Source organism: Aquarana catesbeiana, linkage group LG06, assembly GCF_042186555.1.
Source record: "Aquarana catesbeiana isolate 2022-GZ linkage group LG06, ASM4218655v1, whole genome shotgun sequence".
NCBI classification, from domain to species: domain Eukaryota; kingdom Metazoa; phylum Chordata; class Amphibia; order Anura; family Ranidae; genus Aquarana; species Aquarana catesbeiana.
The window spans coordinates 82,620,828-82,692,916 of record NC_133329.1 but is presented as its reverse complement, the minus strand read 5'-3'; the positions used below and the strand labels follow the sequence as shown (position 1 = coordinate 82,692,916).

At 42.7% G+C, this 72,089-nt stretch overlaps 2 protein-coding genes across 3 annotated transcripts in view; both read left to right on the top strand.

Moving 5' to 3' along the window:
• Positions 1–15,627, top strand: part of LOC141148682 (rho GDP-dissociation inhibitor 2-like) — a 129,360-nt gene extending 113,733 nt beyond the window's left edge. For both annotated transcript variants that reach the window (XM_073636324.1, XM_073636323.1), the window contains exons 4-6: positions 5,720–5,796; positions 12,413–12,476; positions 15,228–15,627. In XM_073636324.1, the coding sequence (XP_073492425.1) occupies positions 5,720–5,796; positions 12,413–12,476; positions 15,228–15,427 (341 nt within the window). In that variant the 3' untranslated portion in view covers positions 15,428–15,627. The remainder of the gene's footprint in view (positions 1–5,719; positions 5,797–12,412; positions 12,477–15,227) is intronic.
• Positions 15,628–25,675: 10,048 nt separating this feature from the next.
• PDIA2 (protein disulfide isomerase family A member 2) lies at positions 25,676–71,750 on the top strand. Its single transcript, XM_073636322.1, has 11 exons — positions 25,676–26,041; positions 38,792–38,998; positions 39,164–39,297; positions 40,653–40,790; positions 45,363–45,476; positions 47,893–48,018; positions 52,696–52,890; positions 56,281–56,401; positions 65,454–65,635; positions 68,717–68,806; positions 71,516–71,750. Exons 1-11 carry the CDS (start codon positions 25,678–25,680, stop codon positions 71,600–71,602), a joined length of 1,758 nt encoding a protein of 585 aa, XP_073492423.1. The 5' UTR covers positions 25,676–25,677; the 3' UTR covers positions 71,603–71,750.
• Positions 71,751–72,089: the final 339 nt, after the last annotated feature.

The window sequence follows — 72,089 nt, the reverse complement described above, 5'->3', positions numbered from 1 at the left end:
TTAATAAAAAAAAAAAGAAAAAAGTGTGGCGTATAATTTAGTTAATATGTAAAGTTTTTAAAAAAAAAGGCAATTTATTCTCAAATATCTCTATGCAGTGGTAAATATAAATAACCAACTATATGTTTAGGGAGCAAAATATCTAATCCACTCTGAGAATAACAGACAGAAGAGATATACTGTATATACTATTAGAGGAGAGATATACTGTATATACTATTAGAGGAGATATACTGTATATACTATTAGAGGAGAGATATACTGTATATACTATTAGAGGAGATATACTGAATATACTATTAGAGGAGATATACTGTATATACTATTAGAGGAGAGATATACTGTATATACTATTAGAGGAGAGATATACTGTATATACTATTAGAGGAGATATACTGTATATACTATTAGAGGAGATATACTGAATATACTATTAGAGGAGATATACTGAATATACTATTAGAGGAGATATACTGAATATACTATTAGAGGAGATATACTGTATATACTATTAGAGGAGAGATATACTGTATATACTATTAGAGGAGAGATATACTGTATATACTATTAGAGGAGAGATATACTGTATATACTATTAGAGGAGAGATATACTGTATATACTATTAGAGGAGATATACTGTATATACTATTAGAGGAGATATACTGTATATACTATTAGAGGAGAGATATACTGTATATACTATTAGAGAGATATACTGTATATACTATTAGAGGAGAGATATACTGTATATACTATTAGAGGAGATATACTGTATATACTATTAGAGGAGAGATATACTGTATATACTATTAGAGAGATATACTGTATATACTATTAGAGGAGAGATATACTGTATATACTATTAAAGGGTGAATCTGATCAATATTATCAGACTCAGAGATCAAATGTCTTCCTTCAAAAAAAAATGTAATTTTAAGAACGATCGTTCGATTTTCTAATCGTTAGTGGGGTCAAATCGATGTTCATTTTCAACCACAGTGACAGGAAAATTTGAAAATTGAAAATTCCTTTCACCAAGAAGTTTTCAGACAGTGTATGAGGTTTTTGTTCAGAAATTACATTCATTTTAAAAATAGAATGTTAAAAACAAGTGAAAATTTCAAACAACATTCTTTCATTCAGCGAATGTACAAAGATTTTTTGTCTGAATATTCTCGTCTGAAAATTGATCGGTGTGTCCAGCATAAGGCTCAGTACACACCTAGGCAGTTTGCTTTTGATCTGTTTCTGCAGTGCTTTTTGCTGTGCGTTTTGATTATTGCACACGTGATTTTGCGGCGATTTGCGTTTTTGCATTTTTTTTGGACAATTTATTGGGCAGATTAAAAAAACACAAATTGCTGCAAAATTGCATTAAATGCTTTTCTGCAGCTCCATTGAAGTATATTGAACCAAAAAAGCACCGTTTTTGTTTTAAAAAAAAAGTCCCTGACCCTTTCTCAACACACAGTGGCTGAAAAAAGCATAGATGTGAACGTGTCCCATAGGAAACCATGTTAATGAACTGTAGTGAGCTTCTGCAAAAAAGCACCAAAAAACACAGAGATGTGAACCAGGTCTAAGACGTTTAGTAACATAATGGGGTTCAAAAAAAATAAAATTAGCAGATAATCACTACTGTAAGGGGTTCATTTTTTTACTGTAGAACTGTGAAAGTAACCTCTACAGTAGCGATTATTTGCTCTTTTTGTACTATAAAGGGCTCGTTTTCATTTTTTTTGAACCCCATTATGTTACTGGCCGATCGATTATGAAAATAGCAATCGATTAATTTCATAATCGATTAGTTGTCGATTAATCGATTAGTTGTTTCAGCCCTAATACAGAGTAAAAATATTATCAATAAACTGTTTAAAATTGTCCTACAAATATCCACTCACCGGCCACTTTATTGGGTACACCTTGCTAGTACCGGGTTGGACCCCCTTTTGCCTTCATTCTTCGTGGCATAAATTCAACAGGGTGTTGGAAACATTTCTCAGATATTTTGGTCCATAGTGACATGATAGCATCACGCAGTTGCTGCAGATTTGTCGGCTGCACATACATGATGTGTATCTCCCGTTCCACCACATCCCAAAGGTGCTCTATTGGATGAGATCTGGTGATTGTGGAGGCCATTGGAGTACAGGGACCTCATTGTCCAGTGGTGAGATGATTGGAGCTTTGTGACATGGTGCATTATCCTACTGGAAGGAGCCATCAGAAGATGGGTACACTGTAGTCATAAAGGGATGGACATGGTCAGCAACAGTACTTTAATCGATGCTCAATTGATAATAAGAGGCCCGAAGTGTGCCAAGAAAATATCCCCCCCACCATTACACCACCACCAGTCTGAACCGGTGATACAAGGCAGGATGGATCCATGATTTCATGTTTACGCCAAATTCTGACCCCACCATCTGAATGTCACAGATGAAATTGAGACTCATCAGACCAGGTAACCTTTTTCCAATCTTCTATTAACACATTTTGGTGATCCTGTGTGAATTGTAGCCTCAGTTTCCTGTTCTTAGCTGACAGGAGTGGCACCCGGTGTGGTCTTCTGCTGCTGTAGCCCATCTTCTTCAAGGTTCCATGTGTTGGGCCTTCAGAGATGGTATTCTGCATACCTTGGGTGTAACGAGTGGTTATTTGAGTTACTGTTGCCTTTCTATCATCTCAAACCAGTCTGCTCCATTCTCCTCTGACATCAACAAGGCATTTTCATCCACACAACTGCCACTCACTGGATATTTTCTCTTTTTTTGGACCGTTCTCTGTAAACCCGAGAGATGGTTGTTCGGAAAATCCTGGGAGACAAGCAGATTTTTTTTAAATCCTCAGACCAACCCGTCTGGCACCAACAACCATGCAACGTTCAAAGTCACTTAAATCCCCTTACTTCCCCATTCTGATGTTCAGTTTGAACTTCAGCAAGTCGTCTTCACCACGTCTAGATGTTTAAATGCATTGAGTTGCTGCCATGTGATTTGGCTGATATAGCAATTTGTGTTACCAAGCAATTGAACAGGTGTACCTAATAAAGTGGCCAGCGAGTGTATATTTGAAATCAACTGTTTATTATTTTTTGGCAATAACATGGTGTGTGTGTGTTTCCTGTCAGTCACAGGCTGTGTCACATCCCTTCAGTCTGTGGCTTCGAATAAGAGGGAGGTGAAGCCTCCATTGATCTACATGTAAAATCTCACCCCTGTTGTGTTTAGCTGGTTAGTGGGCATGGAGGAGGAGGAGGGAGTGGGCTGTCATTTATCACTGTGTATACGCCCACATGTGTGACTTTATAGTCACATGGGCTGCTCAGATGTGATGGGGAGGAAATGTTTATCATAGAAACTCACTGAAAACTGAGCATGTGCAGGGCTGCCAACACTGCACTACAAAATCCCTAGCTGCATTGGGGACATGAACAGAAGGGGGCGATAGAGAGCAGCAGGATCAACCAGAAAACAAGTCTCGTAACAGCATGTAATACACCATTTTATTCTTCCTTTTTTTTTTTTTTTTTTTTAATGGTGTGGGTTTAGTGACACTTTGAATCACCAGACTTGCCAAAAAACTAGTTTAAAAACCAACAAGTACTAACAGGCTAAATACCATATGCTGTCAAAATCTACTAAATTATAGGAACATGTACCTTATTAAACACAGATGTTGGCTATATACTGTATATAAAAAACAGTGCTCTATTGTTCTCTGTTGGTGTGATTTTAATTATTATTACATGCAAGTCATAAAACCTACACACATATTTTATGGAAAATATTTAGGACCTAAAATGTATCTAAACCCAACAACAATTTTTTTTTTTTTTTTTGCAGCTTACCAGTCCTTGATTTACTTTATCTCTGTAGGCAGCCATCATTGTCTACCTTTGTTCTTCTCTATAAAATAGTGGATAAATGGTATTGGTAGTTTACACAGTCGAGATAAGATTCAGCAGACTGGTAGTTCATTCACACTGCTTACAGCTCAGGAACCGTCTGCCTGTTCAGAGGTGAGAGCAGAGAGCACTAGGCTGTGTGTACAAGAGCCTGACCATGCACCCATTATCCATTGATCACACGTGCAATGCTCTGCAGGCTGCAGGGGGGAAAAAAAATGCATTTTTTTTTTCCTGAAAATAGATGTGCATTTATCCCTCCTTTATTATTTTTTTTTTTTTTTTATTTATTTTTATTTTTTTTTCATAAAGGTGAATTTTGGCTTTTTACAGTGAGCAACATGGACACTTCTGGTATTTTCTGTACTTACTGAACATTTTCTTAGCCTAAAAGTGGAAATTAATGCAACCAGCACAACCATGCTGCAATTTTTACTAGAGATGCACCGAAATTTCGTCCGAAAATAGTGTTTTTGGCATCCGGCCGATCAGAGAAAAAGGTGCCAGTAAAGGCACCAAAAATGCATGTGATTTTGCCGCGAATTCGCCGTTTTTACCACAATTTTACTATGCTTTATGGTGTGTTTTTCATTGGCCATGTGACTCAAAAAGCGCATCAAAAACGTAATACGGGTGCGTTTAATGATGCGTTCTTGCTGTGTTTTTAATGCATTTAGACTGGGAGGTCCGTGGTTTGGTGGTTTTGTTTCTTTTTTTTTTTTTTCTGACCAAAAATGCAGCAAGTAGGATTTTTAAAGGGGTTGTAAATCCTTGTGTTTTTTCACCCTAATGCACCCTATGCAGTCAATCCCCCGTTTTACTTACCTGAGCCCCTTCATTGCTGCTGTCAATCAAATCCAATGACTTGGACGGTAGGGCCGAGTCCGGCATTCATGTCCGTGGAAGCAAATGATGGAGCGCCCGCAAGGTAACCCCCTGGGGAGAGCGCTTCTCCGAGGGGGTTATCTGATGTTGGGAGGAGCTGTGAGAGCCGCTGGGGGACCCCAGAAGAGCAGATTCGGGGCCACTCTGTGCAAAACAAGCTGCACAGTGCAGGTAAGTATGACATGTTTGTTATTTAAAAAAAAAAAAAAACAATCCTTTACAATCACTTTAACACCACAATGGAAGCCCAACGCACCAATGTGCAGACATACATAGAAGTTTCAAAGGGATACATTTTTCTTGAGCTTTTCTTGCGCTAAAGGTGACAATAATGGCCGACGATGAATTCATATTAATTTTAATTGATATTAAAAAGTCGAATATAATACAATTATATATAAAAAAATAAATATTTTTTAAAAACTGTCCTTTTCAGTTTTCGGCCAATTGCATCCTGCTTTTTTTTTTTTTTTTTTTCCGTTTCAGCACCAAAACTTTCATTCGTTGTACCTCCTAATTTTTACAATTTTTTTTTTTTTTTTTTCGGGTTTAGATACATTCAAGATTTGGCTAATCACCTTCAGAAAGACCCCACTGCAACAGTCTGTGATGAAGTCTCATTTCATTTGTCCTTTGCAACTTAATAACTTGCCGATGTGATACCTTCCTTCTATGTGTACTATATGACTATAAGACTTTCTTATCTATTCCTTTTGACTGAATATGTACAACATAGTTGCCTGTCTTTGTCAGCGTTGTCAGTTGTTACTTTATGACCATTTCAATATCACAGAAAACATTCTTGGATAAGAATAATGACCCTGCTGTCCTAAGGGCACAGTGCTAGCCCCAGTATGGGTTTACTGCCGATAATTTAATATGTATCTGTATGTTTTGCATTAACGGATGATCATTTATATTTGCAGGCAATGTAGGAACGTTGAAAGATCACACCTATGTCCTGAAGGAGGCTTCCAGTTACAGGGTTAAAATTACATTTAAGGTAAGGTTAAAAAAATTTAAGAAAAAACACGAAATTTAAGAAATTTACCGACTGATCAGTGTGTGATGGGTGTGCTTAACCACTTCAATACCAGGCACTTATACACCCTCCTGCCCAGACCAATTTTCAGCTTTCAGCGCTGTCGCAGTTTGAATGACAATTGCGCGGTCATGCTACACTGTACCCAAACTAAATTTTTATCATTTTGTTCCCACAAATAGAACTTTCTTTTGGTGGTATTTGATCACCTCTGCGGTTTTTATTTTTTGCTAAACAAATAAAAAAAAGACCGAAAATTTTGAAAAAAATAACAATTTTGCTTTTGTTTCTGTTAAAAAAAATTGTAAATAAGTAAGTTTTCTCTTTCACTGATGGGCACTGATAAGGCAGCACTGATACGGCGGCACTGACGATGGCCACTGGTAGGCGGCACTGATGGCCACTGGTAGGCGGCACTGATGGCCACTGGTAGGCGGCACTGATGGGTGGCACTCATATGCAGCACTGATGGGTGGCACTCATATGCAGCACTGATGGGTGGCACTCATATGCAGCACTGATGGGTGGCACTGATGGGTGGCACTGATGGGTGGCAATGAAAGGCGGCACTGCTGGGCACTGATGGGTGGCACTGATGGGCAATGAAAGGCGGCACTGCTGGGCACTGATAGGGTGGCACTGATAGGCGGCACTGCTGGGCACTGATACGTGGCACTGATATGAGGCACTGATGGGCATCCCTGGTGGCACTGGCAGTGGTAGGCATTGAAGTGGGCACTGACTGGCAGCTGCCTGGGCACAGATTGGCAACTGCCTGGGCACACAGTGGCATTTCCCCGGTGGTCTAGGGGGCATACCTGGTGGTCCAGTGTGTATCGCTTCCCTGCTGGTCCTGGGCGGCTTCCCTGGTGGTCCTGGGTAGGATCCGAGGGGGGGCTGTGCTGATAAACAATCAGCACAGACCCCCCCTGTCAGGAGAGCAGCCGATCGGCTCTCCTCTACTCGCGTCTGTCAGACGCGAGTGAGGAAAAGCCGATCACCGGCTCTTTCTATTTACATCGTGATCAGCCGTGATTGGACACGGCTGATCACGTGGTAAAGAGTCTCCGTCGGAGACTCTTTACCTAGATCGGTGTTGCAGGGTGTCAGACTGACACCCCGCAACAACGATCGCCGCGATGCGCGCCCACGGGGGCGCGCAGCAACTCGATATTCCTGATCACGTCATATGACATCACCGATCAGGAATATCAAACCACTTTGCCGCCGTCATTCTGTAATAGGGCGGGCGGCAAGTGGTTAAAGCGGAGGTCCGCCTAAAAAAAAAATTAAAAACCAGCAGCTACACATACTGCAGCTGCTGGCTTTTAATAATCTGACACTTAGTCCAGCGATGTTGGCACCGCAGCTGATGTTTCCATCAGCTGTTAGACAGTGTCATTCGTACGGTGACAGTGTATGGTGTTAACACTGTATTAATGTCAGTGGTAGTTAGTTTCCGCTCCATGTCGGTGAGTGTCAGATTGCTTGCCACACTATCGCAGTCCAGTTAGAAGTCATTGATCATCGCCATCAGTAGTAATATAAAATAAATAAATAAAAAATCCAGTATATATCCCATAGTTTGTAGACTCTATAACTTTCATGCAAACCAACCAATATACACTTATTGGGATTTTTTTTTTTTTTTTTTTACCAAAGACACGTAGCAGAATACATTTGACCTTAAATTTAGGAAGACCTTTTTTTTTTTTTTTTTTTTTTTTTTTTTTGTATTATAGCAGAATGTAAAAAATATTGTTGGTTTTGTTTTTTGGGCGTGTTCTTCAAAATTTTCGGTCTTTTTTTTTTTTTTTTTTTTTTTTATTACATTGCAAAAAAAAATAAAAACCCAGTGGTGCTCAAATACCACCAAAAGAAAGTTCTATTTTTGTGAAGCAAATTATATAAACTCAGTTTCTGTACAGCATTGCATTACCGCGCAATTAATAGTTAAAGCAGCGCAGTGCGGTATAGCAAAAAAATGGCCTGGTCATGAAGGGGGTAAAATCTTTTGGAGCTGAAGTGGTTAATGTGCGTTAAAAAAATAAGAATGCTTTGCATGCAAACTCTTTACAATTGTAGGAAAACAATCCACAACATACAGTATTACAACTTTGCATACAACACACATGCACACGATATCTAACCTTCCTAGCAAATGAGCATTGACAATGATAGATATGCTAAAAGGATACACTAAAAAGTAATTTAGCTTGGGTTATAGCGGCTTCACCACTTGCTTCAAATCATGGCTTCAGACAGGCTTTGTTAAAGCTCTGAAAGCCAGTCAAAGCTCCTGTCACTAAAATAAAATGCTAAGCTTACAGTCCTGTTTACATTTGCTTTGCTTTGCTTCAGCTTTGCTTCAAAAATTACAGTGGTGCTTCAAAGCTCTTAAAGCCTCCATAGAAGTCTATGGCAAACCTCGCTTGAAGCCTTATCGAAGACCCACCAAAGCCTCATCGAAGCACCAAGCAAAAGCAAGGTGTAAACAGGACTGTAAGCTAACCATTTTATTTAGTGACAGGAGCTTTGACTGGCATTCAGAGAGCTTTAACAAAGCGTGTCCGAAGCCATGGTTTGAAGCAAGTGTAAACTAGCCCTTAGAGTCTGCAAAAGACTTGAGACTGGGGCGGAGGTTCACCTTCCAGCAGGACAACGACCCTAAACATACAGCCAGAGCTACAATGGAATGGGTCAGGGTACTAGGTGTTATCCTGGATTCTGAACTCTCCTTTCGGCCCCACGTCCAATCACTTTCCAAAGCTTGCCGCCTCAACCTCCGCAACATTTCTAAACTATGTCCCTTTCTAACCAATGAAACCACAAAGCTCCTGATTCACTCCCTGGTTATCTCTCGCCTCGACTACTGCAACTCCCTCCTCATTGGCTTACCTTTAAATAGACTATCCCCCCTTTAGTCCATCATGAATGCTGCTGCCAGACTCATCCACCTTACAAACCGCTCAGCGTCTGCTACCCCTCTCTGCCAATCCCTCCATTGGCTGCCACTCACCCAACTAATTAAATTCAAAATACTAACAAGTTACAAAGCCATCCACAACTCTGCCCCCAGCTACATCACTAACCTAGTCTCAAAGTACCAACCTAATCGCCCTCTCCGTTCCTCCCAGGACCTCCTGCTCTCTAGCTCCCTCATCACCTCCTCCCATATCCGCCTCCAGGACTTCTCCCGAGCTTCGCCCATCCTCTGGAATTCCCTACCCCAATCTGTCAGACTGTCTCCAAATTTTTCTACTTTTATGTGATCCCTGAAAACTTTCCTCTTCAGAGAAGCCTATCCTGCCTACATCTAACAACTGCACTATTTTCTCCATTAGCTCATCCCCTACAGCTATTACCCTTATATATAACTTGACCCTCCCTCCTAGATTGTAAGCTCTAACGAGCAGGGCCCTCTGATTCCTCCTGTATTGAATTGTATTGTACTTGTACTGTCCTCCCTAATGTTGTAAAGCGCTGCGTAAACTGTTGGTGCTATATAAATCCTGTATAATAATAATAATGGTTTAGATCAAAGCATATTCATGTGTTAGAATGGTCCAGTCAAAGTCCAGACCTAAATCCACTTGAGAATCTGTGGCAAGACTTGAAAATTGCTGTTCACAGACGCTCTCCATCCAATCTGACAGAGCTTGATCTATTTTGCAAAGAAGAATGGGCAAAAATGTCACTCTCTAGATGTGCAAAGCTGGTAGAGACATCCCCAAAAAAGACTTGCAGCTAAAATTGCTGCAAAAGGCGACAAAGTATTGACTCGGGGGGGCTGAATACAAATGCACGCCACACTTTTCACATTTATTTGTAAAAAAAAATTGAAACCCATTTATCATTTTCCTTTCACTTCACAATTATTTGCCACTTTGTGTTGGTCTATCACATAAAATCCCAATAAAATACATTTATTTTTTTAAAAGTAATGTGACCAAATGAGGAAAAATTTCAAGGGGTATAAATACTTTTTCAAGGAGCTGTATGTGGTTTGTGCTCCTTTAAAGCATTTTCAGTTGCTGACTTTTCCGTCTGGAAATTCGACATGTCTGCTTGTAGTGCTGATGAATTGGTTTTAATCCTTTGAGTCACTGACCCAGAATTATAGAGATACTAAAAGTATCCAATTTTTATTTGCTGCAAGCCTATTCCAGGTCAGTGACTCAAAAATGATGTAGCCAGAGTTGGCCGGTCAGCTATTTCTTCACTAGGAGGCCAGCATGAAAAGTGTACCTGATGGTGATGAGGAGAGCAGATATCACCAGAGTATCCTGCAGAATAAGTACATCAGGGTCATAAATATTTACTAGGTAAATCATAGGGCTAGTAAACCCTGTTGGAGGAATGTATGCAGATGACTTTATTTTATTTCTGAATGACACCAGTCCTTCTCTTAAAGAGGCCCTGTGTATTCTCTCTGGTTTCACCGACTGCTCTGGCATTAAAGTTAACCGGGATAAATCCCAAAGATTACCTGTTGATATTTCGGCCACGCTTCTAGCACACCCCAATCTCCCATTAAAATGGACCAATAAGATCAAAACCTTGATATCTATATTTCACCTTTCACCTCTGATTACTGTGCATAAAATGTGGCCCCGTTAATACAAACCATGAAAGCTAGGCTGAAGGATTGGTTGCATCTTCACCTCTCCCTGATTGGGCAAATTAATCAATTTTAAAATTAAGCTCTTACCTGCATTTCTTTATGTACTTGGACATTCCCCTGTGCGGATACCCCAAAAAGTTTTTAAAAGCCTTTCCGATACCAATTTGTTCTCTATTCTCTGGGGCCCAAGTAAGCTGAGATGAAAATTGGTGGTTTTGCAAAGGCCCTGGCATGAAGGAGGCCTGGCTTGCCCTGACCTCCACAAGTACTTTTTGACTGTCCTGCTGACACATGCCCGTAATTGGCTACTAGCAGATGAGTCTAATGCAGGGGTGGTTTTGGAGACAGCTTGTCTGGGATCCTATGAACCATTAAGGAACCTTATATGTGAAAACTGTCCTAAAATCAACTGTTAACTCTCCTGGGCACATTTTACCACCAACCAACCCCATTGTGATTTAATCCTAAACTGTTGGAATTTGTCAATCCCCAAACCAAATGTTTGGGTAATCAAAGGCATCAAATTTCTGGATCAGATCTTTTCCGAGTGCCAGTTGCAGACTTTTGACAGGTTAAAACATCAGCATGGTTTGCTTAACTCGTATCTGTTCAGATTTTTGCAACTTTGACATGCTTTCAATTCCCAATTTGAGAACCACCAAGTTGCCTTTCATACTTCTGCTCTTGAAGGTCTGCTCAAAGACGAGTTCTTGGTAAAACCTCTGTCTACTATCTACAAAGAATCCCTCAATCCATACAGGGCTTGAATCCCTCACAACCAAATGGTTAGTTGACTTTCCTGACTTAGACACGGAAGATTGCGAGGAGATGTGAAAATGCTCCTATTCTCAATTGGTGTCCACCAAAGATAGATTAATCCAGTTCAAAATCCTACATAGAGTTTACCTCACGCCCATACACCTGCAAAAAAGGATGTAGCCATCTGTCCCAGCCTCCTGCTGGAGGTATTCTTCACCCACAGCAGATTTCATCCACATTTTCTGGCTGTGTCTTCAGCTTAAAATTTTCTGGAAGGATGTGGTTTTATTTATTCTATCTGTCACTATTCAGATTCCGCTAAAAGTAGAGGTGTGTCTGATAGGACTACTTGACCCTTTGGCTCCTTGTCGGGCCTCTAGAACTCTTTGGTTTATTGCTTTTATTATGCACGCAAAGCTATTGTACTTCTGTGGAAATCCTCCTCAGTACCATCTTCATTTCTGGAAATGTTTGGTCAATCTAGCATTACCACTCTACAAGGCCACCTATCTGTCTTGTGGTTGTGCCCAGAAGTTCCATAAAATTTGGGATATTTGGGTCGAATCCCCGCTCACTAATGCAGATTCTATTGCTGATGACTAATCGGTGTACCAGTGTGTGGTAGTTACACCAGAGTTTAGGTACTTCATGTATATGCTCTCTGTGTTTGATCGAACTAGGTGAACGTGCTTGGCACAATGCTTTTCTCATTAGTCCCTTATTATGGTCCTGAACCCTGAATGTATGTATGCAATCCTAGTGATCTACTCCTCATGTGGTCCGAGCGTACTTTTTGGTTTGGTTTTTGTATTTCTTACGAGCCTGAGTATGCCCAATAGGCTCTGTATTCTATCATACAATACAGAGCCTATTGTCTTCTATGCGTTTGCCCTTCCATGTGCTCCTTGCTGTGAAGGCCAGTTATAGGTGGGGGCAGGGGCCATTTGTTTGTTTCTTGTATCATACATTGAAATTTACAATAAAAGGCATAAAAAAAACCTATATGATAATGGGAAGTGCCTGAGGTATCGGATTATTGAAGACAATGACAGGCTTCTGAGAAAGGTGTGTTTTTAGAGAGAGGTTGAAGTATTTGGTATTACCGGGCGGTCCTGAATGTATCCCAGGACCCTTTAGTGCTGATGCATGGTCTTCTTTTATATTCACAGTCAGTTTTTTTTACTTTTCTTCTAGGTGAACAAGGAAATTGTATCTGGGCTGAGATATGTACAGCATACCTACAAGACAGGAATAAAAGGTAACTTTTTTGATAAAAATAACATTCATGAAATAGGTAACATTCTTGCACAGAGCAGCCCGTCCCTTCTCTTCTTAGGTCTCCCCCTGTCGCTCCTGGCTCCTTCTCTTCTCCGAGTCCACCCATAGCAAGCCACTTGCTATGGGGCACCCGTGAATGCTCGCTTCGATCCCCGCTCCGTGTGTCCATAAGACACAAGGACTTTGGCACGGCCCCGCCCCCACTCCCTCCTCACTGGCAGTAAATGACAGCAGTGATAGCCAATGGCCAGTGGGGAGGCAGAGACCCGCTTTCATGCACATCGCTGGACTTTGATAAGAGTATTGGGTGGGGCAGGAGCTGCATACTGAAAGTTTTTTACTTTCATGCATGTGATGGTAAAAAACCTTAAGCCTTTAGAACCACTTTACAGTAAGAAAGCCATTTCAAAGCATTGTTTTAGTATTTTCATGGCTGCTGGCCAGGGATCTTTTGCTGCATTCTTCCATCTCTGAGACTGCAGGAGTTATAACTCCCAGTTTCGTCCATCTGCTGCTGCCATTCCGATGCCTCATGATGGCACCCTGTTGTATAATTACACCGGCTGGAAAAAGACAGCAGTCTGTCTGATTCCACCAACAGTGTTGGCTGTGTAGATTTTTCAAATAACCAGCAATAGTCCAGCTGTAATAAATTGACACCTATACCTCTATAGCCTATATGTCTATAGACTTCCCAAAGCTTTGGCAAGGCTATAGAAGTACATTTAGGAAAATGAGCATTAAAACAAGCCCCCACTGACCTCTGCAGTTACAGCCACTGTGGAGCAATTAATCCTTAATCACTTTTCCTTAGGTGGACGTCATATGACGTCCTGGACTTTTAAGTGGTTTAATCTGAATGATGGCTGCAGCCATCATTCAGATATCAATGTTTTCTGCCAGTGATTTCCTGTCATGTAAAAACAATCATAGCGGCTCCCACTGCCCTCCAGTTCTTCTACTGGCTCACCCGTTCGTTCAGCGAGCCGGAGAGGCCGGGTTGCAACGTTATGATATCACGCCTTTTTTTTACCAGAAAAGGCAGAGATCGCATTTTTTTTTTTTTTCTTCTTCTTTTTTTTGTTTCCAGGCTAGAGGTCAGATGTGGGGTTTTATAGACCCCAAATCTCTCTGTAAAGAAGACCTGTCATGCCCTATTCCTTTTACAAGGGATGTTTACATTCCTTGTAATTGGAATGAAAGTGATTAAAAAAAAAATTATTAAAAAAATTATTATTTTTTTTTTTATAATTTTAAATTCGCCCCCGTCCCTGCCTGCTCTCACGCAGAAGTGATCACATACGTATGTTGTGCCCACATTTGTAAATGGCATTCAAACAACATGCAAGGTATCACCGCAAACGTTAGAGCAATAATTATATTCCAAGACCTCCTCTGTAACAGAGAACCTGTAAAAAAAATGTTAAAGTACTGAAGTTTGGCGCCATTCCACAAGTGTGCGCAATTTTAAAGCGTGACATGTTTGGTATCTATCTACTCAGCATAACAACATCTTTCACATTATACAAAAAAAATCAGGCTAACTTTAGTGTTTTGATTTATTTATTTTTTTTTTAATTAAGGTTTTTTTCCAAAAAAAAAAGTTTAAAAAATTGCTGCGCAAATACCGCGTGACATAAAAAGTTGCAACGACCGCCATTTTATTCCCTAGATTCTCTGCTAAAAACATATATAAGTTTGAGTAATTTTCTAGCCAAAAAAATGATGATTTTTAGATGTAGGAGAGTTCCAGAATTGGCTTGGGCTGGAAGTGGTTAAAGTTCATAACAGAAGCACCATAGTCTAGTTCTAATCAATTTCTTAGCAGCTTTAGCGATGACTTAGTAGTCGTCCAGCCTTCTATAAGCCTCAAAACGCCTAAATTTGTGATCGCCTAATGCACCATGTCCCAAGTTGTCTCTCTGTCCATTTCACTGCCTGGGTGACATGGACACTTGCTATTGGCTGTCCAGCAGCATGGTCCTTTGGAGACTGTTGATGACATTCGGAAGAAGCAACCAGTCTACTGGAGCTCTGGATCAGCTGGTTGTGGCTCCTGAAAGCAGGTATGTACGTTCCAGGCCCTCAGAGAGACACAGGGGTTGACTTACTAAAACTGTAGTGTGCAAATTCTGATGCAGCTGTGCATGGTAGCCAATCTGCTTCTAACTTCAGCTTGTTCAATTAAGCTTTGACTATGGGCCCTCGTTCACATTGGCGCGAATTGACAGGTCAGTTCGGAGCCTATTACCGGCAATAGGAGCGTCCCAAAGTCGGCGTTGCACCGATTTCCAAAAGTAGTTCCTGCACAACTTTTGGCGACTTCAGGGGCGATTTCAATAGACATCTTTGCATGAACCCGCACCAATGTCTTTGAAGTCACCCACCGAAGTCGGACTGAAATGCGGCTTTGAAATCTTGCGAGTTCAGATGTACACGTGCACAATTTCAAAGCCGTTTTCAGTATGAACAAAGGCTGAAACTTGGAAGCTGATTGGTTGCTATGCAGAGCTGCACCAGATTTTTGCACTATCCAGTTTTAGTAAATTAACCCCACAGAGTGATATGAAATGCAAAATTTTACAGTTGTCAGCAGACTAGGAATAAAGGAAATCTAGTAATGGGATTTTTTTTTTTCCAGTGTATGTACACAGTATATAAAATTATATGGTCTCTTTACCTAGATCAAAAATAAGTGAAAAAATGTTTTTTTCTTTTTTTTTGTCAACAGTTGACAAAGAGACGCACATGGTTGGCAGTTATGGCCCTCGGGTGGAACCGTACGAATTCCTAACGCCACTAGAGGAGGCTCCGAAAGGAATGCTTGCCCGTGGGACGTATTCAATTAAGTCCTTCTTCACAGATGACGACAAAACCGACCACTTGTCCTGGGAGTGGAAATTGAGTATAAAAAAGGAGTGGAAGGACTAGATCAGGGAAAAAAAAAAGCCCACCATGACTTTGTTGTCATCTTAATTAGGGGAAAATAATGATTCTGCATATTAAAAATTGTACAAGATTTATTATGGTTTCTACATCTGTTTTCTAATTGTTTTCTTGTAGTTTCTAAGAAAAAAAACAATATACAAACATGTAAAGACATTATTTAATAAAGAGAAAACTTTAACAAACTTCTTGTCACTGTATAAGGTTTTTGACAAATCTAATAAATTCAGGATATCCGAACACGTAGGATTCCTATTGGATTTAGACTTTTTGCTCTGCTTTTATGCTTGCCTGAGAATCTTTCACCTTGGGGCATATTAATGGACATATTTTAAAGGGTGGCTCCACACAACCTAAATTTTAATTTTGGATCAGTGCTGGTGGCTTAAAGGGGGGGGGGGGGATTCCACTTTTGACTTAGGATAGAGTAGGGAAGAGTATTACCCTCTGCTGTGCTCCTGTTGAGCTTTCCCCCCACTTGTTCTGGTGACCATGTGGGCAATGTGTCCATTGCCCACAGAGCAGTAAAAGCCTGACAGATGTTTAGATGGCATTCCAACTCCTACCAGGAGAGTGGGGGGTCATTATACTACCTGCTGCGGCATTCCAAACTACAGGGCACTGGAGTTGCAGTATGGGACAAGCATGGTGCATGGAGTGGACATAGTGAGTAATAATATACAATATTGACACCCTAGTCTTCACAGGCCCTTCCATTCCATCTACCGGCTCTGGCCAAGTGCCCTTTCTTCCCTTAAGATTATATATTAATTGAACCTATTGTATTCATGTTATTTACTGGTAAAAGCCTGCCATGTGTAGACATCCAATAGCCCGGAGACTGCTGTTGGGTGCTGCCATCTTGGAAGTGCTGTCAGCTGCCCCATCAGACTTGGAGCTATCACTCTATAGCGGCTTTTATCAATCGTTTTACACTGAAAAGACCCCTTAAAAAATGTGTAGGCCTTGGTGAATCCCTGCTAAAACCAATTCATTGTGGAGCAATGGAGAAAGCGCCCCTTACATCGGTGCTCAGTAGGAAGAATGCCACCTTACGGCGGTGGTCAGAATGCCACCTTTACAAGCCTCTGTAAGAGATCATTGGTGCCATGCTGCAGGCTTTGCCAACTGGTGTTGACCCTGGAACTATGCGGGCACCATCAGAAGGGATGTCAATCAGCCACAGCTGAAGGAACCCCAGCAACCTCTTGAGGAATTTCAGGGTTCAATGGAATTCTGGTTAAATGGCTGCTCTATAGTATTCCCCTTAAATCTTTTACCAGCTGCTCCATATAAGGTTATGTAGGGAGCGAGGGGTGGGATGGAGGAGCTGGGCTGGCACAGACAGCAATTAGACACTCCCAGAGTTGAATAGTGGGTCAGACTCTGCACCTGCTGAACTGTCACTCATATGATGCTGCTCAGTAATCCCACACGAGTGTACTTATTTTGCTGTCAGGAGCACGCCGACACCTTCTCATTTTGGAGTACTTTTAAGACTTCTCAGGCCTGAACTCATGATGCAGAGACTGATTGGGTGGAGTTGTGGGCGGTGAGCCTGAAGAAGCCCCGGACACACCTGGAAGTGTTGGAGGTGTTAAAAATGAGGCGCTTACTCAAAATAAAGATCACTTTAAGCCATAGGTGCTCAACTGGTGGCCCTCCAGCTGTTGCAGAACTAAAAGTCCCATGAGGCATTGCAAGCCTGACAGTTACAAGCATGACCACCAAAGGCAGAGACATGATGGGACTTGTAGTTCCACAACAGTTGGAGGGCCACAGGTTAAGCACCCATGGCTTTAAGCCATAATCTGGTATGAAAGCACGCCCCCTTTGCTTACTAAATGGGCCCCCCCTTTCCTTTGGGCGGCAGTGATGACTTTGCATATGAAAATAATGCTGAGCAGCACTTCCCCTATGTTTTCATTAATGACTCTGAGGCTCATTATGAATAATTTGGCAGAGAAAAGCGTTTAATGGCTCATCGTAGTTTTAGAGTTATTGATTGAGTCTAAGTACCTAGAGAAGAGACATTGATTTTTAACTGTCACTGGACTGCCTAAATCGTACCGAACTTGAGTTTAAGAGACCCGGTCATGATTCGATTGATGCAAGCATCTGCTGATTCTTTCTTAGGGCTCATGCCTATGGCTAAATACGAGGGGTCTTTAAAGAGTTTCTGCACTCTTTTATAATATTTATATTTATAAAAAAAAAAAAAAGCGCGGGAACTTGTTGAAGAACCCTCATACTTTCCAGGTAGAGAAAAGAAAAATTGTTCAAAGTCATGAGTAGAAAAGCCTGTCCCCTACCAGCATACTTTAGAGGAGGATCTTTGCTCTGTGCGGAAGCAGTAGTCTCTCTGCAGGGGTCCAATAAGCCCCCTGCTTAGTCAAAGCTAGAGATTTTAGCAAAGCTTATGGCCCCTGCAAATCAGAAGGCTTCTAGCACTACCCTTTTTAGATGCCAACAGAGTAACAGGGCATACCTAGAGCTCTCCTTGCCTCACAAGGGCTCGAGTCAAATCCTTTTTGGTAAATGAGGGCCTGTGCTGAGAATTCAGTTCTCTCCTACCTTGCCTGGGGTGCCGCACCCTCCAAAGCCCGAATCTCTCATGAAGCCCAGTTGAGTAGTGGCCACCTTGTGGTGCCTGACGTTGATAGCAAGCCAAAAACCAGGCTTCTCCTCCTCCTGTACCAATCCTTCAACCAATATGGACTCCCAGGGTAGGAAAGCCCCCTAAACCCCTGCTAGTCACATAGCCCTGTCACCTCTTACCATCCATACTGGTAACCCTCATATTCCCCTCAATCAGGCTAGGCTCACACCTAGTGTCTTGCAAATTCACATTTTTGCCCTTTTTTTGTGTGCATTTTAATGGGTTGCCCTACGCGGGACAAATTCGCCAAAGTAGCTTATGTACCTTTTTGGGCGTTGAGCTTTGCATGTCTATAACTGCATTTTCAGATATTTGTCATGCCCTTTGAGGCACACCAAAAGGCACACCTGCTTGCTGCGTTTAGGGTGCCATTAGCAATAAATGGCACTGCAAATGCAACATGCCTCTGTCACGCATTTCGTGAACCTGCGCAAAAACGCGCGTACGCCCGACATTCTCAGGTGTGAATGCAGCCTCGATGAACAGCGCATTACTTGGATCATTAGGGCCCAGCTTTGGCTGAATGCTGTCTGGTAATGGCAGAAGCGCCGTGTTACTGTGTCAGGCATGAAGCGTAAAGCAGATTATTTCGAAGCACTTACACAAATGGCAGAAAAGTTCAGAGGCGAAGCTCCATTTGCAGAGCTCATTATTTCCTGCCTGTGTGCCAAATTACAAGAACGAAGTAAACAAGGGATGGAGAGGTTACCCGAGAGATCTCCAGCTCTGGGAATAACACAAAAAAAAAAAAAGTTAACTGTTTTGTATTAGATTGTATTAAATATTGCATTATTGTAATGCTATATTTCTTATAAAAATCCTTCAATGTATAAATAAATCCAGCTAGTACAGGTAGCCATATTCAAAGGTATGCCACCAATTCAATAAAAAGGGGGTATTGTATCATTTATAGGTACCATCATCCTTTAAATGTATAGAAACAATATAGGGTAGAAAGAGAAAACAAAGAGGGCCTCTCCAATTAGGTCCTACCTCTTTCCAAAATTATTTAGGACTATTGCGGTACCAAGGGGACAAACACACGGGTATAATAAAAATTCATAAATTTATTCAAAAATAGGGTATTAAAAAGTCCAGCAAAGGACACAATATGAACCGTAACACAATAACACAATCACAAAATAATTGTTTACAGCAATGTTAACAGACAAAAACTATTGGTAGTGCCCACACAAAAAAAATGAAGGCGCATAATATAGTACTTGCAGACGTGACCTCTACAGTTTCGCGGTCAAGCCGCTTCTTCAGGAGGCGTCTAAGTATATATTCTACAAAATGAGAAAAGTACAATATCAACATTACAAAACATGTCTACAATGAAAAACATATCTAAGAACAACAAATGTAAAAATAGATATATAATATTAATATTGGAGAAGGTAATCATTGTTTAATATTGCACTCACCCACCTAGGCCCACAAAGGGGCTAGAGCGACACTGTGAGACGCCCACAAGGAGGCGTTCCCCCGGGGGCGGACCAGGGGGGCACTTAAAGATGATGCTATTGTAGGAAATAATAAAAATGAGGTATGGGCTGTAGATGCAGGGTTCTTTGAAAAGGACAGCCACCCATGTGCATCAGGTCAGGGTAGAGAATGGTGAGGGACCGGGAAAAAAAAGAGGGGAGGGGGGGAGAAAGGGGGGAGGGAAGGAAAGGAGGGAACAGAGATAAAGAAGAAAGGGAAGAGGGGGGGGAAAAGGAAAAAACAAGGCAGAAAAAGGGGGGAGAGGGGGAGAAAGAAAAGGGGGGCGAGGAAGGGGAACCTGGAGACTAGGGGGGAAGAAGGGAAGGAGGGAAACAGGGGAAGGGGCGGTGGGGGACATAAACAAAGAGGGAAACAAAGGAAGGGGGGGGGGGGGAACAAGCAGGGGGAGAGAGGAAAAGGGGGGGGGGAGGAAAAAGAAAGGAAGAGAGGGAGGGAAAAGACAAGGGAAGGAAAGAAAAAGAGGGGGACAAGAAGAGAGGAAGGGACAGGAAGGAGACGGGAGGGGAGGAGAGGGAGGGGAGGGGGGAGGGGGGAAAAAAGGGGGAAAAAAGGGGGAAGGGAAAAGCGGGAGGGGAGAGGGATACATGGGGAACCCACCACCTGACCAGAATAGTATGGAGAAGTAAGAAAGCTTGAGAAAGCGGGGGTATTTAACATAAAAACACACGCGAGACAGATTATCCACACCCAGGAAGAATGATAAGGAACAGTGGCCAAGGAGCCGGGCACATATGCCACAAAGAACCTCTAGAGATAAATAGCATGGAATATGTATCAGTATGCTGAGCATATTATATTCAGGGGGAGAAATGCTTCCAAACAAAAGAGGAGGGAGATGAACAAAGACAGGTTGTGAGAAGACAAAGGAAGGAGGACAAGGAAGTAGAAAAAGGAGGAAAAGAGCATAGAGGTATCATAGTAACCCCCCAGAGGGAACGTGTGGCGGTTACTTACGAGCCTTCAGACGGGATCGTGGTACGCTGGGTGTGTGCTTCTCAAAGCAGTCAGACAAGACTGCAGCCTTAAGTGCCCCCAACCCGGAAATTGAACGGCGCTGAAATCGCCTCCTGAAGAATCGGCTTGACCGCGAAACTGTAGAGGTCACGTCTGCAAGTACTATATTATGCGCCTTCATTTTTTTTGTGTGGGCACTACCAATAGTTTTTGTCTGTTAACATTGCTGTAAACAATTATTTTGTGATTGTGTTATTGTGTTACGGTTCATATTGTGTCCTTTGCTGGACTTTTTAATACCCTATTTTTGAATAAATTTATGAATTTTTATTATACCCTTGTGTTTGTCCCCTTGGTACCGCAATAGTCCTAAATAATTTTGGAAAGAGGTAGGACCTAATTGGAGAGGCCCTCTTTGTTTTCTCTTTCAACCCTATATTGTTTCTAGTACAGGTAGCCGAATATGTCTTTATTTTGGCTTCCTGTAACCCTCTGGACTACAGGAGTGGGAGAGGGCGGGGCAACACTCCTAACCAATCTTATTGCACCGTGACATCAGTTTTAACAATTTTGAGCACAGAAATGACCTCATTAGCATGGGGACACCTTTTGATTATAGCCAATCATAAGACTAGGTGGGATTTGGTGACCAAGCTGTATAGCTAAGCTTTATATGGGAAAAGTGAAGTCTATGTTTTCTGGAAAAATTGGAAGAACATGATGTGACCATGTTGTAATCCTATGGAACTCTTTGCGCGGATCATTGCGGGTTGGAAAATTCGGCTTGTTGCATTGTTTGGTGCTCCCTATTGAAATGCATAAAAAAAAAAACGTGGCGGCAACGCACCCGTGGTTGTGTTTTTGATGCGGTTTTGAGTCACGTCCTGTGAAAAACACACTGCAAATGTGGTAAAAATGCGGTGAAAATGCATATGCATTTTTGCTATGGATCAGTATGAAAGTGCAGAAATGGGGCTAGGTATAAATGTCAAAAGCGTTTTTTTTTTTTCACATTTATTTATTTTAATTTTTTTCACATTTATTTTTTTCCCCTTTTTTTTACTTTTTTTTCACATTTATTTTTTTTTTTCACTTTTTTTTTTTTTATAGCATAAGAGTGTTATAGAAAAAATGTTATTGGTGGAGCCCTTAAAACATAAACACCTTAGCTCAATGGGGGAACTGTCCCTACTCAAATCAACCAAAAATCTCCCACCCACAACTCATCCAGAATGGTGGGAGGGGAGAGAGGAATACAATGGGATTTTAGGTGTGCCACCAAAGAGTGCAAACCTTATATGTAAAACAACATTTTTTATTTATAAATATTAAAACACATGGCATATTATAAAATGAGTACCATAGACATATTTCCACAGTAGTGACTATCAATGGGCGAAAAAATGGATGAACGTGTTTCGTAAACAAGTCACTTCCTCAGGATGCCTGCCACTTGATACTACTTTCAAAGGTTTTGATCCAGAGTACTACAGTGCTGCCTCTATCCACCTATTTAATGTGTAAACCTAAATGTTAACCTCCTTTCTTATTGTGATACATGTGTAAATTCATCAAAACAATTCATAAAGTGTTAAAAAAATCCATATTTAAACAATAAAGATTAAAAATCTATCTAGATATGCAGTGTAAATCTCAATTCATATAGTCCATGCATATCTTAAGGGCTGGTTCACACTAGAAAAACGCACTCCAGATCCATTCCAGATGCATTTCTGCATGTGCATTTTTGGCGCGTTTCCGGATGCATTTCAGATGCTTTTTTTTTTTTTTTTTTTCACTGTACTGGTGTCTGGTGTCTGGTTTTGATGTGTTCCAGTGCGTTTTTTGATATGTTTTACTGCATTCCAGTGCAGGAAAAATGCAGCATGTTCTACTTTTTTTTTCTGGAACTGGAAAGCCCTGGAACTGACTGCGCTGGTGTGAACTATGCCATTGGAAACCATATAACCTACTTTCCATGCTTTTTGATGCAGAAAAAAAACACACTGGACTGCATGCGGTGTGAACTGGCCCTTAAAGTTTCTTTAGATAAAGTGCTCTGTCCAATTTAAGTGTGAATTCTTAACCCAGTGATATATCACAGTAGTGTGTTCCCCTCCTTTGTTACTTTCAATAGTTATCTATGGAGATGATTATAATTAACGTATCAACGCATTTCGCTAACAAGTTGCTTCCTCAGGACTCGTGCCACTTGATACTACATTCAACGGTTATTTATAGAGAGAATTATCGTGTAATAAAAGGTAAAATCATTGCAAATACCAGATCATGCGCACCTATGCAAAGTGAAAAATTACTTCGCTTAGTGAAGGATTGGTGACCGGATTTTTACTTCCACGACTGGATGATTAAAGTCAACACAACTTCACTAAGCTAGGCATTTTTTTTTTGTTTGTTTTTTTTTATTCAACTTGGTGAATGAGGTGACGTTGTGCTAAATTCAATGATCTAATCACGTGCAAGTAAAAATCCTGTTTTTTTTTTTTTTTTCTTGGATGATTGGGTATCTTTTACGCTCACCAAAGTAGTAGTAGTAAACACTCTTTTAGTAAATTAAACTCACTATATGGACAAGGGGACTTAGAGGGAAATATTTTGGAGCTTAGTTTAGTTAAAGCAAAGCAAAAATGGTTAACCTATAGAGACCAAATAGAATACAAATCTTTGGTTTGACAATAGTACAACTTCAAGCACATGGGCATAAAGCATTGCAAAGTCTGCGTAATCGCTCTCCCCAAATAATTATCTTTATAGATAACAGTTAAATGTAGTATCAATAATCAGAAATATGTATATGGCACTTATTTTATAAATTGCTATATGTTTTAATATTCGTAAAAAAAATGTTGTGTTTACCTATACAGTGCCTTGCAAAAGTATTCACCCCCCCTGGCTTTTTACCTATTTTGTTACATTACAGCCTTTAGTTCAATGTTTTGTTTTTTTTTATCTGAATTATATGTGATGGATCAGAACACAATAGTTTGTTGGTGAAGTAAAATTAGAAAAATATATACATAAAACTATTTTTCAGAAATAAAAAACTGATAATTGGCATGTGCGTATGTATTCACCCCCTTTGTTATGAAGCCCATAAAAAGCTCTGGTGCAACCAATTACCTTCAGAAGTCACATCATTAGTGAAATGATGTCCACCTGTGTGCAATCTAAGTGTCACATGATCTGTCATTACATATACACACCTTTTTGAAAGGCCCCAGAGGCTGCAACACCTAAGTAAGAGGCACCACTAACCAAACACTGCCATGAAGACCAAGGAACTCTCCAAACATGTAAGGGACAATGTTGTTCAGAAGTACAAGTCAGGGTTAGGTTATAAAAAAAGATATCCAAATCTTTGATGATCCCTAGGAGCACCATCAAATCTATCATAACCAAATGGAAAGAACATGGCACAACAGCAAACCTGCAAAGAGACGGCCGCACACCAAAACTCACGGACCAGGCAAGGAGGGCATTAATCAGAGAGGCAATACAGAGACCTAAAGTAACCCTGGAGGAGTTGCAGAGTTCCACAGCAGAGACTGGAGTATCTGTACATAGGACGACAATAAGCCGTACGCTCCATAGAGTTGGCTTTATGGCAGAGTGGCCAGAAGAAAACCATTACTTTCATCAAAAACAACATGGCGCGTTTTGAGTTTGCGAAAAGGCATGTGGGAGACTCCCAAAATGTATGGAGGAAGGTGCTCTGGTCTGATGAGACTAAAATTGAACTTTTTGGCCATCAAAGAAAACGCTATGTCTGGCACAAAACCAACACATCACATCACCCAAAGAACACCATCCCCACGGTGAAACATGGTAGCAGCATCATGCTGTGGGGATGTTTTTCAACAGTCAGGACTGGGAAACAGGTCAGAGTTGAAGGAAAGATGGATGGTGCTAAATACAGGGATATTCTTGAGCAAAACCTGTACCACTCTGTGTGATTCGAGGCTAGGGTGGAGGTTCACCTTCCAGCAGGACAATGACCCGAAACACACTACTAAAGCAACACTTTAAGTGTGGTTTAAGGGGAAATATGTAAATGTATTGGAATGGCCTAGTCAAAGCCCAAACCTCAATCCAATAGAAAATCTGTGGTCAGACCATCCAACTTGAAGGAGCTGGAGCAGTTTTGCAAGGAGGAATGGGCAAAAATCCCAGTGGTAAGATGTGGCAAGCTCATAGAGACTTATCCAAAGCGGCTTGGAGCTGTGATAGCTGCAAAAGGTGGCTCTACAAAGTATTGACTTTAGGGGTGTGAATAGTTATGCACATTGACTTTTTCTGTTATTTTGTCCTATTTGTTGTTTGCTTCACAATAAAAAAAAAAAAAATCTTCAAAGTTTTGGGCATGTTCTGTAAATTAAATGATGCAAATCCTCAAACAATCCATGTTAATTCTAGGTTGTGAGGCAACAAAACATGAAAAATGCCAAGGGGGGTGAATACTTTTGCAAGGCACTGTATTATCTGCATCTGTTTATAACTACTATAACTTATAATCAGTTTTTTTTTTTTTTTTTTTTTTATATCTGTGTCCTTCACTTCCTGTTTCCCGGGAAGTGAGAAAAAAAATCCCTTCAAGGTGAGGGAATCCCAGGTTGTCACCAAAACTAGCGTCCCCATCAGAATATTTCCTGTTCTGGAGACAATCTAAAATTTGGGATATTCTTTCACTTTTGGTGATAATGGTCACCAGGACAAATAGGGTAAATCTTCCTAATGGGGGCACAGGCAGCAATAGAAACCTGACAGGTTCTAATTCCTCTCCACTTTATCCACATTATCCAAAACTATAAAAAAACAAAAATTCTTTTAGTTCTACTTTAAGATCTAGATTCCTTCCATGCCCACCCGGTCATGACCAGTCATCTATAAAATCATAATCCGACCATGTATTGCTGATCAGGAATCCTCGAATGGGATTACAGGATAAAATTAACAGGTTTTCATTGTAGCTCAGGTTGTAGTAGAATGTTTTGTGTGGTTGAATAACTAAGCATTTACTCACTTTGCCCTTCAAGATTTGGCATCTGCAGTCTCGGAGTTTGATAGGTCCAGGTAAATATTTAAACAAACCATAATGTGTGTTCCCAAAGCCAGTAGCAAATTTCCACGAGTGCCGACGAGGTCAGCGTCACAGGCTCGAGCCTTTATCTGCTGCCCCCGTGTTTACCTCCCTCCTCTGAGGCTTCTACCAGTTCTCCAGACTGACCCTACTCTTCCTCCTCTCACTATGAGGTTGGTCCACCTTCTACTGCTCGGCCTTTTCTCCTTCTGCTATGTTATAGCTGAAGACTCAAAAAATGACACTTCTGCGGAGTCCTCTGAGACGTCTAGCGAGGAAAAGAGTGATGACATTCTAGAAGAGGACAATGTCCTGGTCCTGAATGCCAAGAACTTCAACAATGCTCTGCAGACCTACAAGTATCTTTTAGTTGAATTTTGTAAGTATCAAGAAGTCATCTTTCCTTATAATCCTTCATGCTACTTGCATCTTCTGTATTTCATTACCAAATTTCTGAAATTCACTATGTGAAGTAAAAAATGTACTTTGCAAATGGAAAAAACACCTACCTGAATGGCAACTAGATTCCTGGTTTAGGCTTCGTACAGAGCCTGCGAGTCGATGTCCTGGGACGCACTCCCGCTGCGTACAGCTGCCCATTGAGATGCATATGATGAGGAGGTGGCATAAAGACATGCATGTGCATAAATGCATAGATAATGTCCATCTGGACCATATGTCTGTCCAGATACTTTAGTATACCCTCACATCTTCTAATTCATCTCAGTAGGCATCTGTACAAGGTGGCAGCGGGTCCCGGGAGAGTTATTACGCAGACTCTGTGTGCTGCATGCCCATGTGCATGAAGTTGTACTATTGTCAAACCAAAGAAGCTTTGGAGTCTATTTTGTCTCTATAGGTTAACCAACTTTCCTCTGCCTTACTACACAAAGCTCCAAAATATTTCTCCCCAGGTCCCCTTGTCCATATAGTGAGATTGATTTACTAAAAGAGTAAAGCATGTTCGCTTTCAAAGTGAATTTTCATTTACGTTGGTGAATGTAAAGGATACCCAATCATGCAAGAAAGAAAAAAAGAACTGGATTTTTGCTTGCACATAATTGGATAGTTGAAATCAGCTTGACTTCACCTTATTCACTATGTGAAGTAAAAAAAATTTACTTTGCAAATGGAAAAAAACACCTAGCTTAGTGAATTTGTGACTTCAATTACCCAATCATGTGCAAGAGAAAAAAATTTTAGTTTTTTTGGGAGTTTTTTTTATGTTTCTTTTTTGCTTGCACATGCTAACTGAAGTTACCACTACTTCTCTTCCTTCACTTAGCTAAGTGATTTTTCTCTTTGCAAAGTGAATTTTTACTTCACTTAGTGAATGATGTTAAGATGTGCTAATTTGGATCCTCCAATCGTGTGCAAGCAAAAATCCATTTTTTTTTCTATTTTGTTTGCGCATGATTGGGTATTTCCATTGATTTTACCCTTTATTCCTCCATAATTAAAACATCACATCACAAACATCAAAACATCATAAGAAAAATCACTTAGCTCAATGAATGGGGTGGAACAAAGGATAAAAAGACTTTGATAATACCCAATCATGTGCATACTTTTTTTTTTTTAAATGCGTTTTTGTCAATGTCTTAGTTCTTAAAGGGAATTTCAGAACTATCCAGGAAAGGAAAACGTTTGAACTAAGAATGATACTTCTTTTTGACACGAAGAATAATGGCCTGAATTTAGATATTGGTTTCCTTACACATTATGCTAAAGTTTTACGACCGCTCTGTGATTAGTATCCCCCCTGCATTCCCCCCTAGCTCTCCCTCTGTCTAACTCTGCTGCTATCTTTATTACCATTGATTTGTATGTGTTTGGTTTTCTCTTTTTTTTTTTTTTCTTCTTCTTTAACATTCTGCTTAAAAATTTGTGAATCAGTACTGCTTGGACCTTGAAGAAGGGGACATACCCTGAAAGCTTGTCCTGAAAAATTGTATGTTAGTGCAAATAAAAAAAGTATCAAGGACAGTACTCAATTTTCTCTGTCACAATTGCACTAATACGGCTACAATCAAATCAAGTATGCTTGCACCATGAATTGCAAGAAAAAATCTATTTTTTTTTTTTTTTGCTTGCATATGATTGGACAATTGAAGTCAGCATAACTTTACCTTATTCACTAAGCTAAGACCCCTTTCACACTGAGACGCTTTCACGCTAAAAAAAAAGCGTCTGAAAAGCTCAGGAAAACCTATTTTAATTAAAATCAATGAATGCTTTCACATTGGGGCAGTGCGCTGGCAGGGTGGTGAAAACCCGCCCCTCTCCATTGAAATGAATGGAAAGCTCTTCAAAAGCGCCTGAAAAGCTCTTCAAAAGTGCTCAGTGTGTTAATGGCAGTTTACAAGCGCCTCAGTGTGAAAGAGGCCTAAGTACAAATTCACTTTGCAAAGAGAAAAAAACACTTCGCATAGTGAACGAGGTGAAGTTGTGTTGACTTCAACCATCCAATCAAGTGCAAGCAAAAATCCTGTTTTTTTTTTTTTTCACTTGCACATGATTGGATAACTGAAGTCTCCACTACTTCACCTCCTTTGCTAAGCTGAGTGATTTTTCTATTTGCAAAGTGAATATTTACCTAGTGAATGAGGTGAAGTTGTTCTGACTTCAGTCATGTGCAAGAAAAAAAATCCATGTTTTATTTTGCTTGCACATGATTGGGTATTTCCAGTGATTTTACCCTTTAATTTTGCTTGCACATTATTGGACAATTGAAGTCAACACAACTTTACCTGATTCACTAAGTAAAAATTCACTTTGAAGAGTAAAATCACTTAGGCTGTCCATACATTATACAATTTTCCTTTAGATTTTCCAAAACTATATAATATGAGGTCAAACCTAAACACTTTCAATTTGTATGCAATCAGGCAGGCCCTCTCTACATAGTTGAAGGTAAATCTAAAGGAAATTGAACAAGACAACTGTATAATTTATCTTTAGGTTGGTAAATGAAGTGGAACAAAGGGTAAAACCACTTTAAAAATACCAAATCACGTGCAAGGAGAAAAAAAAAAAAAGTTTTGCTTGCACATGATTGGATGGTTGATGCAAGCAAAAAAGCAACCAGCATTTTCTTAATGGCAGCCTCTAACACTTATGACACTTGAGAGAACATTGAACAGAGTAAAAAGTAATAATTTATTAAACATTTCATAGTACAAAAAATGCATGAGATCAATGTCCAAATATATTACAGACATAAATACATAAGGCTGACATGTAACATTCATGTATTTGTGCAGTTCATATTATGGAGGTAGAATGATATTCCCTATAAATGCATGATAGAGCTTAAAATTATGTATCCAGGCATCTTTAGAAAGACTTCCTCTTTAGGTAAAGTTTAAAAAAAATATCAAATCTTTTTATGGGGTGGGGAAATGAGCCTTTCATTGATTCTGTGGGAAGCTGACAGGTGAGCGACATTCTATGAAGGCCAATTCCCGGCCCCAACCCCCCAACCTCAGGTGTACATTTTCCCAGCAGTGACATAACATCGGCATTCATAGGGTTTCGCTTGTAGAATTCTCTATAAGTTTCTAAAGCTCTGACAGCCTTGAGAACAACCATTCTCAGCCTGGGTTTTGTTTCTTTACATGTTTGTAGGGGTTCTTTGACCTGTGCTTGATTGACCTCCCATCTGATGGTGTCTGCATAGATTATGGGCCAATGTCACTTAAAGGAGCCAGCAGCATGACACCAATGATCTTTTTTTAACTGTCTGTATTGGGGTATTCTGACCATCAGTGTAAGGGCAGCATTTTCCCTACTGACCACCAATGTAAGGAGCATTCTTCCCACTGACCACCAATGTAAGGAGCATTCTTTTCACTGACCACCAATATAAGGAACATTCTTCTCACTGATCACCAATGTAAGGAACATTCTTCTCACTGACCACCAATGTAAGGAACATTCTTCCCACTGACCTCCAATGTAAGGGGCAATCTTCTCACTGATCACCAATGTAAGGAACATTCTTCTCACTGACCACCAATGTAAGGAACATTCTTCCCACTGACCACCAATGTAAGGAGCATTCTTCCCACTGATCACCAATGTAAGGGGCAATCTTCTCACTGATCACCAATGTAAGGAACATTCTTCCCACTGATCACCAATGTAAGGAACATTCTTCCCACTGATCACCAATGTAAGGAATATTCTTCCCACTGATCACCAATGTAAGGAATATTCTTCCCACTGATCACCAATGTAAGGGGCAATCTTCTCAATGACCACCAATGTAAGGAACATTCTTCTCACTGATCACCAATGTAAGGGGCATTCTTCTCACTGATCACCAATGTAAGAAGCATTCTTCCCACTGATCACCAATGTAAGGAACATTCTTCCCACTGATCACCAATGTAAGGAGCATTCTTCCCACTGACCACCAATGTAAGGAGCATTCTTCCCACTGACCACCAATGTAAGGAGCATTCTTCCCACTGATCACCAATGTAAGGAACATTCTTCCCACTGATCACCAATGTAAGGAGCATTCTTCCCACTGACCACCAATGTAAGGAGCATTCTTCTCACTGACCACCAATATAAGGAGCATTCTTCCCACTGATCACCAATGTAAGGAATATTCTTCCCACTGATCACCAATGTAAGGAACATTCTTCCCAATGATCACCAATGTAAGGAACATTCTTCCCACTGACCACCAATGTAAGGAATATTCTTCCCACTGACCACCAATGTAAGGAACATTCTTCCCACTGATCACCAATGTAAGGGGCAATCTTCTCACTGACCACCAATGTAGGGGGCATTCTTCCCACTGACCACCAATGTAAGAATCATTCTTCACACTGACGACCAATGTAATTATAAAGATTTCCTGCACCTGGATTCAGGTATATAAAAAAAGTGACTTTTGTCCTTAACAGCCATCAAATTGTTTCTTTCCTCCAACCTCCCCTACTAAAAGTACAATGAGGTTGTATGGACAGTACTGTGCAAAAGTTTTAGGCAAGTATAAAAATGCTGTAAATTAGGAACTTTTTTCAGAAAAAGAAGTGTTAATAGTTTTTTTTTTAATCAAATTACAAAATGCAAAGTGAGCGAACAGAAGAGAAATCCAAACTGAATCAATATTTGGTGTGACCCTCTTTGCCTTCAAAACAGCATCAGTTCTGTTAGGTACACTTGCACACAGTTTTTGAAGGAACTCGGCAGGTAGGTTGTTCCAAACATCTTGGAGAACTAACCACAGATCTTCTGTAGATGTAGGTTGCCTCAAATCCTTCTGTCTCTTCATGTAATCCCAGACAGATTCCATGATGAGATCGGGGCTCTGGGGGTGGGGGTGAACTATTACTTCCTGGACTACCTTGTAGTTCTTAATGACATTGGCTGTATGTTTGGGGTCGTTGTCCTGCTGCCAGTGGCGTTGCTAGGGGCTGGCTTCTGGGGCTATAGCCCTGAATCTGGGGCCCATAGCCCCATGTCTCTTACAGGGGCGGATCCGGGGGGGGGGCAACGGGTCAATGCCCCCCTGAGAAAGTAGCGGGTGTGCAGGACGGTGAGTGGGCCCCATGGGTGATGGGCAGGACAGTGAGCGGGTGGCCAATCAAGTGAGCAGACGGGCGAGCAGGGAGATGACATCATCTCTCACCGCCTGCCCTGCATCACTGCAATTCCGCCCTCACTGTGCAGCCATGGGAAGCAGAGAGATTACATCATCTCTCACTGCCCGCCCTCACTCTGGGACACCAGGGAGACAATCACTGACAAGTGTCAAACCAAATCTTGTGGTAAGTGACAATCCGCATCTTGTGGCAAGTGACAATCTGCATCTTGTGGTAAGTGACAATCCACATCTTGTGGCAAGTGACAAGCTGCATCTGGTGGCAGGTGATGTTGCAAATGACAAGCTGCATCTGGTGGTAAGTGACAAGCTGAATCTGGTGGCATTTGACGGTGGCAATTGACACGCTCAGGGCTCCCACTGATTCTGCATTATGGTGACTTGAACTATTTTATTTTATATTACAATGTAATAATAGAAGTAATGCGCCTCAATCTTCCTGACACCATACCAACCATGGTGCCATGATGATTGAAGCGCCAATACCATGGGGGCCCTAATGTATTGAGGGGGGCTCTGGGGATCCTAATGTAAGTGGGGGGCTCTCTAGGGACCCTGATGTAAGTGGGGCTCTCTTTTGTAGAACTAGCAACGCCCCTACCTACTGCAGAATAAATTTGGGGCCAATCACACACCTCCCTGATGGTATGGCATGATGGATAAGTAAATGGGTAAATGCGCTCCACTGAACCGGAAACTGGAAGTCCGATACCGGTACTGATGTCATCTGTGGTGAACCATGCCCCAATGCGTTTTGTCCATGTTGACGTCTTCAGGAGGCAGTGCTCATATACTCCCTATCTTTCTGCAGGTGGATAGCATAATATACATTATCTCACAAAAGTGAGTACAGCCCTAACTTTTTTGTAAATATTTTATTATATCTTTTCATGTGACAACACTGAAGAAATGACACTTTGCTACAATGTAAAGTAGTGAGTGCACAGCTTGTATAACAGTGTAAATTTGCTGTCCCTGCAAAATAACTCAACACACAGCCATTAATGTCTAAACTGCTGGCAACAAAAGTGAGTACACCCCTAAGTGAAAATGTCCAAATTGGGCCCAAAGTGTCAATATTTTGTGCAGCCACTATTATTTTCCAGCACTGCCTTAACCCTCTTGGGCATGAAGTTCACCAGAGCTTCACGGAGTCCTCTTCCACTCCTCCATGACGACATCACGGAGCTGGTGGAAGTTAGAGACCTTGCGCTCCTCCACCTTCCAGTTGAGGATGCCCCACAGATGCTCAATAGGGTTTAGGTCAGGAGACATGCTTGGCCAGTCCATCACCTTTACCCTCAGCTTCTTTAGCAAGGCAGTGGTCGTCTTGGAGGTGTGTTTGGGGTCGTTATTATGTTGGAATACTGCCCTGTGGCCCAGTCTATGAAGGGAGGGGATCCTGCTCTGCTTCAGTATGTCACAGTACATGTTGGCATTCATGGTTCCCTCAATGATCTGTAGCTCCCCAGAGCCAGCAGCACTCATGCAGCCCCAGACCATGACACTCCCACCACCATGCTTGACTGTAGGCAAGACACACTTGACTTTGTACTCCTCACATGGTTTCCGCCACACACGCTTGACACCATCTGAACCAAATAAGTTTATCTTGGTCTCATCAGACCACAGGACATGGTTCCAGTAATCCATGTCCTTAGTCTCCTTGTCTTCAGCAAACTGTTTGCGGGCTTTCTTGAGCTTCATCTTTAGAAGAGGCTTCCTTCTGGGATGACAGCCATGCAGACCAATTTGATGCAGTGTGCGGCGTATGGTCTGAGCACTGACAGGCTGACCCCCCCACCCCTTCAACCTATGCAACAATGCTGGCAGCAGTCATACGTCCATAGGCGTGCGCAGGGAGTGTGCCAGGTGTGCCTGGGCACACCCTAATCACTATGTGTGGTGCCAATTACCCCTACTGTCCAGGCTTCCCCCACCTTATTGCCCCCTCCCACCCCACAGTGCTGCTGGCTTCCCTCCTCGCCTTTCCCCCCGGCTGCTGTAGGGTGAATTTCAGGATGGGGCTAAGGGGCTAGTAAATATGTAATTTATCGATCCCTTCCTTTTTTAAATGAACACAGTGAACACACTCACTCACTGTGTCCATTCATAACCAAAGCATAATAAACTGTGTTTACTATGCTTCAGTTTGTGAATGAACAGGAAGCCGCTCAGTACTTCCCATTCAATCACTGTCCTGTGCAGCTGAGGCTACAAAGAAAGGCATTAGTGTTTGAGCTTTGGGGTGCACACCCTAATGCAATAGGCTACGCACACCTATGCATACGTCTATTTCCCAAAGACAACCTCTGGATATGACGCTGAGCACGTGCACTCAACTTCTTTGGTGGACCATGGCGAGGCCTGTTCTGAGTGGAACCTGTCCTGGTAAACCACTGTATGGTCTTGGCCACCGTGCTGCAGCTCAGTTTCAGGGTCTTGGTAATCTTCTTATAGACTAGGCCATCTTTATGTAGAGCAACAATAATTTTTTTCAGATCCTCAGAGGGTTCTTTGCCGTGAGGTGCCATGTTGAACTTCCAGTGACCAGTATGTGAGAGCGAAAACACCAAATTTAACACACCTGCTCCCCATTCACACCTGAGACCTTGTAACACTAACGAGTCACCTGACACTGGGGAGGGAAAATGGCTTATTGGGCCCAATTTTGTTGCCAGCGGTTTAGACATTAATGGCTGTGTGTTGAATTATTTTGAGGGGACAGCAAATTTACACTGTTATACAAGCTGTACACTCACTACTTTACATTGTAGAAAAGTGTCATTTCTTCAGTATTCGCATGAAAAGATATAATAAAATATGTGAGGGATGTACTCACTTTTGTGAGATACTGTATATCTTAAGCATTTACAGACCTTTTAAATATCAAAAGGTCCTGTAATTTTGGTAAGTTTTCTGGCTTATGGGGAAGTGAGTACTTTGGCACTTTATTTGGAGCACTTTGCAGATTGGTGAAGAGAAGTGGAACTTAATTTGCATACGGAGAACGATTTATTTAATTTTTTTTTAGAAAGAACGCACAGTATTTTGTCACTTTAAATATTAATCCTTGCACAGTGCGTGGCTCTTTCGAGAATGTTGAAGCCACTTTATTTTGATAATAATTTGCACAATTTCGTGTTTGCACGTAGGCATTTATTTGATGGGTATTTGTTTGGTTGTAATTATTTGCACAAGATGAATTGATTTATTGTGGAATATACAAGGGTTCTTCAAAAAGTTTCTTTGAAGAACCTTCTTATAAGAGTATACATTGTTCCATCCTCAGTATTATTGCATTTTTTATTTTAATTATTCCATTTTAGTTAAAGCGGAGGTCCGCCCTCTGCTGCAAAAATTAAAAGCCAGCAGCTGCACATACTGTAGCTGCTGACTTTTAATAATCGGACACTTACCTGTCCTGGAGTCCAGTGATGTCAGCACCGCAGCTGATGTTTGTATCACTGTCGGGTGCTGCCGCCGCCATTGCGTGTAAGGGAACCCGGCAGTGAAGCCTTTCAGCTTCACACCAGGGAACCCTACTGCGCATGAGCGAGGCCCGCTCCTCTGTCCTACTGGCCCGGCGGCCGGGGAAGGAGGAGGGAGGAGGAGGGAGCCCGTTCGATGATGCAAATACCCGCGGCTGAGGTTTCGGAAGTGGAACAGGATACCTGTGAAAGACAGGTATCTTGCCCCCGCCCAAAAGGTGCCAAATGTGGCACCTGAGGGGGGAAGGAGTACAACGAGCGGAAGTTCCACTTTTAGGTGGAACTCTGCTTTAATGATTCCTTTAGCACTCTGATGAAGGGAGAGTTTTGACCCCTGAAACACATTGGATTTCTCTACATTAAAGACACACTGGAAATACAATAGATCTGGTGGTGCTCTCATCCATTCTACGTTCTTTGGACCCGGTTGACAGAGAGCGGCCTCTAAAATTTGGATTTCAATCCCTTTTCTCTTCTACCTTTGGGTCCATCGCCCTACCAACACGGCTATTGTATTCCAGTCAAAGGGACCCTATGACTAAGCCCTGGTGGGCAGGGGGCGAAATGCATCAGTGTGTATGGTTTGGTAGAGATGTGTAGACTGATGCTGCACTTTATCGTTTATTTACCTGGGCTGGTCGGGATTAGTGGCGATCCTTTCCTCTTAACACTTGTTACCACAAGTCATGGAAATTCACTTGCTCCATGTGTGATGTCACTCATTGTTAATGGTAGGGCCCATGGGCGTGCACAGGGGGTGTGCCTGGGCACACCCTAATCACTCTGTGTGGTGCCGATTCCCCCTACTGCCCAGGCTTCACCCCGCGTTGCGCCTCCCACTGTAGTGCTGCTGGCTTACCCCCTCTGCTCTCCCGCAGGTACTGTGGGGGATGTTTCAGGATGGAGAGCAGTGGAAGGCGCTAGTAAATTTGTAATTTACCGGCCTTCTCCTTTTATAAATGAACACACCATAAGGCACTCACTATGTTCAATCATAACTGAAACACATTAATCACTTCAGCCCCGCTAGATTTTACCCCCCTCCTGACCAGAGCATGTTTTGCGATTCGGCAGTGTCTCGGTATAGCTGACAATTGCGCGGTCGTGCAACGCTGTACCCAAACAAAATTGACAGCCTTTTTTTCTCCACAAATAGAGCTTTCTTTTGGTGGTATTTGATCATCTCTGCGGTTTTTATTTTTTGCGCTATAAACAAAAAAAAGAGCAACAATTTTGAAAAAAAAGCAATATTTTTTACTTTTTGCTATAATAAATATCCCCAAAAAATATATATAAAACAAATGTTTTCCTCAGTTTAGGCCGATATGTATTCTTCTACTTATTTTTTGGAAAAGCAATAAGCGTATATTGATTGGTTTGCGCAAATCGCGTCTACAAAATAGGGGATAGATTTATGGCATTTTTATTATTATTATTTTTTTTTTTACTAGTAATGGTGGCAATCTGCGATTTTTATTGGGACTGCGACATTATGGCGGATACATCGGACACTTTTGACACTATTTTGGGACCATTGTCATTTATACAGAGTTCAGTGCTATAAAAACGCACTGATTACTATATAATTGATACTGGCAGGGAATGGGTTACACACTAGGGGGCGATCAAGGGGTTAAGTGTGTCCTAGGGAGTGATTCTAACTGTGGGAGGGAGGGGCTACCACTGACATGACAGTGATCACTGCTCCTGATGACAGGGAGCAGTAGATCTCTGTCATGTCACTAGACAGAACGGGGAAATGCCTTGTTTACATAGGTATCTCCCCATTCTGCCGCTCCGTGACACGACTGTGGGACACCGGCTGACGTCGAGTCCGCGGCACGCACGCACACCCACAATGCCACGTCTTAAAGGGGACGTACCTGTATGCCCATTTGCGCAGCCGTGCCATTGTGCCGACGTATATCGTCATGCGCTGGTCGGCAACCGGTTAACGCGATGCAGGTTAACGTGTACCATAACGAGTGCGCATTATTGCAATGAAATGGGGAACTTACATGTGAATGGGCCCTCAAGCTCTGCCAGATATTAAATGCTTTCTGTGACCCCGGTTTAAGAGATTTCCCTTCACTTTCTGTGTGGTCACCTGCACAGGAAGTGAGCAGAGAAGAGAACACAAAGGTCAATAAAAGCATGTTTTTAGAGGAGTGTTGCAAGCTTTATTGTCGTATTATTATTGTACACTTTTCACATGGTGTGCCAACTCCATAATCACATCCTGGGGCTGGCTTGGCTTGTCTCTTAAGCAAATAATTATGCCAACAACAGGAACACCGCACACTGCAATGCAAAATGAAATTCTTCCTTTATTAAAACAGACAGCTTTGAGAAAGTGTTCCATCTAGAGCGAAACGTGTCGGAGTACATTCTGTTCCTGCTTGCTATTTTAATGAAGGAAAAATATTATTTTACACCTCCATCATGTGTGGTGTTCCTGCTGTTGGTAGAAATAAATTGCTATTACTGTTTGTGACCCAGTTGGAGACATTTCCTTTCCCTTTCCCTTCTAATGTGGTCACCAAGACAGGAAGTTAAGGTAAATCTTCCCAGTGGGGAGGGAACCCAGACACCAAGGGTTTCTGACTCTTCCCAAGTCAATCCAATACTAGAACAAAAAGTTGTCATGGAAGGGTGGAGAGATATTTCCTTAACCTTAAATTGGCTTTAGAGTCACTGGGATCCACCCTGATCTCTTCATATTGCGTCCATCATATACTAGGTCATTCAGATCTAACCCTTTGCCTGCATTTTAGCTCCTGGTCATATTAATAATTAAAGGAGTCTTCGCACCTTAGGGGTCTATTTTTAAAAAATTTGCTGCACAAATGTTAGAAGCATTCATGCAAGCTGAACAAAATACACTAATTACCAAAAGTATTGTGACACCTGCCTTTACACACACATGTACTTTAATGGCATCCCAGTCTCAGGGTTCAATATTGAGTTGGCCCGCCCTTTGTAGCTATAACAGCTTCAACTCTTCTGGGAAGGCTGTCCACAAGGTTTAGGAGTGTGTCTATGGGAATGTTTGACCATTCTTCCAGAAGCGCATTTGTCAGGTTAGGCACTGATGTTGGACAAGAAGGCCTGGCTCACAGTCTCTGCTCTTATTCATCCCAAAGGTGTTCTATCGGGTTGAGGTCAGGACTCTGTGTAGGCCAGTCAAGTTCCTCCACCCCAAACTCGCTCATCCATGTCTTTATGGACCTTGCTTTGTGCACTGGTGCTCAGTCATGTTGGAACAGGAAGGGGCCGTCCCCAAACTGTTCACACAAAGTTGGGAGCATGACATTTTTCAAAATATTTTGGTATGGTGACGAATTTAGAGTTTCCTTCACTGGAACTAAGGGGCCAAGCCCAACCCCTGAAAAACAACCCCACACCATAATCCCCCCTCCACCACATGATTTGGCCCAGTACACAAAGCAAGGTCCATAAAGACATGGATGAGCGAGTTTGGGGTGGAGGAACTTGACTGGCCTACACAGAGTACTTACCTCAACTTTATAGAACACCTTTGAGGTGAATTAGAGCAGAGACTGCGAGCCAGGCCTTCTCGTCCAACATCAGTCCCTGAGCTCACAAATGCTCTTCTGGAAGAATGGTCAAACATTCCCATAGACACCCTTCTAAACCTTGTTTACAGCCTTCCCAGAAGAGTTGAAGCTGTTATAGCTGCAAAGGGTGGGCCAACTCAATATTGAACCCTACGGACTAAGACTGGGATGCCATTAAAAATCATGTGCGTGTAAAGGCAGGTGTACCAATATTTTTGACAATATAGTGTATTTAGCGGTTGAGTCTGAGCAGGACCCGTTCATAAAGTGAGTGTGATTTGGACGCACCTACCCAGAAAATGGGCTGACAAATTGAGAACCATGGGGGCGGTTGACAGTGTCCCAGGATCTGGAGACATAATGTACAGTGTTGTTATAGGGGCAGGAGCGCCTCCCCAAGCTTCTATATGTGAACATCTATGTCTTATCAATTTCAGATGCACCATGGTGTGGCCACTGCCAGGAACTCGCCCCCAAGTACAGCCAGGCGGCGGAGGCCCTGAAGAATCAGACATCAGAAGCCCGACTTGCCAAAGTGGACGCTACAGAGGAAAAAGAATTGGGCGATGAATTTGGAGTCAAGGGCTACCCCACCATCCTATTCTTTAAGGATGGAAACAGAACCAGTCGCATTGACTTTGGAGGTAATCTAACACTGCAGTGATATCATCACCTGGGAACTTTTGAAAATTGAAATTTCTGAGAATGGGGGCAGTGATAGGTGGTGGGTGGGGCTCATAGCAGCATAAGTAGTGCAGCAAATGGTGAGTGTTTCTGGATTGACATTCACTTTTGATTTCATCTCATAGGCCGAAGAGACACGGACGGAATCATCAAATGGATGCTGAGGAGAATGGAGTCCTCCACCATTACAATTGAAACGGCCGCTGAGGCAGAGGAGTTCATCAAGTCTCATGAGTATTCTGTTATCGCCTTCTTCCAGGTGGGTCGTCCTGGGCATGTCAGTTTTGGATGGAGTGACCAGTTTCAAGAAACCTACCCAGAATGTGCCGTTTCTCATTCTAAAAATGCTTGTTGCCTGGCGGTCATCCTTGAATACTTTCAGGCAAAGTTTACAGAAAAGGAACATCTGACATTTCTGATTTCCATGCTTGTTTAAGATCAGTGACTTTGAAAGTATCGAGATTGGAGGGTCGCATACACAGCCAGGCCACTAGCATTTTTAGGAGGGGGTCGGCAGTGGTAATGCAATTTCTCTTAAAGTGGTTATAAACCCTTACATGGTAAAAAATGGACAGTTTCCCCGGTGGGGCTTTAGACAGCAATATTTTGAAATCCAGAATAATATAAAAAAAAAAAAAAAAAAATTTGTATAACCAGTAAGTGCTTTTATTGAACCAAGAACAATTGTAATGTTATAATTCAATTGGCATTACAACATAGAGCGCTGGCCAAGTAGTACAATACATATTCCACAATATAAAGTTGACACATCTTTTACACAAAATTATATACAGTCATACATTTCCGGGCTGTTGACGGTATAAATCTCTGACGCGTTTCGACCTGTGTACGGTCATCATCAGGGGGATAGTTGGTTCTATAAAATACATTGAATATCTTCAAAATTTAAGAACATGTCATCATAAATCTCATTGTAAGGTTAAAAATGGTAGTATATTTACCGCTGAAAAGTAGAGGGAATAATTCTTTGGCCAGTAAAAGCCGTAAATGGATCCGGGGGGCCCCCGTCTCTCCCACATGTGTTTTTTCTCTTTATAAACCCTTACATATACTCTGTAAAATGACTGGCCTCAGGTGATACACAGAGATAAAACAAATCCTCCTACATACATTTTACCCGTCTATTTGCAGTCTTCTCTTCTCCACAGCCATTCAAAGTGTAGAATTTACAGTATATAGCTTGTCTGAGCTTATAGATAGCAGGGAGTGGGGAGCTGATATCACACTGCAGAGCTCAGTGAGCTGATTGGAGGGAAAGGACAGCCCTCCCCCCCCTTCACACAGCAACAGAGCTGAGGCTGTCAATCACAGGCTGTGTGCTGAAGGTCCCTCCCCTGTCACCTCCTTAGCTCTTGGTGTCAAGAAAACTTTTCAGAAGTGACTCATGCAGGTAGCAGAGGAATGAAGTAGCAGAGAGAGATTACAGTTAGTGCTCTGGATTCAGGCTACTTCACACTATAGAGGGTTATGCTTTGTTCATATTTCATGGCTGAGGTTTACAACCACTTTAAGAAAGATTTACTTGTGGAGTAACTTTAAGAAATCGATCTGTGTGGATCTGCATGTCATGAAGTGGATTCTGCTTCTCCCCAGGACCCTGAAGACGCCGATGTGAAGCTCTTTTATGAAGTTGCAACCACCGCTGAGGATTTCACCTTTGCCATCACACATAAGGAAGAATTATTACAGAAGTACGGGGTCACTGCAGACACTGTCATCTTCTTCACCAAGGTACAATATTCTCTGTTTTCTTTAACCAATTGCTATCCGAGGCAATTTTTTAATTTTTGCACACATGTTAAAATCAGCTTGAAAATAGTTACATAGTTAGTAAGGTTGAATAAAGACACCAGTCCATCCAGTTCAACCTGAGTGAGTGTGTGTCTACAACCCTGACCCTTGTCCCTAACCCTGTACATCGCACACTCACATCAGTCCCTACCCTCAATCCAAGGTCCCCATTCATATACTAGGGCCAATTTTGGACGGAAGCCAATTAACCTACCAGCATGTCTTTGGAGTGTGGGAGGAAACCGGAGTACCCGGAGGAAACCCACGCAGGCACAGGGAGAACATGCAAACTCCAGGCAGGTAGTGTCGTGGTTGGGATTCGAACCAGCGACCCTTTTTACTGCTAGGCGAGAGTGCTAACCACTGCACCACTGTGCCGCCCACTGCACCACTGTGCCGTCCACTTAGAAAATGACTTAGAAAATACCAAACATTATATATTTTCTGGTAAGCAGAGGCAACTTGGTTGTTGAAATTGTTATGTGATATTTTTGCACTCGTTTACTGACTGGAATGGTACCAGGTGATTGGAGAAAAGCCAATGTAGCACCAATATTTCAAAAGGACCCAAAATACATCGCTGGGAATTACAGACCAGTTAGCCTAACATAAATAGTATGTAAACTCTTGGAGGGGATGATAAGGGACTATATACAAGATTTTAGTAATGAGAACAGTATCATTAGCAGTAATCAGCATGGATTAATGAAGAATCTTTCTTGCCAAACCAATCTATTAACCTTCTATGAGGAGGTGAGTTGCCATCTAGATAAAGGAAGGCCCGTAGACGTGGTATATCTGGATTTTGCAAAAGCATTTGACACAGTTCCCTATAAACGTTTACTGTACAAAATAAGGTCCGTTGGCATGGACCATAGGGTGAGTACATGGATTGAAAACTGGCTACAAGGGCGAGTTCAGAGGGTGGTGATAAATTAGGAGTACTCAGAATGGTCAGGGGTGGGTAGTGGGGTTTCCCAGGGTTCTGTGCTGGGACCAATCCTATTTAATTTGTTCATAAACAACCTGGAGGATGGGGTAAACAGTTCAATCTCTGTATTTGCAGACGATACTAAGCTAAGCAGGGCAATAACTTCTCCGCAGGATGTGGAAAGAAGATCTGAACAAATTAATAGGGTGGGCAACTACATGGCACATGAGGTTCAATGTAGAAAAATGTAAAATAATGCATTTGGATGGCAAAAATATGAATGCAATCTATACACTGGGGGGAGAACCTCTGGGGGAATCTAGGATGGAAAAGGACCTGGGGGTCCTAGTAGATGATAGGCTCAGCAATGGCAGGCAATGCCAAGCTGCTGCTAATAAAGCAAACAGAATATTAGCATGCATTAAAAGGGGATCAACTCCAGACATAAAACGATAATTCTCCCGCTCTACAAGACTCTGGTCCGGCCGCACCTGGAGTATGCTGTCCAGTTCTGGGCACCAGTCCTCAGGAAGGATGTACTGGAAATGGAGCGAGTACAAAGAAGGGCAACAAAGCTAATAAAGAGTCTGGAGGGTATTAGGTATGAAGAAAGGTTGCGAGCACTGAACTTATTCTCTCTGGAGAAGAGACGCTTGAGAGGGGATATGATTTCAATATACAAATACTGTACTGGTGACCCCACAATAGGGATAAAACTTTTTTTGCGGAAGGGAGTTTAACAAGACTCGTGGCCACTCATTAAAATTAGAAAAGAGGTTTAACCTTAAACTACGTAGAGGGTTCTTTACTGTAAGAGCGGCAAGGATGTGGAATTCCCTTCCACAGGCGGTGGTCTCAGCGGGGGGCATTGATAGTTTCAAAAAACTATTATATAAGCACCTGAACGACCGCAACATACAGGGATATACAATGTAATACTGACATATAATCACACACATAGGTTGGACTTGATGGACTTGTGTCTTTTTTCAACCTCACCTACTATGTAACTATGTCTAATAAAAGAAAATTTTTCGGAAAAACTACACTAAAATAATTTTAGTGCATGCAACTACAATATAGTACAAAATGTAAAAGAGGATGTTGCGTCAAATAACAAGATACCAAACATGTCAAGATTGAAAATTGCATGTATCAATGAAATGGCCAAAAACTACGGTACCTAAATGTTTTTTTATAGTTGACACTTTAAAAGCCTTTACAGGTTATCAGTGTAGAGTTAAAGTAAAACTAAAGGCAAAACTTTTTTGTAGTTTTGGATAGAGTGCAGCGGGATTAAAACCCCTGTCAGTTTTTATTGCGGTCTGCCCCCCATTAGGGAGATTCACCCTCTATTTGTTCTGTTTACCATTATCATTGAAAGTGTTATGCCCCGTACACACGGTCGGACATTGATCGGAAATTCCGACAACAAAATCCATGGATTTTTTCCGACGGATGTTGGCTCAAACTTGTCTTGCATACACACGGTCACACAAAGTTGTCGGAAAATCCGATCGTTCTGAATGCGGTGACGTAAAACACGTACGTCGGGATTATAAACAGGGCAGTAGCCAATAGCTTTCGTCTCTTAATTTATTCTGAGCATGCGTGGCACTTTGTGCGTCGGATTTGTGTACACACGATCTGAATTTCCGACAACGGATTTTGTTGTCGGAAAATTTTATATCCTGCTCTCAAACTTTGTGGGTCGGAAATTCCGATGGAAAATGTGTGATGGAGCACACACACAGTCAGAATTTCCGACAACAAGGTCCTATCACACATTTTCCTTTGGAAAATCCGACGGTGTGTACGGGGCATAGTTAATAAAAATCCCAAATTTGGATTTGTCCCTAGAAAAGTAATAGAGGGGAAATCCTCCTATGGGGACACTAGTTCTGGTGACCTGGGGGTCCCCAAGGGATTCCCTTAATTTGCAGGGATTTCCTCTCACTTCCTGTTTTGGCTATGGGACAGGAAGTGAAGGAAAATCTCCCCAATGGGACAAAGAGGGCATAAATAAACCTTATAGGTGGTATAACTGTCCCCTATTTAAAATGAAAAAAAAAGTTTTGCCTATATTTATACTTTACCGGGGAATGATGGCCCTAGAATTATTGCTCTTACTCGTTTTCAGCAATACCTTACAGGTGTGGTGCAACCACTGTTTGCATACGTGTTCCAGACTTACACGTGTGTTTGCAATTGCATGTATGTGCACAGGAGATGGGGGCGCATTTACATTTTTTAAATGATTTTTATTTATTTTATTACTTTTTTTAAACTTTTAATTTTTTTTTCTTTCATTTAACTTTATTGCTATTATAAGGGAGCTAACAATCCCCCAATATGATAGCATTGGGCAGGTGACAGGTCCTCTCTATGGAGACATCGGGGGTCTATTAGACCCCTGATGTCTCCTCTGTTATCCAGTGCAATTAAAGTAGAAGTCCACCCTAACACTAAAATCCCTGCATCTACAGACATCCGTGATCTAAGACTAACCTATCTAGTCCTGTAAAGAAGAAATCAGTATATATATATATATATATATATATATACCTTTTTTGAAGCCGATCCGACCTGATCCCACGCTGAGTTGTGAGCTGCAATAGAAAAAAGGAGAGGCTTCCACCATATCAGAAAAAGTGTGGTGGTCCCATCCCTGATTAGACAAACCAAGAAAAAATACCCCCTTTTGATGGGACTTTAGAAGACCACCTAGGTCAGGGCAGTGGACACTGCTATGGGGGGGGGCAGGGGGACAGAAGACACTACGCACTGTAAGCCCGTACTTCTGATCGGATCACATGTACCAGTGGTGTGGTCGGCTGCATGGACTCTGAATATCTCCTAAACTGTGAAAGTTTAGGAGATATTCCCAGTATAGGCCTTAATATAGGCTTACCTGTAGGCACAAGTGATGTAAAATAGTTTACTACAACTTTAAGGTTCTAGTTAAGAAAATATCTGAATGTAAAATGAAATGCTTTTATTTATATATTAAGTGTCGATTCACATACCAAAAATATCCCCCCATCTTTTTCTACATTTTTTTTCTTTTTATGATCCCTCTAAGACCCCATATACACTATTAGATTTTCTGCAGATTTTTGTTTTCAGATTTACCAAAACCATGTAGTGGAAGGGCCTGCTTGATTGCATACAAATTGAAACTCTTGAGGTTTGACCTCATATTATGATGGTTTTAGTAAATCTGAAGACAAAAATCTGCAGAAAATCTAATAGTGTGTATGGGGTCTTAGACAGGCGTCACTCATTGGAGGATTTTCCCCTCTATTCCTGTTCCGGTGACAACTCAGATGGTCACTGGGACAAATAGGGAGGGGAATCCTCTACAGGGACACACACAAAATAAAACTCACAGGGGGTCTAACCCTTCCATACTCCATGCAAAGTTTAAAAATTTTAAAAAATAAAATTTTAGTTTCAAATTTATTAGGTTTATCTGCTGTCTGGTATTGCTTGGATTACACCGGAGGTACATGTAAGAAACTGGATTGTTTGGAGATTTTGGTTGGCTGATATTGTACAAATAAAATCCTTTCTTCTTTTAGGATGGTGAGAAATATGAATATAAATTGGACGAGGACCTCGGCTTGGACAAGGATGAGCTCTTTCGATTTCTAATGGCAAACAGCATGGGTCTGGTCACAGAATACAATGAACAGGTGTGTATTCTTGGATTATTTTTAAAGAGTCTATATTAATTACTTCTAGATCCATCCTGTCCTTCCAAAACCAGATGACATCCCCTGGCTGAGACTTCTTGGGTCGGAAGTTGATTGTCAGGGACTGGATTAATCCTGCTGGCCAATGTCTTGTGTATACCCTTACCCCACCCCCCATATCCTTCCCTCAAGATAGACCAGAGCCATGGGTGCCTCCACCCTCCATGAGAACAAACCTGCATGGTCATGTTTATAGAGGAACATCAATGGTCTGACCATCATGTCTGATCCAACTCTTGTCTGTTGGTGCTCTGATGCAGTGAACAGGTTTTTATGCTATCATTTACAACAAGAGACCCAGATCAGTTTTTTTTCTGCACATGAGTGGGCAGGCAGCTCAAACAGAGCAGCATCTCTTCTACAGTTTTGATGTTGGATGAAATTCCCTCTTCCTAGATATATTTTTTAACATGCAGGCTAATTAAGGGTGTAAGTGTAACACTTCCAGTAATATCTTATCTCTCAAAGAGATCACAGCATTCCCTCCGATTATGCTTTCCCCTCCAAAAGCATGGTGCCATGTTTTTCAGGCATCACCCAGAGTCAGCCACTTCCAGGACTGAGATGCTAGCTCAAAGGTTCTGGCCATTTAACGTGGTCTCAGGCTCCCTGGAGGAACGGGAGAGCCCCGGGAACCACCGTGTTTCGAGAATGGGATGAGGAGTCCCCGTACTGCTACTGGAACACAGCTCTGTATTTGGAGTGTATGTACAGGGGTCGCAGGGGTCACAATTGCGACCCGGCCCCATGCCCCAGAGGGCCCATGTGGTACCATGTACACCTGGATAGGAGGAGTGGCATATATAAGAACCGCTCCTCTCCATTTACCTCCTGCAGCCTTTCAGCGGCTGCAGGAGGAAAATAAAGGGAATCGGTTCTTCTATATGCCGCCCCTCCGATTCACCTCCTGCTGTTATCGGGCCCCTGTGTGATCCCCTGGCCCCCCACCCCTCATCCCCTGCAGCGTTGCTGTGTTACCCCCTCTCCAGAAGGATGGAGCCATCTTTTTCAGGCATCACCCAGTGTCAGGTACTTCTAGGACTGAGATGTTGGCTCAGAGATGACACATGTATGGTGTCTGTGCAGTTCTTGGCTGCGTTCAAAAATTTCTCACACAGATCAGCCATTGCTGGGGCCCCTTACCTTCCTACAAAGTTGTAATGTCTGATCACTGAGGGAGAGGAGACAGAGGAAATGCTTCTTTCTGCCTGCAGCAGATTGATGACATCATCTCATTCTCAGCCTAGGCACAGTCACTGGACTAGAGCTCAAGGAATTCTTTATTGATGATAAGATAACCACACATGTCTCAGTCCAAGCTGTGGGTTGTATGAGCAGAGAGGTTAGGACCCTGACCCTACAGACAATGGGCAAATCACTCACCTAGCTCAGGGAACTTTTTACCCATCTATGGTTTTCTTTATAATACAAAGGTCTCCAGATATTCAGCCAGTGGCGGCTGGTGCTCAACATTTTTTTGGGGGGGGCAAACAAACCGAAAAATACTGAACCCCTGCATCAATTGCAGCCTCACTGTGCCCATCAAATGCAGCCACTGTGCCCATCAAATGCAGCCACTGTGCCCATCAAACGCAGCCACTGTGCCCATCATATGCAGCCGCTGTGCCCATCAATTGCAGCCATTGTGCCCATCAAACACAGCCATTGTGCCCATCATATGCAGCCACTTGTGCCCATCATATGCAGCCACTGTGCCCATCATATGCAGCCACTGTGCCCATCTTATGCAGCCACTTGTGCCCGTCAAATGCAGCCACTTGTGCCCATCATATGCAGCCACTTGTGCCCATCATTTGCAGCCACTTGTGCCCATCATTTGCAGCCACTTGTGCCCATCATATGCAGCCACTTGTGCCCATCAAATGCAGCCTCTTTGGGAGACAAGCTTCATGCGACTTTAAAAGGTGCGTTTTGCTGCAATTGCAGCGTGATTCTCTCATGCAAAAAAATTGAATAAAAATTTCACCACGTGTTGGATACCATTTAGAATGAATGGCACCCAAACACTCGTCACACATTTCGCAGTGATTGCCATGCGATTTGGAACCGCGGCCAGAATCGTGGCGATAAAGGTAAATGCTAGGAGGTTATAACTGATTGAGTGATCTATGCTCCATTGTATTGTATTATAATCAGTAGATTTTAACTTTTTGTAATAAATATGTGAAAATATTTTAACTATGGTGTGGTTCCTTGACTCAGGACGGTACTGTTTCTTTTTTTCATGTACATTCAGATAATTAGGTCCATACCATATAGGAAAGAAACTCAGCCGGTGAATAGATATAAAATACACCTGTGATCAATAAAGAACAGTGATCTTTTTTTCCAACAGACATCAGAAAGAATTTTTGCAGCCAAGATCCCCAACCACCTACTGCTATTTATCAATAAGACAGAAGAGTCACAGCTCCAGCTGCTGGAGAATTTCCGTGGTGCAGCTGCTGAATTCAAAGGGAAGGTGAGATATTCAGTACTTCAGCAGGCCTACAATAAACAGATATCATGAGATGTAATGATAATAACAAAGGTCATTTCACTGAGGCATTGGTTGCATGGTCTCTACCGAGACCATGTCTATTTTCCTTCATATTTTTTCTGTTCTTCATATTTTTTATGGACTCTGCATGGCCAGTCCAACCCCATAGATACGTTAGAGCAGAAATAAAGGCAAAACTTAAAAAAAAATTTGGGATAAGGTTAGGCTACGTTCACATCTGCGTGTTTCCAGGGCACTCAAAAATTAATTTATTGTTTTGATTAATTAATTGTCTTTTTTTTTAACCACTTCAGCCCCAGAAGATTTGGCTGCTGAATGATACATTTTTTGCGATTCGGCACTGTGTTGCTTTAACTGACAATTGCGAAGTCGAGTGACACTGCACCCAAACAAAATTGACATCCTTTTTTCCCACAAATAGAGCTTTCTTTTGGTGGTATTTGATCGCCTCTGCGGTTTTTATTTTTTGCGCTATAAACAAAAAAAGATCGACAATTTTGAAAAAAACTCAATATTTTGTACTTTTTTCTATATTTTCTCAGTTTAGGCCCATATGTAATCTTCTACATTTTGTTGGTTAAAAAAAAATCGCAATAAGCGTATATTGATTGGTTTGCGCAAAAGTTATAGCGTCTACAAAATAGGGGATATATTTATGGCATTTTTATTTTTTTTTTTTACTAGTAATGGCGTCGATCTGCGATTTTTATCGGGAGTGCAACTTTATGGCAGACACATCAGACACTTTTGATACATTTTTTGGACCATTGGCATTTTTACAGCGATCAGTGCTATAAAAATGCACTGATTACTGTATAAATGTCGCTGGCAGGGAAAGGGTTAACACTAGGGGCGATCAACTGTGTTCCCTTTGTGTGTTCCTAACTGAAGGGGGAGGGGACTGACCTAGAGGAAGTGACAGATCGTGATTCCTAGCTATTAGGAACACACGATCTGTCATTCCTCACAGAACAGAACAGGGACGTGTGTGTTTACACACACGTCCCTGTTCTGCCTCTCGTGCCCGCGATCGATCGTGGCCGGCGGTCATCGTGACCGTCGGCCACGAGCATCGGCACCCCCCCGCAGTGCAGCGGGCACGTGCGCGCACGCCTGCTATCCCGATCCTGCGAGCCGACATACAGCTACGACGGTTCGCGGGATCGTGCCGACCTGCCGCCGTAAAATGACGGCGGCTGGTCGGCAATCGGTTAAAGGTGTCATTTTTATTGAACACAAACAACACATACACAGATACATATACACTATGGAGCCAACAGAGCTCAATCATCAATAAGTTGCATCTATAACAAGTCCAGTCAACATATACAATTCAATGCTGAAATCAGTTGTACATCCATATTTTAAATGAAGAAGTATGAAACAAACATGTGAAATCTTAATAGTTGGTAAAAAAGGAAGAATCATAGGAAAAGGTATGGTCCAAATTTACATCCCGATCCTATGATTTAAGAAATAGGTGGTATAGTACGCTCCGAATTGTCAATTGTACAGTGGGAGTGCTTGGTTAATAATGGTAAGCAAAAAAGTTATCGTAGGTGAAGATTGGGACTTCCAGTGTATAGTTATGGTTTTCTATGCATAAAATAAGACTATACATAAAAAGATTTGTACATTCTGAGATCCTTCCAACCTGAGCCCTTCATCATCTATATATCCCAGTAGACATCTCAGGGGGTTCCAATTTTGGGTATTTGGGTTAACGAACTAACAAAGGCAGTGACTTCTGACCAAAATTTCCTAATCGGTGGAATACAACAGTTTAGTTTGTATAACTTTATCTCGAGAAGATAAAACAGAAGATACCTGGAGAGGAAGAATCTCCCGCCAGATATCCTCCATCAACTCAGGTCTATCAGAGCGCCATCGGCTCTCAGTGACTCGAGTCCTGAGTTGTGCATTGAAGAAGAGACCTGTAGTATGTGGACACCAGTTTTGTGTGGGAGGGATCAGTCAATAGACTTTCCAGCAGGGAAGGTTGGATATATATATTACGGAGGCCAAACTGTGCCACAGCGGTATGGCGTATCTGCATATATTGAAAGTAAGCTAATTAATTGTTAATGGAACCACACTGCTTGCACTGCGGCAAGCAGACACACATTTGGCTGCGTGCATAAACGCTAATGCGGTACATCATGCAATAAAAGCGTGCAAACTGGAATGCAGAAAAAAGCACCATGAGCTACTTTGCTACGTTTGTCACACTGTTGAAATCAATGGGCTGCCCTTTGCATGTTGTACGGAAAACGCACAAAAAACACGTTTCAAATATGTTAGGTTTGAATGCTGCCTAAGGGGGGATTATAACCTCTGTAAGTTTTTTTTTCCATCTGTGACCCATTGGGGAGATTTTCCTTCACTTCCTGTCCTATAGCCAAAACAGGAAGTGAGAGGAAATCCTTCCAAAGTGTGGAAATCCCTGGTTGTCACTAGATCTAGTGTCTAGTGTTACTGTCCTGGTGACAACCCAATTTTTTTTTTGACTGATTGATAATGTTCACCAAGACAAATAAAGAGGGCGAATCTCCTTAAAAGGGATACAGAAAGCAATAGAAAAAACTGTGATATCACTTGGGCTGACCAACAAAATTTCTGCTTTGAGTAATGGCAAAAAGGTCAGTCATATTGTTGATAATATGCCCATATGCACTGTGGTAACAGGAAATATGAAACTTAGGAGGGCAGCAACACTATAAGCCTTACCTTCTCTCAACCTTTTTAACTCAGAGGAACTCTTCAAATATTTTTCAAGTCTTAGGGAACACCTACTATAAGTGACTATATCTAGAGCTCGGGGTACATTGGCATAAATAGTAAAGGTGGTTAGCAGGCTGATAAAAAAAAAAAAAACAGATTCCTCCACCCACACAAGCAAGGTGCAAGAAGAATACACTCCACTGAGACACTGTATTCTGACAGCAGGACTCCTTTTCAATTTGACAGAAGTTGATCTAAGGATGGACTTCTGTCAAAAGGCTATACATGGATCGAAATTTGACCGGTCTCTGCTGAACCAGACAAATTTCAATCCATCTTTGGCCAGCTTGGGTTTCTTTGTGGGATGCAATCTTCTCCTCATGTTGATGTTCAGTGGAAAATTTGCCCTTTATGTTGTTGGTCTGTGTGCACAGGAGACCAATGCACCAAGACTCACCTATCAGGGAACCTCTAGCAATATCTAGAGCAGCCTATCTCAACCATTTTAACACAGAGGAACCCTTGAAATGACTTTCTGATCTCAGAGAACACCTGCTAATAATTACTATATCTACAGTTCTCTGTACATTGAAGGTGATGATGATCACTGGATGATGATGATCGCTGAAAATAATGCTTCTTACATTTGTGGTCATTGGGAAGAATCTACCCCCATTCAGATAGCTAAAAGATCTCCAGTGCCAGTGGTTACTTATCTGAGAGACAAAATGTGTTGCTGAAGGAATCCTTAGCAACCTCTGGAGGAACCCTGGTTGAGAAAGGCTACTCTAAAGGTACCCTAGGGTTCCACAGAACCCTGGTTGAGAACAGCTACTCTAGCGGTACCCTAGGGTTTCACAGAACTCTGGTTGAGAACAGCTACTCTAGCGGTACCCTAGGGTTTCACAGAACTCTGGTTGAGAAAAGCTACTCTATCGGTACCCTAGGGTTCCACAGAACTCTGGTTGAGAAAGGCTACGGTACCCTAGGGTTCCATAGAACTCTGGTTGAGAGAAGCTACTCTAGAGGTACCCTAGGGTTCCACAGAACCCTGGTTGCGAAAGGCTACTCTAGAGGTACCCTAGGGTTCCATAGAACCCTGGTTGAGAAAAGCTACTCTAGCGGTACCCTAGGGTTCCACAGAACTCTGGTAGAGAAAAGCTATTTTAGAGGTACCCTAGAGTTCCACAGAACCCTGGTTGCGAAAGGATGACTTGGGCTGCAGTATATGACACAACTTTTTCAGTAATAATTCAATGAAACAAATAGTAATAATAATGGTCAGAAAAAAATGCAGACATTAAAAGCGTTCTTTGATTGGATGAGGTGAAGAAGCAATGAGGTGACATCACAATCTCCACCTCGTCCAATCGAAGAATGCTTTGCATTCATTAGGAAAACGTAAGGCATTTTCTGAATGGCACCCGAGCTGAGCAGTCAACCTTCTGTGTTTACAATGCAGCAGGCCTGGCTGCTCAGCATGGGACCTGGAACCAAGTGGTGATCCCTTGAGTAGTGGTGTCTACTTCAGTGATTTCCAGGTTCCAGGGGCATTGGCCAGGTATGGTATATACATAGGTGCATTGGTCCAAGCTGGAACAATGTAACTCTGTATAAAATGCCATGCCTGGGATTCTTCTTCAAGACATCTACTATACCAACCTTTCTCATCCAGGGTTCCACCAGAGGTTGCTATGGGCTCCTTGATTAACAACACAAAATTACAAATGAATGTCTTCCTCAACACATTTACTGTTTCGGGTTCATTAGAAGACACTGTTGCTTGCCTATTCCCTGGGATGCAGCAGTGAGTGAGTTACATATGTGGAGTTCCTACCCCCTCCTCCACACATTCTTGGTAGTGGATCCCGTGTACTGTTTGTAACTTTAAAAATGTCTTCTTCTTGTCTCACTCAGATCCTTTTTGTTTCCATTGATTCTTCTGGCCCTCATGCGGGAGTTCTAGAATACTTTGGACTCCAAAACAGCGACATCCCAACTATCCGATTCATCAACATCGACCTGGTGAAAAAATACGCCTTCAAGGCAGAAAAAATTACAACAGAGGCCGTGAGGGAATTCTGCCAGGGGGTCCTGGATGGGAAAATCAAGGTGCCAAACTTTTATTTTCATCAACTTATCAGAAAAACAGTGCATCATGGGAAACCGATACCTCTGCTACTGGCTCCTAATATCTCAGTGCTGCTTCCCTGAACTTCCTGTTCTGATAGGAAAGAGTTACCAGTGGACAGTTTTAGTCTGTTAGCTTAGAGATAGGGAGGGGGAAGGGTGAGGGAGGAGCCTTACCACGCTGGGCTATGGGGCTGTGTGTTTCTATTGATGCACACAATGTAGGGAGATGCAACGCTAGTCCCTTCATGGTTGGCTCCATAGGATCCTACAAGAGAAAGGAGCCCCCCTTGAAACAGGAAACCTGAGGTGGTGGTCATGGCACCAGCCTAAACTGGAACATAGGCAAGGATTAAAGATAAAGAAGCTGCCTACTCAGTGAGCGATTAAAAAGTGCTTAAAAAACAAAGGGTTTAATATCAATCTAAAGTCCAGTCTAACATGACAACCATGGCTTCCTCAAGAGATATAATGGAGAAATGAGTGTAGCCCTGATGGGACATTAAGTATGTTCCTGGCAGGATCAATAGGTGAAAATAAAAGAAAAAAGTCTGAAAAAAGAAAACTAAGGGTATAAGTGGAAAGTGCAGGAAATAATGCATTCAATCAGGTTTAATCTTGTACTGGTCAGACTGAATTTTGATTGGGTGCTTTGGGTTGTTGCTTTTGCACTATAGGTATTTTTTTAAAGCTAAACTCATGTTAAATAGCTAAATATGGGGGAGATATAGGAATAAGGGAGCTGTTGTACCTACAAAAACACTTGTATTTCTGTCCATCCAGTCCTGACATGTACACAGCTCTGCCACGCAGCACAGGCCAGTCCAGGATAGGAGAACTGAATTTTCTCTGATGTAGTTAAAGTGTTACTAAACTCACAACTGTAAAATCAGTCTGTATATGCAGTAAAGCATGCTTGTTATACTCAATGTGGAACCTAAGGGGTTAATCCTGTGCATTGTGTAAAAAGGCTGTTTGATCCTGTCTTCTCTGATCTTCCCCTTCTTCCACTGTCCCCAATCCATCTCCTGATAAGACAGAGCTTATGGAGTCACTCTGCACATGCTCAGTTTGGTGTGTGTTGCTAGAGTTTTTTTTATACTCGGGACAGTGCATGTGATCAGCACAGGGCCAATCAGCACTGTCCAGACAGAGGGTAAGGGGTCCTGCAGCCTCATGGGACAGTCAGAGTAGAATGAAAACTCCTTCTACAAGCTTTAACCAGACACTGATAGAAGTCACAAGACTGCTATATACTGCTGATGAGAAAAGGTATTTAGCAGTTTATATTTACTAAAATAATTGCATTTCCATGTTCTGTGTACTGTGGGGACAATAAAGGAGGGCGCCATGCCCCATACCCACCAAGGAGCTTCACATGTCTTTTCTCCTATCAAGCTTTCCACCCTTCTGCATATGTCTTTTATGGATTTTAAATGACTATTTGTCTGCCAGTGGAGCTCTGACTCACCTGCTAATTTAGTGAGTGATTTTTGTTGTGTACTGTGGGATACCAGATATAGTGAATGCATGGTCCTGGGTTTAGTAACACTTTAAATAATACAGGTCTTGTCCATCCCCTCAGCTCATGACTAGGCATTGGAAGGAGAATCAAGAGACTGATGAGCTCATTTCTTTGTCGTCCTGCTCTCTCCTGCTATTAGCATGCCCCTAGTTAGCACATGAGCACTGCAACATGACTGATTGGCCCCCTGTGCTGTTTCTCCCTTGCTCAGTCATAGCTCTGCTGTACAAGGTCTGCAAGAGGCTGCTATTTGAAGTCAAATCTGGTCATTACACTGCTTGCATTTAAGGTATACAGAAATTTTGAAAAAAGTTTTGGCTTTAGTTATAGAGAAGGATTAGAACATCTGTCAAGTTTTTTTATTGCTGTCTGTCCTAGGGTGACCATGTGTCTCGGATTGCCTGGGACAGTCCCGCATTTTGCAGGCCTGTCCTGGGCACCTTCATTCCGGGACAATACAGTGTCCTGGAATACAATGGGGATCTGAGCTGTCACTGGAGATGAGGCTGAGGGGCCGCCCTAGCTGCCCGCCGTGTGTCAGCACGCGGTGAAACTGTAGCTGACACCGAGCAGCCGCACAGCCCCACCCAGGCCACGCCCTCCGCTCACACCCTCCGCTCACACCCCCTCTCTAGCTGTAGCATAGCCGCCGTCCCGCTTGTATGACACCAGTCACAGCCCGCTGCTCTCATCCCTGGCTCGCCATGCTCCAGTGCCGTCCACCCTGGTGTGAATGTGTGTTGGGGCAGCACAGCTGAGCCCTCTGTTTCCATGGGGCTTCCTGAAATGTGTGGAGACTCTGGGGGAGTGGCTTCCAGGTAAGCTGCTGCTCAGTGGCAGCTGGTGAAGTTTTAGGATGAGGGGTGCCAGACCCCGCCCTTCCTTTTTGACCCCTCCCACTTGGTAAAAATGGGCTTGGTGTTCCCAGCAGAGCCCCTCCTTAAATCTGTGTCCCCAGCAGAGCCCCTCCTTACATCTGTGTCCCCAGCAGAGCCCCTCCATACATCTGTGTCCCCAGCAGAACCCCCTCCTTACATCTGTGTCCCCAGCAGAGCCCCTCCTTACGTCTGTGTCCCCAGCGGAGCCCCTCCATACATCTGTGTCCCCAGCAGAATCCCCTCCTTACATCTGTGTCCCCAGCAGAGCCCCTCCTTAAGTCTGTGTCCCCAGCGGAGCCCCTCCATACATCTGTGTCCCCAGCAGAATCCCCTCCTTACATCTGTGTCCCCAGCAGAGCCCCTCCATACATCTGTGTCCCCAGCAGAATCCCCTCCTTACATCTGTGTCCCCAGCAGAGCCCCTCCTTACTTCTGTGTCCCCAGCGGAGCCCCTCCATACATCTGTGTCCCCAGTGGAGCCCCTCCTTACATCTGTATCCCCAGCGGAGCCCCTCCTTACATCTGTGTCCCCAGCGGAGGACAGATTCGCCCTCTCTATCTGTCCTGGTGAATGTTATCACCGAGAATGAAAGTGAAAGAAAATCACCAGGACAGGAAGAGAGAGGAAATCTTCCAATGGGGATGCTAGTTCTGGTGATAACCAGGGATTCCCTCACTTTGGAGGGATTTCCTCTCATTTCCTGTTGTGAATATGGAACAGATAGTTAAGAGCAATCTCAATGAAATGGGACACAGATGGCAAAAAAAAAGCCCTAGCAGGGGGTATAGTCCTATCCATTGCTCTATCCAAGAGAGGTGAGATGGGGTGAAGAAGGGCATCTAGAAGGTGTCAGGGGGGAGAGGGTACAGAGATATGGATGTAGTAAACACCTGGGCTGAGCATAGATATGTTACATACCCCACATTTAAAATAAATAATTCATGTATGTCATGTTACATTGAACACAGCAAAATCTCATGAGCGAGGAGCTGCCAGAAGATTGGGATAAGAAACCCGTCAAGGTTCTTGTGGGCACCAATTTTGAAGATATCGCTTACGACGAGAACAAGAACGTGTTTGTAGAGTTCTGTAAGTATATAGAAAGTTTTGTAGCAAAACGTGGCATGAAAGTTACCCGGCGACATCCTCAACATCATTTTGATTTTGTTCAGCTGTAACAAAAATGTTGCAGAGAATCTTTATGGACACTAGATGGCAGACTTGAGGCATCTGTGGCTCAGCATCATCTCCAATTGTATTTTCACTTTTTGCAGCCAAATTGGGATAACATCTACTTCATATTTGTTACATATTCCCTTTCACATAGCAAAACGTAAAAAAAAAAAAAAAAATTGCTGCTTTTCTTTTTTAGATATTCTTTTTCTGGAACTTCCAGCAAGGAAAAATCCTGCTTAGTTCTTTTTGTTTGGGGGAGGTGGGGCTGTTTGCCATAATTAACCCTATCTGTGATATACAGGCAGATATCATCTCATCAGTTGTACTAGATTTGAACACTGTCTGTCGTAGCAAAGGGTTAAAGTCTTAGTGGCTGAGCTTCTCAAATGTATATTTACTTCCCCAGCCTTTCTTTTCAGTCCTCCTTTCATATCATTTTATTGAACTGCATTAGGCTGTTATTGTTTTGATGTACGCTGACATCTAGTGGCAGATTTGGGCCACTACAACTTGTTTACTAATGTGATTTTGGTATTTTCCTCTGTCCTCCTTTCCTGTTTACTGCTAGTTTAGTCCTAGCTAGATCCTCCCTACTTCTTCCATGTTTCATCAATTGGTGTTAGTAATTCGCAGAGACAGGGCTCTGCAAAGGCTTTCTACACCACATAAGACTGGAAAAACATCCTTTGTACTGCAATTAGCCAAAGTAAATTGCATTGGATTCAACTTCTTAATAAAGAGTTAAGCTGCCTGTTTATGGTGCCAAGTCAGCAGATTACCATAGTGCCTGGACAGACTGGGTCTAAGGAGGTAAAAAAGCACCATTTGACAGACTCATACAGAAGTAGTTGTGAAATACCTTCTTCTCAGAAACCGCTAAAAAGTTTTATATATATATATATATATATATATATATATATACTATATTACCAAAAGTATGGGGACACCTGCCTTTACACACACATGAACTTTAATGGCATCCCAGTCTTAGTTCGTAGGGTTTAATATTACGTTGGCCCTCCCTCTGCAGCTATAACAGCTTCAACTCTTCTGGGAAGGCTGTCCACAAGGTTTAGGAGTGTGTCTATGGGAATGTTTGATCATTCTTCCAGAAGAGCATTTGTGAGGTCAGGCACTAATGTTGGACGAGAAGGCCTGGGTCACAACCCCCACTCTAATTCATCCCAAATGTGTTCTATTGGGTTGAGGTCAGGACTCTGTGCAAGCCAGTCAAGTTCCTCCTCCCCAAACTTGCTCATCTATGTCTGTATGGGCCTTGCTTTGTGCACTGGTCCAAATCATTTGGTGGAGGGGGGATTATGATGTGGGGTTGTTTTTCAGGGGTTGGGCTTGGCCCCTTAGTTCCAGTGAAGGGAACTCTTAAGGCATCAGCATACCAAGACATTTTGGACAATTTCATGCTCCCAACTTTGTGGGAACAGTTTGGGGATGGCCCCTTCCTGTTCCAACATAAGTGCGCACCAGTGAACAAAGCAAGGTCCATAAAGACATGGATAAGCAAGTTTGGGGTGGAGGAACTTGACCGGCCTGCACAGAGTCCTGACCTCATCCCGATAGAACACCTTTGGGATGAATTAGAGTGGAGACTGCGAGCCAGGCCTTCTCGTCCAACATCAGTGCCTGAACTCGCAAATGCACTTCTGGAAGAATGGTCAAACATTCCCATAGACACACTCCTAAACCTTGTGGACAGCCTTCCCAAAAGAGTTGACGCTTTTATAGCTGCAAAGGGTGGGCCAACTCAATATTGAACCCTATGGACTGAGACTGGGATGGCAATAATGTTCATGTGCGTGTAAAGGCAGATGTCCCAATACTTTTGGTAATTAAGTTTGTATATATATATATATATATATATATATATATATATATATATATATATATATAGGGGGGGAACGGGACGACATGTAGACATGTAACAAACATACGGTGGGGTTTTCTCAAATTTAATTGCAACAGTGGAAATATGCATTTTCTTTATCGTACTTCATGGGACACAGAGCCTTAAGTATTTACTTAATGGGTTATAGGCCACCTTCAGGTGTTGACACTGGTAAACCCTGATTAAGGAAGTTGACTCTCTATATAACCACCCTTCCTTCCAGGAGCACATCAGTTTTTTCGCCAGTGTGCTGTGCTGAGCTCCGCTGGAAAATTCCTTACCGGGGCAAGCCATGCAACCGGATCCATTCAAAGTGCTTTTTCTAGGCCGAATCGGATGGTACCCGGGCCTCATGTCCGAAGAAACGAGGTTCTGCCTGTAATGCTTCACTTTTTAGAGAGCTGGACCCTGGTATCCAGTATTTGGTTTTTTCAGCCATATTCCTGGCGGGGTGCTTTACAGGCCCAGAGCTAGGATCCCCCTTTTCAAAGGAGACCCTAGTCCCTGAAGGTTTTTTTCTCTAAACGGAGCCCACCGTGAGTGGTGAAGATTGGGTCTGTTACCACAGAACCCTGCGGCTGGATAAGGTAAGGGAGATTCCTAAGGGATTTTTCTAATTACTTATGTTTTTTTTTTCTCCTTTAAGTAAAATTTTGCTATGTCTAAAGTCGCCACCGGGGGCTGTCAAGAGCACGTACCTGATTCCACGCTTGTCTGTCTCGTCTTTGTGTTAATGCTGCACGCTTCCTCTTAGCCCATGCTCCAGATAGGATGTGGGAAGGGGGGGGGGTTCTTTCTCCCCCCCCCAATAGCTCCCTTCAGGCTAAGAGGCCTTAGGGCAGTCGGTTGGTCGCACCACCTCCCACCGCTCTTCATTCACCTGCCCTCCTCTCTCCTCCGCCCCAGCCTCCCCTCCATGTGCGATCCGACAGGATCGGAGCCCTCGGCTCGCGCGGGAAAAGCAGGCCTTGTTTAAAGACGGGGGGGTAGAAAGGGTGGTTGGAAGAGGCGGGGGGGAGCGGAGCATTAGCGCAACGTTGGCGTAGTTTAAACGCCCACAACATGGGCTATACAAAGCTATAAGGTTTGCTCTTTTTCAGGTGCACAGCTCAAGGAGGGACACAGAGCGGATGGATGGCATGTGAGTGTGGCTGACACAGGCATTCCCGGGTAAAATTTACTTAGCACCAGGCTGTGCCTTGATAGCAGTTGGTGGACTATTTGCTCAGCAGTGAGTGCATTTCTGGTAGTACCTCTGCTTTTGTGCTTGGCATTATGGGCAGAAGAGGTACAAGTACCCCGAGAATAAGGGCTCAAGGGGATCTCCCTCAGGCTCTGAGGACCCCCCTCTGCAGTACCATCTCCTCCTGAAGAACCTAGAGAGGCTGGTCAGGATGAGCTGTCGGGGTCAGGGGCTACATCTGCTTCTGGCATTTCAGCTAATGTATACATTACTCAAAAGGTTTTTCTCCTCAACCATAAACGGATTAGAGGAAAGACTGATGGCCTTGATCGCATCTTCACTAAGTGGAAGAAAAGCGCATTAGGTCCCGTTCTACCCTTCTACCCAGGACCCTCAAACAGAAGAACTCTGGGAAAGGGGAAATGTCAGCTTCACAAGCTGAGAAATTGCTAATGCAATCTCTTACTGAAAATGTCCACTGCATATTTAGGTTACCCGTAGCTGAGCCAGTTGAGAAACCCACGTCTAGTTTGGGTTCACTGAAGCCTCCTCAAGCTGCGCATGCTTTCCTGTTAATTTCTTGCTGGAAATGCTTATTAATTCTGAGTGGGATCACCCAGATAAACATTTTTTCCCTCCTAAAAAGTTTTCAACACTTTATCCTATGAAGGAAAAAATTCACAAAGATGTGGGGTATACCGTCATTTGAAGCCGATATCTCCTCTGTGCATAAAAAAATTTTGACTTGTCCTGTTGACAACGCTCAAATGCTTACTGATTCAACCGATAATAAAAGACTCTATCCACCAGTCGTCCCGCCTTGCGTTTGCGGTAAAACACATGCTTAGGACCCTGTGGTTAAAAGATTGGTCAGCCGAAGCATCTTGCAAAGGGGGTCTGACTAGTTAGTTTCCCTTTTCATTGGGGAAGATTTGGTGAAATACATCCAAATGACTTCTAGCAGGAAAGCTCTTTTTTCCAAAAGAAGGTATAAACATCCTTTTATTTAAACTGACTCCTTCCCCTGTGCAGGGGCAGCTGTCTCTAGGTAGCGGTGACGGCCTCCACCGTCAGACTCTAAGGCATGATTTCCAATGAGTACTGTTCATACTTAAGAGGAGAAAACATTCAGCCCCTGTATACATGATTGAAAATGCATTTTTCCTCCGCCCTGCAGGGCCTAGAAGGAAAATTAGCGACTTTAATCGCATCTGCTATCCAAGGATGGGAAACGTGTTAGATCCCCCTCCCCCACCTTAGATCCCTTATCAAGGGAACAGTGGGTAGAGGATGAAGGGTTACCCTCAGGTAATCAGGAAGAAGGGCAAACAGATTACTCCTCTGCGGAGGAGACAACTAGAGTTAGAACCTTTTTTCAGCCTTGCAGTCTGAGAAATTGCTGGTACAAATCTCTTACAGAAATGATTTGTGCCTCTTTCAAGCTACCTCTAGTAGAGTCAGCTGATCTTTTTTTTTTTTTCTTAGGTTCCTTAAAACCCCCACTGCCTTTTTCATGCGTTTCCTGTACATGTACAGAGTCACGCGGAAATTCAAAAGATCCATTCTAGATCTAAAAGAATCTAAATCAGTTCCTGAAGATCAGCTCCTTTCTATGGAGTCGATCAGGTCAGTAGTTTCTATCCTATAAGGAGGAAAACTTCTGGCGTCTATCGGCATCAGGGATGCATATCTGCATGTCCATATATTTCCTGCTCACCAAAGGTTTCTGCGGTTTGAAGTAGAACAGCAGCATTTCAGTTTATAGCCTTGCTCTTCAGGCTAGCTACAGCACCCCGAGTGGTCACAAAAGTGCTAGCCCCACCTCTAGCCAGGTCAAGGGCACAGGGCTTAAACAGTCTTGGCATACCTAGACGATCTATTGCTAATAGACCAATCAGTGTTCGGAGTAATGTGTACGCATTACAACCAGTTACCTGGAAAAGTCTGGGTTGTGTTCTCAACCTAGTGAAGTCTACCTTAAAATCGCTAAAAAAGCTGGAGTATTAAAAAAAACTCCATAAAAGAGTTGATGCGGATGGTCAGATCAAAAGGATATCCCCCCTTTCGCCTTTGCATGAGGTTGTTAGAAAGGATGGTGGCTTCATTCGAAGCAGTTCCCTATGCCCAGTTCCATTTGAGACTGTTGCAAAACAGCATTCTATTTGCTTGGAACAAAACGATCCAAGCTTTGGACTTGCCAATGCGGCTGTCCCCAAGGGTGCCCCAAAGCCTCAATTGGTTGTTACTAAAGAATGCCCTAAAGGGTAAATCCTTCAGACCACTTATCTGGAAAGTGGTAACGACAGAAGACAACTGTCCAAGGACAGTGTTCAAGAACCGAACGAGCCTTGCCCATCAACATTCTAGAGATTCAGGCAGTGCGCCTGGCTCTAAAAGCCTGGACTTCCAGGTTAAGGGATTGTCCTAACAGGATCCAATCCATCAATGCCAGGGCTGTGGCCTATATCAATCGCCAAAAGGGGCACCAAGAATCTCTCAGTGCAGAGAGAGGTGAACATATTCTAACTTGGGCAGAAAGAAATATTCTGTGCCTATCGGCAGTCTTCATTCTGGGAATAGAGAATTGGCACACGCACTACTTGTGCCACCAGCAGATTATTCCCAGGGGACTGGTCTATTCACCCCGACATGTTTCGGGCTGTTTGTCAAGGATGGGGGACTCCGGATGTAGATCTTCTAGCATCCAGTACAACATAGTCAGTCAACTTTGTGCCCACAACAAAGGATCCATTTACATGCAGAACAGATGCGTTGGTGATACTGTGGGATTCAATTGCTGCCTCGACTTCTTTGCAGGATCAAGCTGGAAAGAAAAACGGTAATTCTGGCAGCAGCAGCATGGCCCAGAAGGACATGGCATGCAGAGATCGTAAAGATGACAGTGGAGGATCTGTGGTCCCTTCCACTAAGGCCAGACCTGCCCTCACAGGGGCCGATATTCCATCCTACTTTACAAACCCTAAATTTAACGGCTTGGCTATTGAAACCCACATTCTGAAGAAACATGGGCTTTCCAGGTCAGTTATCTCAACTTTAATCAATGCAAGGAAACCAGCTTCCAGAACTATATATTATAGAGTTTGGAAGACCTATGTTTCCTGGTGTGAATCCAAGGGTTGCCAGGTGGCCACCCTCAGATATATTATATGCAGAATTCTTGCCTTTCTACAATTGGGCGTAGAGATGAAGTTGGCCCTGAGTACTATTAAGGGCCAAGTCTCAGCCTTATCTGTTTTATTTCAAAAGACAGCTTGCTATGCATTCTTTAGTCCGGGGTTTCATGCAAGGAGGGATGCGGATTAATCCGTCAGTTAAATCACCTTTAAGCCCTTGGGACTTGAATTTAGTTTTGTCAGTGTTACAAAAACAGCCATTTGAACCGATACAGCATAGTCCTTAATGCCGCGTACACACGAGCGGACTTTACAGCATACTTGGTCCGGCGTACCGGATTTCGTCGGACAATTCGATCGTGTGTGGGCTCCAGCGGACTTTGTTTTCTCAAAAGTTTGACGGACCTAGAAATGAAACATGTTTCAAATCTGTCCGACAGACTCGAGTCCGGTCAAAAAGTCCGCTCGTCTGTATGCTAGTCCGCTGAACAAAAACCAACGCTAGGGCAGCTATTGGCTACTGGCTATAAACTTCCTTGTTTTAGTCCGGTCGCACGTCATCACGTACGAATCCGTCGGACTTTGGTTGATTGTGTGTAGGCAAGTCCGTTCATTCGGAAAGTCCATTGTAAAGTCCGTTGAAAAGTACGCCGGACAAAGTCTGCCGCAAAGTCCGAGTATGTGTGTACGCGGCATTAGTCTTTCTGACTAGGAAGCTGGTATTTTTGGTTGCTATATCCTCAGCAAGGAGGGTTTCAGAATTGGCTGCTCTTTCTTGTATAGAGCCATTTTTGACTATTCATGAGGACAGAATGGTGTTACGCCCTCATCCAGGCTTTTTGCCAAAAGTGGTTTCAAGCTTTCATTTGAAAGAAAAGATTGTCCTGCCATTGTTTTTCCCAAAACTATGTTCCAGGGAAGAAAAGTCACTACGTTATCTTGATGTGGTGAGAGCAGTGAAAATCTATTTAAAAGCAACTGCTCAGATCCGTAAGACTGATGTCTTAGTTATTCTGCCAGAGGGTCCTAAGAAACTACAGGCAGCGCCAAAATCCACTGTTGCTAGGTGGATTCGGCAAGTTAGAATTCAAACTTATAATCTAAGGGGTTAGATTCCCCCTTTATCAAGTTAAGGCGCACTCTACCAGAGCGGCGGTGCTTCTTGGGCAGTGTGTCACCAGGCCTCCATGGCTCAGATTTGTAAGGCTGCAACTTGGACTTCAGTGCATACATTCACCAAATTTTAACAAGTGAATGTAAAATGGAATGAGGATATCGCCTTCGGGCACGCTGTGCTGCAGGCAGCCGTATAAGTCCTCAGGTCTGGGGGTGCCCTATGGGTTGTGTCTCCCTCCCCTCAAGTAGCATTGCTCTGGGACATCCCATTAAGTAAATACTTAAGGCTCTGTGTCCTATAATGTACAATAAAGAAAATAGGATTTTTATAAAAGCTTACCTGTAAAATCCTTTTCTTGGAGTACATCATAGGACACAGAGGTCCCACCCCTCTGTTTATGAGGTATAAGTATATTGCTTGGCTACAAAACTGATGTGCTCCTGGAAGGAGGAGGGGTTATATAGGGAGTCAACTTCCTTAATCAGGGTTTACCAGTGTCAACCCCTGAAGGTGGCCTATAACCCATTAAGTAAATACTTAAGGCTCTGTGTCCTATGATGTACTCCAAGAAAAGGATTTTACAGGTAAGCTGTTATAAAAATCCTATTTCCACATTCGCTGTCAAATTTGGGAAACCTCCATTAACTATTTGTTATGTGTTCCCAATCACACAGCATACCTAAAATCATTTTTTACCTTTTTAGATGTTTCTGAGAAGAAGGTGTCTGGGAAACGATCAATATTTTTTCCTCATGTTTTCGCAGACTTATATATTTTTTATTACAGGTATTTATATGGCACTGACAATTTATGCAGTGCTTTCTATATCGTACATTCACATCAGTCACTGTTCTCAAGGCGCCTACACTCTAAGGTCCCTATCTCACAAACATATACATACTAGTGTCAGTTTATCCTATTAGCATGTCTATGGAGTGTAGTGTGACCAATCGAATCACTCTGAGCAATCCCAGAAGAAGACCGCAGCTTTCACGTCCCTGAACCCCTGCACCGACTGTGTGGGCGGCAATCGCTAATCATGCATGTAAGTGCAGTGAGGACTGATGAGGGGTGGGGGGGCTAGCTCATCTTTTCATTTTTTGGTGAAAAAGTGAACTTGCACTTTTAGAAAAATATTTGTAGGACTTTATAAATCCCCAATGGCAAAAAGCTGCTTTACCTATTTTCTGACAAATTTGTGTACATTGCTCACAGTTTTCACTCCTAACCCACCCCCTCCTTCTATAAGATACCAAGAATAGAGCTGGGTACCGAGATGATGGAACTCTGGCACATATGCAGAGGAATTGCATCATCAATGGCCACCCAATAGCAGAAGAGAGGTATGGTGCAAAAGACTGAAAGAAGATGGCAGCACATGGAGTGACAATGAAGATGATCTGTCAACACTGGAGTAGGGTTCTCTAGGGGGTAAGTCTACCATAATGGGCAAGTACATAGTGCACACTGGCACATTGTGGCAAGCGCTCTGGGGACCTGCTACAGATATAGTTTTGCTCTCCAATATCTTATAGGCTACCTATAAATGATTGGGTGGTTTGAATCCTCCAGGAAGACAGACTATTGATATGTTCCTCTAATTGGCCAACCCTTGTAATTCTTTTCAGATGCCCCTTGGTGCACTCACTGTAAAGAGCTGGAACCGATCTGGGAGGAACTGGGAGAGAAGTACAAAGATCACCCAAACGTAATCATTGCCAAGATAGACGGCACAGCCAATGAGATCGACGGGCTGAGGGTGAGAGGATATCCCAACCTGAGGTTTTTCCCTGCTGGACCAGGACGCAAGGTGCGACTCTGATAATTAAATGCACACTTATATTCTATGGCCAATTCTACGACCATCACCCTGAAAAAAGCTTGTTGGACATCTCAGTCCAAAACCATAGACTTGACTATTAGGTTGGTCCTCCTTTTGGAACTTTAAAAGCCTCCACTTTTCTGTGAAGGCTGTCTACAAACTTTTTTAGTGTATACATTCCATTCACCCAAAAGAGCATTTGTGAGGTCAGGTACTGATGTTGGCTGAGAAGACTTGGCATGCAGTCAGCATTTCAATTCAACCCAAAGGTGTTCAGTAAGGTTGAGGTCAGGGCTCTGTGCAGGACACTTGGGTTCTTCACACCATTCCATCAAACCATGTCTTTATGTAGCTGGCTTTGTACACAGGGGTACAGTCATGCTGGAACAGCCTTCTCCAAACTGTCACCATAGGAGTGGAAGCACACAAATGTCTTTGTATGCCGTGGTATTAACAGCACCCTTCACCAGAAACACCTGAACTCAATCATTTAGAAGTTGCCTCCTAAACATATAGTGTACGTAGATTTTCTCTCCACAGGCTGTATATCATGGAGTGTGGCTAGCGCATGTTCATTAACTCCCGTCCCTTTAAGAGCTTCTAAATGCTGGAAGGCAGAAGCAGGCATTCAGATCATGTGACTGTTGTGATTGGCTGTCACATGATCGGAAAGCTCCTGAATACAAGTATGCATCGGGAGCTTTCCAGACCCCGGCAGTGACTGTGCTGGGAGCGCCTGCAGGGTGCGTGCTCTCAGTACAGAAAACTGTTTACATAGGGGGTATATATATTGCCTCTCAGCATTAAAACCCCACCTGCCAAGAGTCCGCATATATGCGGGAAGTGAACATCATTGTTTATATAATTACATTGGATCTGAAAGTAAGTGGGATATATTAGGCAGGAAGTGAACATGTTGCCACTGAAGTTGATGTGAAAAAATGGACAAGCGTAAGGATTTGAGCGTTTTTACCAATGGTAAATTGTAATGGCCAGACGACTGGATCAGAGCAACTCCAAAATTGAAGGTCTTGTAGGATAATTATGGAAGGAAAGGAAATGGATTTGGGACTTTACATGAGGCATGTCTATGTTTATGATAATGCATAAAATACCTAATTATGAATGAATTGAATGTCACAGCCCCCGCAAGGAGGTCCATATAACCATAATAAATTAATAAATTTGATAAATTTGTGGGATGTTCCTGGTCTGCAGTGGTCAGGAACCGATCAAAAGTGTTCAGAGGAAAGAGAACCAACAGGGTCATGGGCGGCCACAGCTCATTGATGTACATGGGGAGGACTGGCTGTCCTGTGTAATCCGATACAATAGAAGGGCTACTGTAGCTCAAATTGGGCAGCACAGTGACTAAATGTTTAGCACTTCCACCTAGCAGCACTAGGGTCATTGGTTCGAATCCCAACCATGGCACTACCTCTCTGGGGTTTACATGTTCTCCCTGTGCCTGTGTGGGTTTCCTCCCACACTCCAAAGACATGCTGGTAGGTAAATTGGCCCTGGTGTGTGTGTGTATGTATGAATGTAAGTTAGGGAACTTAGATTGTAAGCTCCTTGGGGGCAGGGACTGATGTAAATGTACAATATATGTGTAAAGCACAGCGTAAATTGATGGAACCTTATGTAATTAATAAATAGCTGAAAAATGGGTGTTCCAATAGAAGGGTGTCAGAACACACAACACATCACAGTTTGTTGTGTATACGGCTGTGTAGCCCCTAGGGTTGTCCCGATACCGATACTAGTACCAGATCCTGAGCATTTTCGCGAGTACTTTGTACTCGCACAAATGCTCCTGATGCCTGGGAGTGGCGGCGTAACCGGAAGTCAGCGGGCGGGACAACAGAAGTGATGCTCCGTGGCGAAACACCATCAGTGGTTCAACATTCCGACGCCCATCTTGGTACACCCTGAACTCGGCCGCAGTAAGCCAGCAGCGGACATCTTGTTACACCCAGCCTCTATAGTTCGGGCTGGGTGTAACAAGATGTCCACTGCTGCTTTTATGCGGCCAAGTGCAAGGAGTACCAAGATGGGCGTCGCAGGCAGCCTTTCCTCTCATGTCATTTATTGCTGGCTGCATTTCAGTGCCCGCCCATCAGTGCCCATAAATGCCACCTATTAGTGCCCAAAGCCCAAAAGTGCCGCCTATCAATGCCAACCATCAGTGCCAGCCAACTTTCAGTGCCACCTATCAGTGCCATCACTGCCATCCATCAAGCAGTGCCCATCAGTCAGTGCCATCAGTCAGTGCTCATCAGTGCTACCTAATCCTATCAGTGCTCATTAGTGCTGCTTAATCAGTGCCACCTATCGGTGCTCATCAGTGCTGTATATCAGTGCCACTTAATCTGAATTGTGCTTTGAAAACTGTCACATGATATTAAAAAAAAGTATCGGTAATCGGTTTTGGCGAGTACTTGAAAAAAGTATGGGTACTTGACCTCGGTCTTAAAAAAGGTGGTATCGGGACAACTCTAGTAGCCACAGACCGGTCAGGGTGCCCATGCTGACCTGTGTCCACAGCCAAAAGGGCCTACAATGGGCACGTGGGCATCAGAACTGGATCACTGATTAGTTGAAGAAGATGGCCTGGTCTGATGAATCACATATTCTTTTACATCATGTGGATGGCTAGGTGCGTGTGTATCGCTAATCTGGGGAGAGATGGCACCAGGATGCAATATGAGAAGAAGGCAAGCCGGTGGAGGTAGTGTTATGTCATATCTAGTGGAGCCCCATGCCTCAGCAGGTCAGGGCTGTTTTGGCAGTAAAAGTGGGACCTACTCAGTAATATGTGGGAAGGTTGCAGCAACTATACGCCTGTTTTCCTACTCAATAGTAGGTGGGTGATCATAATGTTATGGTGGGTAGTCATAATGTTATGACAGATCGGTGTGTGTGTGTGTGTATATATATATATATATATATATATATATATATATATATATATATATATATATATATATAATGTACAGTATGTACATCACTTTAAAACTACTGCAGTTACCTATGTAAGTGACACACTTTTTTCTTTATTTTAAACAGATGATTGAGTATACAAAAAATAGAACAGTGGAATTATTTTCTAAATTTATCGATAGTGGAGGAGTGCTACCCATGGATGAAGAGGAACAGGTTAGTACTTCTCTCCTCATCAGTATACAGTATATGATTTAGATAATCCAAGTTCAAATGTGAGCCGGTCTTTCTTTGATAAAACCATGAAAAGCATTTCTGTCTAGCCCCAGAAATCGGGGTGATCTCCCTTGGGTTCCCAAGCTATTATTTCTTTCCAAAGTACCGCTGCATTGAATGGATGAAAGGAACAAGACTCACCTGAATGTGAAGGAGAAGCTAAGAAGTGGATTCTTCATAACTTCTGTATTTATTGCTCATAGAATAGTATAAAAACACAGTCAATACTTTGCAAGGCACTATACTCTAGTACAAACAGCAGGAGAGACAGATCACATCTGTTTAAAGTGTTTTATGCACTATCCTGAGGAAGTAGACAGTGTAGTGCCAAAAAACGCGTTGACAGTGTTCAAAGTTATGAAGAATCCACTTCTCAGCTTCTCCTTCACATGTGGGTTCCTCTGCTGACACCACTTTGCCATTTATGGGGCTCAAAGACCCCCTACTGTGAATACACTGGGATCCTAAGACCGCAGAGCGTAGGATTGTCCAGATCACCCCACCTAGCATCAAGTGCAAACATTCTCTGCACAGGGACATTTCTATTCCCTGCAGGCATTCACACCAGGTTGTCTGATCCCCATCCGAGAGCTCAGCAACCTATCAGATTTGAGTACTTCATTGCATTTCACCTTCTCCTCCTATATTTTTATCTAATTATCTCTTAAAGCACTACACCATAAGGACCTCGCTCGTGGCTTCTGTCTCTTCTTTTTCTTTTTTTTTCTCCTTATTTTTGGAGGCACCCTAGTTACACTCTGTATTGTGGGCAGTCCCTCTTCATCCTCGTGTACAATGCTATTGGTCCTGCATTGTGCTTGATGATGTCATCATGTGATGTGGGGGTCAAGCATCTTACAGAAGAGGCTTCGGGGGATGGGTCACATAGAAGGAAGGGAGCCTGCTGGAGCGAGGGGGAAGGTAAATATTACCCAGTATTCACTATTCCCCTAAGCTAAAGAGCATACCCCCCAACTTTCTGAGATGGGAACGAGGGACACCTATTAGCAAACATATGTAGGTATAGGACACTCCCCCTGCCACGCCCCCTTAAAGGAGAATTATACAAAATTAGTTTCTACCTCTCCTATTCCTTTATATTGGCTTTTGAAATTCACGGAAGTAGCAATTTAGAAATTGGGTGGAAGGTTTAGAACTGGGATACACTTTTTGAAAGATAAGTAGTGCATTTTATATACAACTATATAGATCAGACCAAAATGAGGGACAAATGAGGGGGAATGAGGGACATTGCTCCAAATCAGGGACAGTCCCTCCAAATCAGGAACAGGTGGGAGCTATGCTAATGAGCATTTAAAGTGGTGCTGAAGGTTTTTTACCTTCATGCATTGTATGCGTGAAGGTAAAAAACCTTCTGTGTGCAGGGCCCTCCCAGCCCCCCCCCCCCCCCCAATACTTAGCTGTGGCCCCTCCGAACCAGCAACGTTCACGATAGCCTTGGCTAGATGGGCACTCTCCCCCCTCATTGGCTGAGACAAAAAACCATTGGCTCACACTGCTTTCAATCACAGCCAGTGAGCCAAGGAGAAGAGAGCGGGGGGGCCTGGCTCGAGCCGCAGCTCTTTGTGTCTTATGGACACATAGAGCAGCGGCTCGGGAGCGAGCTTGAATCGGTGCCCCCAGGGCAAGCAGCTTTCTCTGGGGGCACTGCTCGAGGGGGAGGAGCCAGGAGTGCCGGTGAGGGACCCCAAAAAAAGAGAATCATGGCTGCTATGTGCAAAACCACTGCACCGAGCAGGTAAGTATGACATGTTTGTTATTTTAGAAAAAAAAAAAAAAAACAAAGCTTTAGTATTACTTTCACTCTTGCAGTGGAGGATGAAGGGTCTCAGGGAAGTGGGGAGTGGCACTGCAAGGGTATTTTTTTTGGGGGGGCTCTATAAAAAAAAAAAATATCAAATGAAACCTGTGATGGATGACAATGCAGCAATGTGGATACTTTTGTGCATTGTGAGTTGTATTGTCAAAAATAGGGCAGATGGGTTTTTCCACCCCTTGCGAGCCCATAGAAAATGAATGAGCTGCCTTCAGACAACACATGAAAAGATGTGAATGAGCCCTGAGCTGGCAGCACTTGAATTTTTGTCACATATGTAAGAACAGTATAGAGCACAACTACCATGACCAAATTCAAATCTCAATAATTAAAGCATATCTAAACCCAAGAACACAGTCACAATGTATTACATCTTACCAGTCCTTGAATGTGATGGCTGCATTTGTTTTCTTTTTTTTTTTTCCAGGCTTTTATCACTTTATTTTCAAATGAGGATCCTGCAAGCAACACACTTCCTGTCATAGGATGACAATACTCACTCATTGTACCTTTGAGGAGGAAGCTTTGTCATCCTAGGACAGGAAGCACGTTGAGACTACAGAATACCCCCCACTCTCATCCCAGTAACATAGATTTGGAGGCATTTTGTAGTCATAACACAATTTTTGATAATATTGTTTGGGAGAACATTGCAGCACCGGATTTCTGACAGGATCAGCGGATGTTTTTTTTTGTTCCCGTCGAACAGATATAATTAAACATTTTTATTTGTATATCTAACGACCCAAAAAGGGAGAATACGTTTATTAAGATTTACATATGCTTATTTTTTTTTTTTTTATTACATACAGATTATAGAAAATTTAAAAGATGATCAGCGGGGAGGAGACATTAAAGTTGAAGATGTTCCTCCTGAGAAGCCCAAAGAAGAGTTGTAGAGCCGCCAAAAATAAAAGCGACTTAAAATAGACTTGGCGGATGCGGATTGCTTGCGCTGTTTTCAAGTGTTTCTCCCTTGTTGAACTTTAAGTGGTGTTTACGGATTTGTATTTACTGAAGACAATAAAAGTTTTTACAATATAAAAATGTGTAATGTGTGCATGCTTGGTGAAAGGGGCTTTCTACATCACCTGCAGAATTATTATAGTTGCCTTTAAGCACTTGCTTAGTGGGCACTTATACCCCCCCCCCCCCCCCCTTTTCAGCTCTCAGCACTGTCACTCTTTGAATGACAATTGCACGGTCATGCTACACTGTACCCATATTACATTTTTATCATTATTTTCCCCCACAAATAGTTTTCTTTTGGTGGTATATAATCACTGCTGGGTTTTTTATTTTTTGAAAAAACAAAAAAAGACTGCAAATTTTGAAAAAAAAACAAAACAGTTTTATAGTTTGTTATAAAATTTTGCAAACAGGTAA

Coding starts and splice junctions, on each gene's coding strand:
- PDIA2 (XM_073636322.1), top strand. CDS start 25,678: ATGTGTGTTCCCAAAGCCAGTAGCAAATTTCCACGAGTGCCGACGAGG. Junction 45,477..47,892: donor TCACAGAATACAATGAACAG/GTGTGTATTCTT, acceptor TTTTTCCAACAG/ACATCAGAAAGAATTTTTGC. Junction 68,807..71,515: donor CCATGGATGAAGAGGAACAG/GTTAGTACTTCT, acceptor TATTACATACAG/ATTATAGAAAATTTAAAAGA.